The 72,089-nt window shown below is 34.8% G+C and overlaps 2 protein-coding genes across 2 annotated transcripts; both read right to left on the reverse strand.

Annotated features, from left to right (window-relative positions):
* Positions 1-4,019: 4,019 nt before the first annotated feature.
* LOC145669940 (uncharacterized) lies at positions 4,020-6,467 on the reverse strand. The gene has a single exon (XM_081738284.1). It carries the CDS (start codon positions 6,465-6,467, stop codon positions 4,020-4,022), a length of 2,448 nt encoding a protein of 815 aa, XP_081594410.1.
* An 85-nt stretch (positions 6,468-6,552) lies between these two features.
* On the reverse strand, positions 6,553-31,480 carry LOC145670278 (uncharacterized). Its single transcript, XM_081738715.1, has 11 exons — positions 31,372-31,480; positions 24,078-24,277; positions 21,012-21,102; positions 19,462-19,580; positions 18,142-18,278; positions 17,459-17,525; positions 14,281-14,446; positions 13,579-13,769; positions 11,763-11,928; positions 9,184-9,323; positions 6,553-6,888 (listed from the first exon to the last, which is right to left on the reverse strand). The coding sequence occupies exons 1-11, from the start codon at positions 31,451-31,453 to the stop codon at positions 6,553-6,555; spliced, it is 1,695 nt and encodes a 564-aa protein (XP_081594841.1). The 5' UTR covers positions 31,454-31,480.
* Positions 31,481-72,089: the final 40,609 nt, after the last annotated feature.

Raw genomic sequence — 72,089 nt, forward strand, 5'->3', positions numbered from 1 at the left:
ATAAACTAGAAGTTTTGAAGAATCAAGATTCACTTAATACAATACACATATATACACGGTGATTCAGAACTCGAATTCGCAGGAAAATGAACTTTGAATACCCTGGTCCTCGTAAAGTCCTTAAAACTACAAAGAAAAACGTTCTTCGCAGGACAATCCGCCTCCACCATATCCGTTACGTTTCAACACAAAACTATGAAATATTCAAATTTGAAAGTTTTACTCCCTTGAGCGGAATATGGTACATCAACTCTGTCAATCATAGTAGAGGAGTTAGTGTTCTAAAGTTCATTTCCTTACGACTTCGGTATGCATACAAGCAAGAAATATATTGATTCTAGTAAGGAGCATGTAAATGAATATCAAATGAAATTAAATGCTGATTCATTTCACATTCTAAATTCAAACTTGAAAATTTAGTGGCAAGTATTTGTGCTTAAACTGATTCACACAGAACAGGAATCAGAAGAAAACAAATATATATATGTATTATTCCATTAGACGCAGACTTACTGTTTTACTGATAATGCATATATTATATTACGATTTATGGCTGATTCGTTTTATTATTAATGAATTTAACACTAATGCTTTATTGTTGTAAGATCATATTGCACTTATTTTTAATTTATTTTCCACATTCCTAATACTGATACAATAAATCATTTTTCAACCAAAACTGCTAAGTTTTTTCTTAGACAGAAAACCAAGAAGAAAAAAAATGAGTACAACTTAACAAATATACACAATTCTTTTGAAACTTGGTAACCGTTTGCATTAAAAATGTAAATAATATGAAAAAAATACAAAACATGTTACAAGACTGCTTTTTTTAAATGGAAAATTTTGTAACTACCATGTAGTTCTTTAGTGTCAATACCTACATCATAATAAATGTGTTTCTTCCTACGTTTGATAAATAATACGGAAACATGCATAAAATAAAGCTTAGAAGATTGAACTGAATTAGTGTTTCGCTATGTTAACTGAATTTTCCTTATCATTTTATTATTACATATTTTTCAAAAAGCTTTTTGGAGTTGGTAGTGCGTATTTCTAATGTCATTTAATCTCTCAATTTTTTTTCTTTCTTTCTAAAGTGTACCGTATATAACGGAGTACTGAAAAGTTTTCAGAACAGTTTTGCAGCTCGTGAAGTTTAAGCTAGAATGATTAAACACCACCAAGCAATTCCTCGTACATCCTTTGTGAGTCAGTGCCCTAAGCGGCTTTGTCCTAGGAAGTCGCATTTAGTTTTTAAGCGTATCTTCCCCCAGTTATGCGCTGAGTAACAGCGAAATTGAAGGTGACGAAATTTATGAAACTAGGTAAAGCTAGAAAATCTGCTTCAGAAACACATGAAATGTTGAAGTCAACATTTGGAAAAGATGCTTTAGGCCATGGTCAAACGTACGAGCATGTTAAAAGTGACAGAACATCGGTTGAAAATAATGTCCGTTCAGGATACCCGTCAATCGGCATAGGATTTTGTACCACGAAGAGAACATGGGAGGATTACTGTAAAGGCTGTGTAGAGACTTGCTGTAAAGACTGTGAAAAAAATTATACTACTAACTTTCCATCGGATTTACCCAACTCTGCACCGTGTAACATTTTCTTCTTCTTCAGAATGGAAATCAACTTCAAGGGCCGAGGATTTAACAGTATACAACACTCAAGCGAAACTGCCATCACGAAACACACGAGTGGAAATATATGCAAAAATTAAACGTGATCTTCTAGCACAAAGTCGCTTAAGCATTGACCACCAAGTGATGCACGAGGAGCCATCTGCCGGAATTTTACTGTACAGACACTGCGGAAACTGAGTACCCCATCATACACAAGACATTATTTAACATGATAAACGCAAACAAAAATTTACATTAAATGCCCACACAGACTGGATTACAAACGACACAATTTCACGACGAATATTTTCGTTAGAAGTAATTATTATTATTTTACATTTTCTGAAATTATTTTCTTGGTACAATATGCATTATTTGCATCTAACAATAATACGAAAGTATTTGCTAAGCAGTAATAAGACTTGTAAGAAAAGGGACAAGAACAAATAAAATACTTAAATACAAGGGACAATAATTAGAACCATCGTTAGCGTAACGTTTCGTAACACATAATATAAACGTTACAATACGAAAGAATATCTACTGATTCATGTTCTATCATAGGTTCGCTACATGTTTCCGTACCTATCTCTTTTTAAGAGTTAATGGCATTTGATTTTCGCGACGTCACGCCTGTGGTTTTCATTCCTTAATAGTATTCGATTTCTCCTAGAAACTTTCCTTATTTTTATAAGTTTAAAATAAAATGAGGAGACAAAATGTATAACAAAGAAATTGGGGCAGCTCCTGCAAGTATCTACATTTTAAGGAGTAAAAATTTTGTTAGTGCACCAAGGATCAGAACAGGAATCGTCAGGCTGACGTCCTAGATTCAATCTTACGTCCAATAGCATATTTTCAACTCTAAAATTAGAACACAGTATAGTTTGAACTCAGTAAAGGTTATAGTAAATGGTTTATGTAATTCAGTGAGATTTTGAATGAAGAAATATTATGACCACTAGCAATGTATTTGCAATCAATAAAAGCTATTCTTTTCGACGTACGACACATCATACTACCATATAATATTAATCGGAATTTAATGGCATCATATGTTTTTCTTAAGACGGACACCTTCCCAAGATACGGTTCTTGACTTTGACACATTTATATTAGAATTGCAGAAACCCATTAAAAACTGCTTTCATAAATATATTTTTAGTAGCTTAAACTTAGTGTCACATGACATCCTTCCCAATTAAAAAAAATACTTAGAATTAAAAATGGCAGACAACGATTTACCTTCCTTTCACGCAATATTGTTTAACTTTTGTTTTAAACACATTTCGGTAACACTAAATCCTTTTCATTAGCAAATCCAAGTTACATTCTTATGAAGGAACCCGAACCCATACAAACTTTTGCGACTGGGTACACGGATTCCTTTTCCAAAGCGGTTTTATATATATCGGGTGTAAGGAAAAGGTAGTACAGGCAGACAGACTTGATTCTACAGCTAAAACGATACGAAAATGTCTTTATAAAGTTGCCCTTTAAGGCCCCCTTTTGGAAGGGAGAGACCGGCAAACTTTGGTCGATATGGCAATATCGCACGGGTTGTCCGTAACAACACTTGATAGCAGCGACTTTGGAATGGTGTTTATCGTGGAGTAGAGGAAAGTGCCGTACTTCAAACGAAGGTACCTAACTTCAAAGCTCTTTGTCATTTTTCTTTTTCTTCTTCTTTTTTTAAAAATAAAAGTATGGAATATGGGATGCAGCAAAAGGTCTGAAATGTGGCGGGAAAATGTGAAGAGATGAAAACGTACATTTAAAATGTCAAATTGAATAAATGTCGTACAAAAAGAAGCTTTCTGTGCCCAGATCATGACAAAACATGCCGTTTCAAATCTAGCCATTTTGTTGTTAAAATAAAATAAAAAAAAAACTGATTTAAAAAACCTTAGATAACGAAGAAGTTTAAACTAAACTCCAAAGCCGATATCACGTGTTTCTACAGAGTACCGCAAGGTGTTACCTCATAGTCCAAATTTTACCCGTCTGTCACTTCAAAAGGGAACCTCGGAGGACAAAATATCGTAAGACATTTTCGTTTCATTTCAGCTGTAGAGTCAGATTCTGTCCAAGCTGTGCGATCTTTTCCTTACACTCGATATGTAACCTTTTTCTATTCCGAACAAAAAATCAGTATAAAATTTACATAGAACCAACCATGTTTTTTAAAAGTTTAGTTCCTACTTCGGTGGCCATAGGACCATGCAGGCAAAACATCTAGTAGTACAGGAATGTATGCTTCATTGCAAATGCTTTGCTAGTGGATATAATATTGTTTGACTGAAAATCACATGGATTAAGAAACATTTTCTTATGCTCGAGCCCTATTACGATTATGTTAGAAAACACTGCCCCACATGCAACACAAAATCATACCGAAACAGAAACATATATGTTGTCATTATCGATTATCTTATAATACGTAGGAGGCCCTGCAAAATTCAAATTTACTGGTATGCAGATCCACTCTTGCGTGAAAGACAAATGATATGCACAGTAGTGACTGTCATAGCCAACTGTTTTCATTTTCTTACATAGAAGGAAAATGTGCGACTCTTCGTCTAACAAAATTTTTTTTATATTATAAAAGTTTAAACCATCTTCATGAATTTCGAACGCTACCATGCAACACTTGAACACAAATCCGTTGTATATGCACCAAGCTACTGACCGACAAAGTTTCAACAACGAAGGAGGTAAACACATTGAAAACAATGGAAAATTCTGATCTTGTGAAAGGTATATCTTTGCTCCAGGTCCAGTTTCTTGTTGAATATGAAAACCGTTTTTCTGAAAGAACTTATAACATATCTGCAATTGGTGTTTCAAACCTATAGTTTCTAGAACATTCTTTCGACAATAAGCAATACGGGCAGCAATCTTGGACGGTTGGTGTTTGGATTCATACCTCATACACCATGTGAAAACAAGTGGTCCTATATGTCGCATTAAACGTGGATAGTGAACCATATGATGATGCTTAGGTTTTAATGTATCCTGAAAAAAAGATTTGTATATCTCATGATGTTCTTCAATTAATGTACAAAGTAATTCAGAAGTGTTTACGTGAATAACTTTTGATGTTAATATGACTGTTATTTCTCTTAGCAGAATATAAAATTTCCAAACGATATTTTCCTCGGGGATTAAGTCACCCATTATCAAACCAAAGTACCTTATGAGAAATAACATTTCAGCAGCAGACAAGTTTAATTTATTCTTTTCAAGATTTTCAGAAGATAAAGGTGCCGGCTTATTTACGTCATCTGACATGCTTGCAAAGGCCGAAATCCTACTGTTTAAAATATCCATTGTGAAAAGACGTGTTTCGTTGATGTAGTACTTCAAAATATGCATCATATCATAGTTCCCCACCCCTTCCAAAAGATCATGCATCACGTCCACACTGTAATTTTTGGTAACATGAAAACTCGGCAACATGTTCCAAGTGCTATTCTCTTTTACTCCTGTCTGTGAAGCATCTCCGAGAATTACATGTAGTTCATAATTCTCAACGTCCCGCAAATTCCGGACGTTTTCTCTTGACTGCGCCTGTAAATCTGTTTTTGATGTAAGGCAAAACCTGCAAGGGTACTTAGCAGAAAATGACTCTGTAAAGCCAAGAACGGAATTCAATCCAAGATTGTCACCTGTAATAACACACAACTTAAAATAAATCTGTACTTCTAAACCATTATACATTACACATATACCTTCACATTCTAGGAAACGCAACTCTTCAATAAGAATTGAAAAGGTTGCTTTATTACCGAAAGTTTTTCTATCATTTGAATGAAAGAGTAAGGCGAGAAATATGTTCTCTAGTTTCGCGAAAAACTCCGGTGGAATACATGCAATTGTATAATAAACTACCCCTATCTTTTTTGTACCAGCATGCCCACTTAAAGGATTGTTAATTTCGTAATCGTCAAAGTAAAGAAATAAAGGTAATATCAAACGATCATCAGAAACCGTTACCTCGTTTCTCCAATGCAGTCCTTGCACACTACTGAAAAGTACTTCAGTCTCTTGTTCTGCACTGTTCTTGAAGTGGAGTAACGTTGACAGAACATTCGGTAACTCCAAAAATCGTTTAAGCATTTTTCGCATAGGCACAAACTTTCCAAGCACTTGTAATGTTTCCACCGAAACCTCGCCTTTCTTTCTCTTTGAAGATAATTTCTGTCCAATAACATAATCAATTGGTTTTATCAAACTGCCCATTGTCTCTAACATGCCAAATCGCCTATATTCGGTTTCCAAGCTATAAAATGGACTGGACATTATACTAAACATGTTCATTACTTCAGTTACTGTATTATCATCAACATGATTTCCTCGAAGCGTTTGTAAAATTTTCTCTCTTAGCAGTTGCATCACACTACCGCCCATAAACCCGTGTACCCAGTCGCAAAGGTTTTGTATATGAGTTCTGGTTAAGTTACATTGACTATACAGTTTAGTAATAAAAAGAAGGGCTTCCTCCTTTACAGCCTCACGGTAATCTTCAAGAGAAAGGCTTTCCACAGAAGTTTCAATTGGTATATCACCATTATCAGTCAACTGTCTCTCAACATTGATGTGACACACCTCATTTTGGTATCCACGAAAAGGCTGGTTCCCATCACCACCCGTACTTGTTCTTTCGTGTTTCAGCAAGTGTTTGCGGAATGAATTGGCGTTATCAAATTCGCGTCCACACAACGATTCCCCACAACGAAAGGGGCTCATGGCACCTAATTTGTGACAAAATTTTAAATGAAGTAACAGAGACTGACTCGTTCTTAAGTCACTATGACAAACAAAACACTTAGGCATCTTCTTACAAACTAAAAAGAACGTATATACATGAAAAAACTATTTTACAAACTAAATGATTAACGGAAAACAACCTTTCCCGCCATTACACCTTTGATATTTCAGAGATAAGCGTGTTCACTGAAGGAAAATTCTTGTCGCAGTCATTTTCAATTTTGTACATATGTTTCTGCACAAATGTCCACACCTGTTCCGATTCCTTCGGATATTCTGCATCCAGTACTTGAAACGACTTGAATGTGCTATCGATTGCTTTCAGTGGAGTTTCAACTCTGTAGAGATTATCCTCAATACTCACGTAGAAGGCTTGAGGTTCATCTATTTTTGAAGCGACAACGACGGGCATGGGCTGCACACTACATCCAAAGCGCTGCATCTTTAGATGATGCCTTTCTAACTCTGTTTGAAGATCGGACGCTTCCTGTAAGTCATGTACACAGAATTATTATCACGTTACACACCTATTAACACGTTATCAAATTCCAAAAACTACAAATACACGTATAATTAAAATGAGCTTGTATTTTAAACACGAGGTGCACCAATAATATATATAGCAATCCAATTAAACTGCTACCAACTGTTTTCAGGCATTCTTCTATACTAGAAATGTAATGTAATGAGGTCATAATTGACGCGAGTCACTTCTACGCGATATGAAATGTCTTGAAAACTAATATAGGTTAATATGACAGTATTTCGAATGTATTATTATACCCCTTGAGTTGTACATTTTTAATACCGTTCATTGTGTTTGTATTATCCGATGCAATTAAGAAAAGTTCTGGAAAAATTAAGTAAAGTTCCTTAGAGGAATCTACCCTTTAGTATAAGGTTTGAGAATAATCACAAAGAAAACAATCTGAATTATTGCACTTATAAACTTGACAGTAGTGACGTGAATAGATAACTGCGACATCAATAAAATTGTCCTAAGCTTACACTTAATGGTTTACATTTACAGTAATAAATATTTCAATTAAATGTGGCAAACTTGGAATCACATCCAGACATAAAGTAAGCACGGATATTTTAAAGATAAAATAAATTTAGATCCTGTACGTCAATGACCGCAATTCTTGACGTTACAAATCTCCAGGAAGAAGAAAGAAAAACCTTTGCGGAAATTTGAAAAGCAAGGATGCTACAATATCAATGAATTAGTTTTTAAAATAATGATCGCGAAAAGGTTGGTGCCGTTCCCCTACGTGCTGTTTAGTATTTTTATAAGATTGATATTACACACATATCATTACCTCGAGTATAAACACTTCTTACTTATTTATGCCATAAAATGAAGAAAGGAGTGCTATCATAGTTCCAATATTTGAAGGGTTGAATGAAGAACATTTTTAAAGGCACTGGGAAAAAGCTGTTTTGAGCCAAGTAAACATTTTATCCATGACCATAAACATATTTAACCTCTACTTATGTTTTAGAAAGTTTACATAGCATTCACCGAAAGTTTTACAGCATTTTTACGTTTACTATTGTTATTGGAATATAGGGTTTCATCACGGGAACTTCATAAGGCATAAACCTACAGTGGAACCGAAAATACGAATAACATCCTAAAATCCCCTCCCCCTTCCTCCCGGGAAATCGAACGCAGTCGCCCAACAAAGGAGATAAGTGTACTAGCAACGAAGGAGTAACTTTTAGGTCGGCCTTAAGTTCGTCACGTTTGAGGGATGTCGTCCCTCGGAGAGCACACAATCCGAGAGAGGGGAAGCAAGAAAGGAATGGATGGGGAAGGAAGCGGTCTGGGACCTGTGTGTTAGGTACCATCCCGGCATTTTTAGCATCGTTCACTGTGTTTATATTATCCGACGCGATTAAAAAACAAAAAAACTCACTCAACCCAGGAAAAAACACTCAGGATGATTGGCCTGAAAAAGCTGTTACACTTCTTTGATCGAGTGATCCCACCGGGAATCGAACCCAGAACCGCTCGCACCAAAGGCGAGGGCGTTAGCGACTAATAAATATTGTGTTTTCCTATTTTATGCATATTCCTTTCTATCTACACAACTTAGGTTCACGATATCTTCGTAAGATACAAATCGCGTCACATACACCGATATATGCTTTACTAATTGCATGAAGAAGAGTCATGTATATTGCAAAATATGGTTGATAGCTCACTCCACCAAGGGCGTGCTGTCCCGAGGGGGCCTTTTCTTAAACAAACTTTTTTGTTTCCATGTACCACCAATATGATCCTCTTGATATGGTATGGTAATCATATCAATTGAGTGCACATCAAAGATGGAGCGGGTCAGTGGCTATGGATCACGTGGGGATAATTTTGAGTATACTTTAGTGGATCTTGGGTTACATTTCCATGTTCCACTGTTACGTATGACTACCCTAACCCAACAATAACAACTGACTCATTGTAGTCCTCAATATAACACATTCCACTTTGATCCACTCTCGACATATTCGGTCAGTAGGTCGAAGTAGATCAGTAGATCATGGTGACACGTGGTGAGTCAGAGTGGATCGTGGTTTGATGAAAATGGTGTTTGCTTACACAATATTTTTGTTTGAGCATAGCAGTTTTTCCAGAAAAGCTGATTTTTTTTTTGTTTGTTTGTTCGATAAGGTTTCGTGCAATGTTCTCCATTCTCCAATCACTAATTAAATGTTAATGACATATTTCGTGGTAATCAAGTGTAGATATTAATACATTGTATTACATAATGGTACATACTCTGATATGAAAAAGGAATCCTTGCTGTGCCTCGTATTTGGAAGGTTTCCATAATCCACCTCCGTCTTTCCTTTTGATACACGTGGTCACAGATGGGAAATATCTTCCAAGAAGTATTAATATTACGACTGTTCTGGCATCTGAAAAAGAATGAAATATCAAGAACATTTGTAGGTAATTAATTTACGCTTATACAGCGAGGTCCGGAAGTGGGCGTACCTCTAATTGGTGTTTTCTGACGGTTTTTGGTTTTACCTACATTTGTTTGGTAACACTGCTTGGCATTGTCTGGTAACATTCCTTTGCATTGTCTGGCAACATTGCTATCCATTTGTTTTCTGCTTTGTAACAGTTATCAGATCAGTTCCTGGCCGCTGGATTGGAAGAGGTTGTGCATCCAGCTCTTTGCCAGGCCTCCAAGAAGTCCCGATCTGACGATATCAGACAATGCTCCCTGGGCTTTCATGAAGCAACACGTAAGAAACACTCGATATCACACAACGCAGGAATTACGAGCAGCTGTGGAACACGCCTTCACCCTCGTTGACTCCGGAGTATCTCCGCAAAACATCTGCCAGAACTTTGTGCAGAATTCAGTTGTGTTATGACATGGATGGTGATCATACCTTTGTTTACGACTCTTACGACTTCAAGGTAGCTGTGTACAGACATTCTACCATAACTAACACTATACTGTTGAAACTAAAGGGGGGTACGCCCACTTTTGGACCACTTTATACTAATTTATTTGAATGTAAGTGCTAACTTTCTTACTGCATTCATTCTCATACCTGCAGAGGTTTGCTCTGTGATACGCAATGAATACTGTATATTACTTTAAGTCAATAATCAAAGAAAAAAGGAAATTACATTTTGTAAGCAATGGACAGCAGTCTGAAAAAAACACACACAAAAAGTATCATCTTTTGTAACTACACCCAGATTCGGCAAAGGGATAATGCGATGTTTCTTATATGCAAATATTGGGTCCAAATAATGGTGAAAACTAATCTTGATACGATACTTATCTATCGCCTATAAGTACGTGTATAAAAGCTGTACATGAAGTATATTATTTCAAGAACCAAAGGTTAAAGTCAACGTATGTATTTCTCTTTGGGAAGTTGCAACAGATACGGATAAAAAGAGATAAATTGAACAGCTTAATGAATCAAAATAGACAATTAACAACAAGTTAAAGACTACACGCTGCGGAAAAGCTCTTTCGTCACAAATTCTAAACATTAGTTTCATTCATTGCTACAAAAGGGATTTCATATCTGCTTATTAACCCTACTGAATCTATCTTCTTCATATACTGTTATTCAAGTAAATACTGATTTCAGGGATGTAAACTGGTCACTGAAGTCAGTATTTCAGACTCTTTGGGAGATTAAACGAAAAATGTTCAATTACTACACAGCAGTTGAAATATTTCTCGTGATCTGAGCTCAATAATGAAACAAAAGAATAACAGAGCTTTTTTAAGTGCTCGATATGTTGTCGATTTACAATTATCATTTATTTTTCTTCTAGATTTTGATTTATTCTGCTCGGACTTACGACTAAAAGGAGACAAGGGAAAATTGCCGGAGCAGCTGTAATTGATCTTTTCTTTGCTTACGGGAGTAGGCTGAACAGTGTTGCGTTTTAATAATTATAGTGAACAATACTTAATGAAATAATAAACAATGTGTACACCATTTCTCCACAGTCACAACTTACTTCCATGCACTTCGATAAATTTTATTATAATTAGCAATTTTTAAAAAAGGGGGCAGGAAGGACTCGTAAACCTTATTCGCCTTCTGTGCAGATGGTATGGTAAAAATCAATACTGGATAATGAAAGTGTAAGTGTAAAGGCTAATATGGAACAGAGAAACAAAAGAGAACTTCTTCAGAAGGGAATTTGGAGGGGAGGGGATGAGAGTACAATGCTGTGACACTTAAAATGCGTCTTGATTTGTATACTTCAACAAACTTTTCTTATTAGATTACGCAATTTCTAGTTTCTTACTCCGATTATTCAAAGTATTCAAATGTTCTCGGAGGGAGTGACCGCCCCTCCCTTTAATCCGTCCGTGGTGTCATTCGTTTGGCTTTTCGCTACTAATTCAAAATGCTTTCCGAAACAAGTTGTCTTCTTGTGACAGCAGGGGGTGGAAGAAACAAACAAACCGTGAAAGGAAGAAAGAAGTGGTTTTGGGCTCTTCCAGTCCAGACCATTCTAACCACTGAGAAGTGAGAATCACAACGTGATTTTTCTGGTAAGAGCGTCCTTTTTAAAGCAGCTAACAAGCAAACAGATGGTCAGCCCTCTTCCCTCTGCAGCATAGTTTTTATTCTCTGTTGCCAAACTTACTGAAGAATATATTGCAATTAATCTAACGCATGTAACGTAAATTGGAGACCGTGGTTGGATTTATATGGGTCTTGTCTATTTGTATTAAAAATTTCAAGTCATTACCTACAATACTTTGTTAGAAATTACCATATTAAAATTTACATGTTTTCAAATGGGAAGTTAGAAACATAAGCGAAGAGGTAGAAGATCCCCTTAATAAGAAAAATAATTACCTTCCCTGATGTTCTCCTGCAGCAAAAGTTCTACTAATGTGGCTCCGTCATTTGTTGTTTGTTTGGTCGTGGTAAGTATATGCTGAATCTTCTTTAAGTCTGCATTCCACGTTGAAAAAAATGTTATATCTTTCCCAGGATATAACTGGCCAAAATCAATGTCGATCTGAAAAGTAAAAGAAATTGTTGTCACATATACCTAACGCTGTTTGATGATATAATGTTCTATGCTTTCTTCTCTTTATACAAAAGTTTGGTAGTATAGTTTTCTTTGAAGTTCATTAAATAATCTTTGTTTCAACAGAGCGTTTTTAATCAAGTTATGAACATCAATGGCATTCACCCCACTATAGTATCCATTTTCAGAAAATACTATGTCTGATTGAAAAAGAAATCCCAAAGTAGGCATGTAAAAAACAATTACTTAGAGTGGAACTGATAAAATACACGCAAATATAAAACAAACTTCCAAGCGCTTTCGCATTTATGGAGTCGTCATACAGGGACGCAAAGACGAAAGTGGAATAAGAAATAGAGAAAGACACAAGGACCGCACCTATACCAACAGTGATTTCTCCACAAGGTTCTCTACTTTCTCGTATGAGTACTTGACAGCAGTCACGTGATCACATGACCACCATAGCACCTAGCAGAAATATGGCAAAATGAAATGAAATCTTTGAGTTTTACGTCTCACGGTTATACCGGTTAGGCTAAAGGAGACGGTGATGATGAGAGATGAATGAAATGGTGGAATGAAGAAAGTGGGAGAACCCGAGAAAACCCACGAGCACGGTGTTTGTCCACCACAAAGTCCACACGGCGGGAGCAGGGTTTGAACCCGGGACCCCAAGCACCGGAGGTGAACGCTCTACCACTGAGCCACCGCGCCCCCCCAGAAATATGGCGTAACTCGTCTTACTCTGTATCTTTCTTCTTCCACTTTCGTCTTTCTCTTCCTGCCTAACAAAGCCATAAAAGGTGAAAGCTCTTACAAGCTTTTTTTTCTTTCTTAAATCTTTGCGCGCATGTACTGCACGTGTATTTTATCTAATTTCTGGTAACTGTTTTATACATTGGTTGGTTTTTAATTACACAAAAACGTGTCTTTAACGTAAGCTTACATAATTCTGAACCTTCTGCCGCTGATGCTGGTATATTTGTAAATTAAAATAAACTATTAAATGTTTTCATAGGAACATTATCAACAAGAGTGAGGATGTGGGGCTGATCGGGGAGCGGGCTGGTTAGCGTAGAGGTTAACTTATTGGCATTGTACGTCGAAGACAAAAGATCTATTTTCGGCCCACTCGCACTTTTTCACTCTGATTTTTCATTATTTCTGAATCTATACAGGATTTGGTGTACTGAAAATCCGGTTGATTTTCTCAGAATTACTAAACGTTCTACCTGCTACAAGATGCACCATCTCGTCCATCAGCTTACTCACAGGAAAAAATTAGAACCGAAAAACTCCGAAACATAGTGCAAGACAGGGTACAACTTCATACACCGAAAAACACTTATAAACTCTCTCGCCTCATGCTAGGTGCTTTTTTTTGCAAAGAAAAACTGCCGTGTTCGCAATTTATATATAGCATCAGCATAAGACCCTTATGTTCATGATTTTTTTTAACTCATTAAATTTTGTTACGCGTTTTTTTTTTTTTTTTTTCATTTTCCTTTAAGTACAGTTCGTTCTGTGATACGGAATTACACTTCCATAAAATAATATAAAGGTATTTTCTTTCTTCGGTTACATTCATAAAATAATAATAGAAAGATGTAAACTTCTTAGCAATATCACTACACTTACAAGTGTGTATCCAAGAGGCTGTTTTAAAGCAGGAAATTCCTTGAAGTAGGATCTGATATCCTTCTTTGACTGAATGTAATTTGCTCTCCGATTTAATGTCGTTTGTTTCCACAGATCACACACTTTCTCCCATGGCTCTATATTATTTCTCAACCACGTGAGAGCTTCCTCGGCAAATTCATCAGTGAACTCTGAAAATAAAGGACATCATCTACATAATTCAGTGTAAAAGAAACGTACATACTCAGTATACGTAAATACATATGTATTAATTTCTAGGACAGAAGTACAAGAAATAATATTTCAATAAACATGTGAAACAGACAGTATTATACTTATGAACACAATTGTCATATGAGGTGTTCGGAACATGTATTTACAAAACGTCCCGTTAATATATGAAAGCAGTGATAGAGTTTTACACACAGATGAACAGCAGATATACTGATTGCACAAATTCACGGAAATTTGTTGATTTATAATGAAGGTAGTGCCCTTGAACTGTGAATCTGTTGATTGACCATAATACGTGAATATGTGCAACCATGTAAAAAATCGGCACGCATCTCTTTTAGGAAGTTTTGTACCCTTGTCTGAATATAAGATAGCATAAAACACTATGCATCGTGATTTACTGATAAAATTAGAATACAGAATTTATGAACATGAAAGTAAATAAATGAAAAAGAACTATGAACGCACCATCTAAATCGACTTCGGTAGAAGTTGTAGCTGCACACCGGTTTCTCAAAGGCAAAACACCACTTTGCCGCAAATACCTTCTTGTGTTGCAATATCTGTCCCAAAGTTTCCCTCTTGCCAAAACCTTCTTCCCTTGAGCAACTTTATAGGGGACGTAGTAAGTATGCTATTTGAAAAACAAATCACTGTTATAATATACAGTCCTGATATCCTATTGCACAACACAAAATTACAATTAAACTATATTATTTCCACAGAGAAACAAAATACATGGAAACCTGTTTAAAACGAAACTTATATAAACCGGAAATTTGCCGAAGATGAATAGTTTTTAGTCCCGGCAACTCTGTCTGATTTGCCATATGGTAAAGATTTTTCTCTTAACTGATTGCCAGCTCGAAACGTAGGGGCACTGTAGTCTGTCTGTCTCTGCGTTGGCGTTACTACTGAACTTCTGTTTTCAATAGTTAAGATCTTTCGGCCGTGAACAAGAATGGAGATAATGTTTCTGTTATTTAAGTTACCTGTTTCCTGTTTTTGTTGATACACACATAAGCACTTTTCTACTGTCAAAACTTTCTTTATAAATTAAAGACTTACTGCTTGCTACTCCGTCATTACACATGCATTTCCAAGAATTCGGTCATTTTTGAAAAAAAAAATGGTAGAAATTTAGACCAGTTGTTGAAAATTTCCATTGTTTCTGCTGCAGAAAATGTGGTTTCAGTGTGGCGTGTTTGTGTGCCCAGTGTTGAGCACAAATACGGCAAAAACAAATGTTATTGTTACTTTGGAGGACACAATACGATTATTGAAGAGAGAAAGAGAGACAATGTTTGTAAAATATAAAGTTCATTTCAAATGTTGCAAACGCAAATTTCCAACACTGAAACCCAGAAAATGAAAACAATCATTAAAAGGCGGTGAAAATGTAAAGAGGAATGTGAGAGGAAATACATAATAAAATAATACATACTTGTAGTTTCTACTTTAAGCGTCTGTCTTATTCAAATAAGTTCACTTTGTAAATTGAGTTTATGTTGTAAATACATTTTTGTGTTAATTAATCTTTCACCTCAACCATTTTAACCTAGGTATAGTACTACGAGATTATTTTTACCAGCAGTTATTGTTACAGAACTTAACTTTTCGAATTTGCATACAACGGAAAATTATTTTGTTCCTTGACGTTCCGTCTTATACAAGTTTCACTGTATATATATGCTGTAAATTAGACATATTGGAATTTCTTTTTTTTTTTTTTTCTGGATTCCTTTAGTACTTCAATAAAATGAGCATTGAAAAATGTATTCTGATAAGTTATGGAAAACGTTCACTTGTAAGTTAAATTGTAAATTTCTCCTTGTTCTGAAGACAATGATAAAATAAATATTAATACAATTAAGTCTAATTTTCAATGGGTGTTCAGAAACTATACCGGCGAAATCGGAAGATGATAGTTAATATAATTCTAAGCAAAAAAGCTTCTACACATATCCGATTCTCAGCGGCCTGACACCTACAGGTTGGTAACCATTCTGTACATTTTTCCAAAACAAAAATGTATTACTCATCCTGTATTTTTTCTAAAGGTCATCTATGATGCATTTGAATGGTGACAGAATGGCCTTTCCAAGGGTATATGGCACGTGATGATAGTTGCGTTGGAAGGAGCCTCATGAAGCTAATTTTCAGAACAAAATATCTTTCTTCCAAGAGCTTCAAGAAACACGGTTGCCAACACTGTCGCCAAATAGGAACGACAAAAACTACGCATCAACTTCAATTTGTATGCTGAATAATGTCGCAAAATTTATATTTTATATATATATATATATATATATATATATATATATATATATATATATAGGATGATGCATTTAAAATTTGCCACCCCTATATCTTCGAAACGACTGCGAATATGAGAAAACGCTAAAACACGTCCATCATTATTTTAAGGGGCTTGAATTTTCAGCTATAAAAAATCCCCCTAAACACCCCATATAGCGGTATCTGGAGTCAACTTGAAAATTTTAAATAGCAAAGGGGGTCGAGTGATATATCGTTGGAAAGGTCTCGACAAGAGAAATATTTTACCGAGAGTTTCAAGTCCCTATGTTGACTCCATCTAAAATGGCTCGGGTTCACATTCTTTCCAACGATATATCACTCGACCCTGTTTGCTATTTAAAAATTTGAAGCTGACCCCATGTACCCCCATATGGGGGTACCTGGAGTGGACCGTTTATAGCTCAAGATTCAAGCTCCTTAAAATAGTGATGGACATGTTTTTGTGTTTTCTCATATTTACAGTCGTTTCGAAGATACACTGGGTGCCAACGGACTTTAAGACACAAAATGGGAACCCCCGCCATTTAGGATAGGGTCAACATTGGGACTTGAAACTTTCGGCAAAATATTTCTCTTGACGAGACCTTTCCAACGATATATCACTCGACCCCCTTTACCATTTAAAATTTTCAAGTTGACCCACGTACCTCCATAGGGGGGTACCTGGGGTGGACTTTTTATAGCTCAAAATTCAAGCCCCTTAAAATAATGATAGACGTGTTTTTGCCTTTTCTCATATTCGCAGTCGTTTTAAAGATATAGAGGGTGGCAAATTTTAAATGCACCACCCTGTATATATATATATATATATATATATATATATATATATATATATATATATATATATATATATATATATATATACTACAGTATCAGAAAGAAAAATAAAATTGTCCTTATACAATCGAACTACTTTTATTAAAATGAAGTTTTTTTTTCTTCCTCCACAACTTCCCTTCCAACTCCACTATCGTCATATATACATCAGTGGAAAGGTGCTTCCATTGCCGTTCAAATACGCCACGCGTCATCTCTTTAAAGTACATACAGGATGAGTAATAAAATTTTGTCCTGAACAAATTTGTATAAAATATTTACCAACCTGTAACTATCAGACCGTTGAAAATTGTACATATTCTTATGGGATCATTTTTGCTTAGAAGTACATCAGCTATTATCTCCAAAAGTTGTCAGTATGGTTTCCGAACACTCTTCAAAGAATCATAAAATACTCCACGACTTTTAAATTTTTTCCAGTGAACGCAAAGAAAAACGAAAAATTAGCAATATACAAGAATTCCCTCACCTAACTGAATTTTACACAAACCTTGTTTTCAGCCGGAAACAATCGTACAATCGCCTCACTTATTGAAATGAATGACTGTCTACTGATCCTGTAAGACAAAAAATGAAATTTCACAAAGCAATTCCCATAGAAGCTTGAATAAATATTAAGAGACGACGCTCCATTGGGGAGGAAAAAAAAAAAAAAAACACTTGTTTATAAATTTTGTAACACTGGCACTAAAGAAAGAAGTGAATGTTTAGTTTCATTAAGTCAGGCAAATAAACGAACTGTAATATTTAATACAACTCAACGTGTTCCAAGTTACTGCAAACAGTTATTAATCAATCCAAAGGGTGCTATGCAGTCATCAGAACACTTTCAAATTCCAACTGATCCATATTGTTGTGTACCACAATGAGCAACTAACGAATTAATGCGTTTGAACTTTTGCTTTGATAATTTCAATGCATTTTGAGACCAAATTAATCCTAAAAACACAACTACAAACATACTTGTAATATAGATCATAAGTGAAAAATACTGTCACGGTGATAAACGCAATCAATACCGTCGAATATGTGCCATGTGGAAACGAGATTCTACTCGGAATTCTTAGTGAAGACGATAAATGTATAGGACAGCAATTACTTAATATTTAAGACTATTGCATTTACATTATCTTTAACATACGATACCACAAAATTTAACGAAACGATCTGTACCTTTTATCTGCGCCAATATATCGAATGATGACATCTGTTAATAAACTGCGAGCTCTGCTATTAAGATGTCCCAAATTCTTGTGCGTAGATAATACTTCTTTTCCTTGCAGTGAACTATTCAGAATCTTCTGCAAGTCCTAGAACAAGGTACTTGTGATCATAGAATTTGAAATAAAACAAAACTTAAACAACAAAAGCAAAACTATAAAATAATTTGATATCACTTATGTTAAGATCACATAAACGTGAATACGTATAACCAGACGTATTTTATTTCAAAAATTTACAAAAAGAAACTCTTGTTTTCTACGAAAAACAAAAACTAGCATGAGCATGTATGTGTAAAAGTACACATATGTCCCAAATTTCGTCGAAATGGGTGCAGTATTTTTTTTATTTTTTTTAATTTTATTTTATTTTTTTATTTTTATTTATTATTATTATTATTATTATTTATTTTTTTTTTTTTGCTATCTCTGGTGATTACCTGAAAAAGAATTTCATTTTCAACGCATCACAACTTTGACAATTTTTCACATGGAAATTTTATTTTGATGTCACTTGCAATCTTTTCTACCAGAAAACAAATGTTTTAAATTTCATTCATATCTGTTTCGTAGTTTTCGTAAACGAACAACGCCGAAATGCCATTTTTTGTATCCTAGAAGCGTAAGCACTAGTCGATCTACTTTTTAAAGCCTTGCTTGCAGGGCGACCGTCCTGCCTGATAACGTAGAGTTGGTTTTTAGTTTAGCGTCCCTTTCAGCAGCGAGGCTACATGAGACGTGGACCTACTGATTAACGTGGAATCCGAACCACATGAGCTCCTGCTGGAAATCGAACCCGGGTCCCCCACGCCATGCCTGATAACGTACACGTAGAAGAGTTTAATAACAGTCCAAGAGCCGATTTGAATGAATGTGGTATCAAATGAGTACATTAAATAAGGTTATAAAGAATATGAGTTATGTTTACATTGAGTTCGTCCTACCAAACACATGCTCACTCTTGCGGTCATAAAAGATGTGTGACTAACTGATTATTACGATCTGGAAAATTAAACTTTAAATCTAGTAACGGTTACACAAGCTATACCAACATACTTATATATACGTAAATCTTCTATGGAAATACGAAGAATAGATAGTCTCTTTGAGGATAAACGGACACTTACAATCAGTTTTATTTGTCCATTTCATCTGTGAAGAACCATTCAAGTGAAAATATATCTTTGGATGTGAATTTTCATCAATTTCATGGGCTCTTTACGTGAAATACAAGGTAATTTTACACCAGGAACAATGTGTTGTGAAAACTTACGAATTCCTCTTTTGCTGCACTTTCCTTCACTTGGGGGTCTTCCATCAACGGGCTATTTTTGCAAATATCTACATCTGTGGATGTATCTCTTGATCCTGCCGAACCACATCCTACATCAACTGGAATACACAATAAATAAATGAATAAAATAATGCTGTAAGAATTGTATATTAACCTATCCTTATTCTCTCTCTCAAATAAATTAACTGAAGTACCTTCATTACACGTAAAAGCAATCACCTTAAGCAAACAGAAATGCACGCTGGCGTTAGGACTTCACACTTTGACATATTTTCTTTTACAAATCACAACCAGGAGTGGACCGTATATACCCATGTAACGGCTGCGCTTAAGTAATACTTGCACCCACGCTTTAAAAGTGAATTGAAACAAAAGTGGCCTGCTCGGACTGCCATTCTGATGGAGGTTTTCCTTAGTCGTACCAGGATAATGGAAGCAAGAACTGAAATATTTCCAGGTCACTACACCTCTGTCCCAGTCAGAGGGCCATAAATAAAATTCAAGGGAACTCACATAATGTCTACATCCGAAAAACGATAATTTTCTCTACTGGAATATATAATTAAAAGTTTAAAATCATAAAATATGAATACGCAACTTACCACTGTCCTAATTGCTAATATATATTATAGTAGTGTAGTATTTCAAGAGCTTTTCGACTGGCATGTTCACGCGAATCTTCTGTATATTAATATCATGTTATAAAATGCGAGAGATGTTCAACTCAAGGTAAGAAATAAGAAGTAAGGAAGAAATTAATAATATTTATATATTCATTTGAAGACACAATTGAACTCACTTGTGAATGCTCATCGCATCACTGTGTCTTACACCATTTTTTTAACAATTTGAGGAAAAGTATCTCAGCAACCTGATGCTTTGATCATGGAATCTGTTTAAAGAAAGAAAAATAGTATATATTGTTTCTTTTCTTCCTTTTTTCTTAAAAAGAATTCAGTTAAAAGTCACTTGCATTTTATAATAAGTTTCTCATATGCGGGAGGACGGTAGGAAAGTTCTCGAAATAAGGGCTATTTCAATTTATACGAGCGACTGGGACACTTACCCTTTAATTATCTTATCTATTTATTAACAACATTCCAAATACAGCCGAAAGGCATTTCACATTGAAACAAATAACAACAAAGGAAGGAAAGGAGCTTCGAAGTCGGCGAGGCGGGTCATATATTCAAGGTACCATCCAGACATATGCCTAATGAAACTAAGAAAAACCCTGGAAAACAATTGTTACGATGGCCTGCCTCAGGATTCGAACCAGGGACCTCTGCATACGCTAACCACTCACACACGCTCGCTCGGTTATCTACTAACTGCAATAGCACACAAAATGCTTATCTTTAACTATTACCATTTTTCCATGCTCATTTTTCATTTTCATGCAATAAAACAGATAAATATTAATCCGAAAATAAATGTTTAAACATGTTTTCTAGCGGTGTTAGTTGGATGTGTCTAATTAAAAATACTTTTCTACGTAAGTCATTGAGATAGAATTACAATCTACTCACAAGGTTCCTCGTAACAATACAATGTGCTTCCATTTGCATTGCTTATCCTATCTCCACCACCAACACTAGGGAAAAAGGAAATAGTTGTCACCTGGAATAAAAGTTTATTATTAGCTTCATTAAATACAATGATTAAAAAACATAAATGCATATAATTACATAGCGCAACTGCGTACGCGCGTAATTTCCCTTAAAGTGTTAACAACTGTTGATTGCCGTTACTTTTATTTTTTATCTTATGACAACGCACAGATTCAACAACTTCAAGATGCCTTTTCTTGAACGTGTGCTGATCATAACCAGTTTCATGTCAATTTTATTAATGCATTTTAGTTGTTTGTGGCATTTCATGTTAAGTGAACCAATGGTCCCCACTCCACCATCTATAATTTGTTTAAACTTTTGCTCCAATGTTACCTGATACAAAAATGAAGATTAGTCTTTTGTAGTCCGGCTATCTCAAAATAACCCTTGTAACAGCAACAATAAGTACTTTTTTTTTAAGTGCTTGTCATTGTTCACTGAAAGGTCTAACAAACTTCAAAACTTGCTACCTGAGAGAGAGAGTTAGTCATCAATTCCCAAGGATGCGCAGAATTTGTACATAAAATTCACAAAGTTTGCTTAAAACAAAGTGTGTGTGTGTGTGTGTGTGTGCAAGTGTAATGAGTGACAACGGTGTATGAAGTCAATTTAGTAGACTGATACTTGAAATAAATAAAAATGGTAGATGTACTATAGAATAAAGAAAACCTCAAATCTGAAGCACAGATTGTTTTAGGGGCATGCGATCTTATAAAAAGGAAAAGTACAAGATGTGAAAAATGAATGCTCTTCGTATCTCAAAATGGTTATGTTGCCAAACTTGCACTAAATTGGAACCATAACCAATGGAAAGAATACGTTTTCATATAATTAGAAACACATTTTTACGTAGATAACTTTCTTGGTTTCTGGATGGTGGAAAAATAGCTATTAGGTCATTTCACACTGAATTCACTACCGACAGAATTTGCATACCATGTCGATGCAAGTAGTAATATTTGTAACAAAGTCGTAGGAAAGAAGAGAAGAGATGGGGATAAAGAATGGATGGAGAGAATGATGAAAAGGGGATAGAGAAATACAATACATTTTAGTAACATCATGCCAAAACTTACATTGAAGCCCTCCTAGCCTGTTAGTGAATAGAGTGCGTGAGTAATTCACGCAGTCCCGGGTTCAATTATCAGTGGAAGAGCAACGAACACATTACAGTGTTTCTGATTTCACTTTAAAATGTAGTTTCACGTCTAATATAGCGTCAATGCTAAAATGGGACATTTAACTACAATTAACTAAATAACTTACACTAAGGCCAAATCTATGTCTTTCAACTTAGTAAAAAGGAACATTTGACTATTTTGATTGCTGTTACATTAAGTACCCAAAATCACGATCTGCAATACAACATCGAGCATGAAAATTGATATGATCACCGCACCTTGAAAAAACTGGCTGTATTAACTTGTTCAATCTTTGCGTTATTGTAAAAATGAAAGTAAACTAACTAGAAACTTGATAGGTATTCCATATTTTCCAATATTATCTAACCAAATAAAAATTATTCTCAGAAGGTATTTCATCGACGCTTCCGATATTCTTTCAGAAAACATAATATATTTCTCAGAGGATTGACCCTCTGAAACAATCTGGTATCTATCAAGTCGAATGCAGTTAAGGACAGAGATATACCTTGGTGAAACAGAGATATATTTATTAAGACTTGAAGAACCTGTTAGAGAATCAAATCAAACCGTCATTTCGGGATTTTCGCTACATTTAGGGCTCTCAATATGATATTCGTACTCGTAAGTTCTTGTATCTCTTTCATTTACCAAACTTACAATTAAGTTTACATTTACATTTTTCTGCTATCTTTAAATACATGTAAAACTGCTGCACTGTGCGCTATAATTTAAGTATTAAATTGCAAACATTATTACATGGATGATTATTATATTTTTAAACATTGTCTCTTTTACGGATTTTTTTCCTGGAATCATCTGAAATGGATTACAATTTAACGTTTCGTTCAGAATATTAATTTACTGCCGTTGAAGAAAGTATGTGCATTCGATTTCTTGGTTTAAGTTTAGCGTCTCGTTCAGTAGCGAGGCTATATGAGACGTGAACCTACAGCTTAATGTCGGATCGGAACATGAGCTTCCGCCGGGAATCAAACCCGGGTCTATCGCGCCAAAGGCGCGTCACTAACCACACAAGCACTGAAGACCTCGTATGTGCACTCGAGTTTGAAAAAACTAGGAGGGTAACAAAGAAAAGATTTAAATCATTAGTTTCCTTGTTTTGTTCTGAGTTAGTAATAGTATGACTGGGTTTGGAAAAAGCTTGCTAATATTTTTTACGAGTGAATTAAACGTACAAAATTGTTTTCATTTTTTTCTTTCTTTTGCGAAGCATCAACTTTTACACTTACACATTGACACGGACTAATCCTTACAAAATGCAAGTACCATAAGTAACTGAACGCAAAAGACAAATTTTAAAACATTAAAGTGTAATAATTAAAATTACATCTTCCTGACATTTTCGGTATATTCCTGACACCATCTTCAGAGAGGGAATAGAATGGGAAAATAGTGGTAGCCTTTTCTCATTCTATTTCTCTATTTGAGGATGGTGTCAGAAGTACATTGAAACTGTTACCAAGATATTTTAATTTGGGTTAATTTGAGTTTAACGTCCCGTTCAGCAGCGAGGCTATATGAGAAGTGGACCTACTGATTAACGAGGAATCCGAACCTCATGAGCTCCCGCCGGGAATCGAACCCCGGTCTCCCACGCCAAAGGCGCGTATATTTTAATTTGGGCACTGTAAGGTGTTTATATTTACAAGTAAAACAGTTTGCTGAAAAAAATAGTGAGTATTATACCCAACACTTTCTCTACCGATTAAAATCGTAATACGGTTGACAATACACCTATGAATACGGTATTACAGGTACAATGATAACAAAGTACGATTATATTTGAGAAAAATAATAAGATATCAGTTATTTCTACCTCGCTATCACTAAAGGTACTGTCTTCTGAGCTGTGTGACAGGAAAGACACAGGGGATGAAGAAGTAGGAGATTTCATCTTCTGTTCCTTGTACAATTTATATTTTGATATAAATTTCATTCGTGGTCCAACTTTAGGAATTAATTCCTTTATTGCATCCACAGTTAAATTTTCGAATGCCTCATCATCGATTTCTTCCTCTGAAATAATAACAAATGTTTGTTCAATGAAATACACACATTGCACAAAGCTCCTATTTAACGAACAATATAAAGATTATGTCGGAATCTAAGGTACACGATGCTGGGTGAACATAAATTTTGAGCTCCTTTCGGGAATCGAATCCGTCACTCCTCAGACCACAAGCGCTAGGCAAAACAAACTGGATGTGAAGAAGCTCTAAGGAAATAAAGAAATATGAATAAAACTTCCCTGAAATAAGAAAAAAATGAATCCTGCAACTCTTCATTCTTTCAATTTAATTTTATAAAACGACATGATAAAATTAGGCAGATTATACAAATATGTTCAACTTTTTGTCACGTCTTAGCTATGTTCTTCAATGTCATTCAAACCGGTTAGCATCTTAAAATATAGGTCCTGAGCGACATCTTTCCCATATTCCTATCTTTCAGTTGTGGGTCAGCTTCTTTAAGCCAAATGGCTCTTTTAAAAAAAAAACTACTCGGAAATACAGCTTAGTGATTGCATGTACAAAAAGTATTTATCCTACTTGGAAGTTGGGATACAAATAACTGAAGGTCTGTCCTGAAGAGGCAAAGTAGAACTAAGGAGGTACTGTTCTGTGCCTTTTCTCTTGATATTATTTCTTCATTTGTTTGGTCTTTCGGAAAATCTTACTTTTGATGACTTCAATATGTGAATGGAATGAAGGATCTGTCAATGCTAATGAGGAAAGCATAATTACTATTGCAAAAATATCTTTAATTGAGTAAACAGGAATGAAGTATAAACATCTAGCTTCATGTACCGCAGTTATGCCCTGTATGTTGATGGAGAAGAATCAACAAAGAAACAGCTGCTAAATTAAGAAAACCAAAGACAGGTCTTTTGTAATGGAACACCAAATCTTGGGAGTTACAGTTATTGTGATCTCAGAAATAAGCTGAGAAGAGGTAGAATATGCTTTAAAGAAAATGAAGACAGGGAAAGCAACTACAAGCTAAAACATGGGTGCTTAGGACCAGAAGTTGTCCTACCGCATACTATGGGATCTAATGAAAACAGTTTACAGACAAGAGAAAAATGCCAAGTCAGTGGGGAGAGAGAGAGAGAGAGAGAGAGAGAGAGAGAGAGAGAGAGAGAGAGTAGTACTGTATCTATATACAAAGAGAAGGAAGATGTACAAAATTGTGAAAATTACCGAGGAATCAAGCTGATGCCACATACAATAAACAGTTGGACGATGAAGATTTAGAAAGAAAAACAACAGTTGAATCCATGCTACAGATGAGTACAACTGATACAATCAGTGGCGTCATTAGCTCTTAAATATTAAGGGGGGGGGGACACATGATATATCTCACATGTGCAAGTTATTTTCTAATTACATATTATGATTTGGTTTAATTTTATCGAAATAAATTAATGATATACCGTAACTCATGCAGTGCAAATAATAATAAAAAAAAATAAATAAAATACTGGCCAGCTGGTAACTTTATACACGACACAGAAAATTACGGGGGGGGCATGTCCCCGCCACGCTAACGACGCCCGTAGATGCAATCTTATTAAAGCAAACAATGGAAAAGCGTCAGGGAAAGCAATAAGGATGCAGTATTTACTGAATGGGCAAAGACGTAAGAAAGAGTACCAAGTCAGGAAGTTTGGAGGTATATGAAAGGAAAATGGAACTCCAGTAAAGTACAGGAAGATTGTTCAAGATCCGTATACAAGAGCTAGTGTCCCGGTAAGAAGCAGTGTAGAAATAATACATCTTACTGCATTTAGAGTTGGACTGCACTATGGTTCGGAAGTGAAATCTCTATCTGGTAGCCCAAAACGCTACAGCCCAATACGAGCATAACCTAACCGTAACTACCCTACGCCAGAGGTCACAAAACTATCTGGATATGTAAGTCCCTCAATAATGAATAGGCACGAAACGAATATAATTACAACGTAACTAACTCAAGGAAGCAGTCACAAAACTAGCTGTGTGTATTTTTGATTATTATCTATCAGAGTTGGTTGGTGTAAACCAAGATGGTTTAAATTTTTAAAAAATCCAATTGGTTTAAGCCAAAAATATAAAATAAATGGTTCACAGCCAGAGTGAACACAAATTATTAGTATCTTTATTCACTTCTAAGCAATTTAAATTAGGACGCTGTACTTCGGATGCAGTGAACTACTTGAATTAAAGTAATCTTCTGTAATCTGTATAATCTTTTGAAATTGTCCATTTATATCAATTATGAAATGATATATTTAGTTTAACGTGCCACGTTTATACACCGAAGCTAAGAGAGACGGTGATGATGAGTAATGACTGAAATGGTGGAATGGAGAAAGTAGGAGGAAATGGGAGAACTCCGAAAAACCTACGCACACGGTGTTGTCCGACAGACGGCCCACTGGCGCGAGCTGGGATCGAACGAGGGACCCCACGCACCAGAGGTGAACGCTCTACCACTGAGCCACCGTGTCCCCTTATTTCAATTTTAAGTCTGTAAAGTGATTTCACTTATGCAGTTGTCCTGAAGTGACGGAAAATATGCACAAGTATGCAAATCGGTTAAACATATTTCTATCACATGTCCTAAGGTTTAGTCTATAAACTCATCGCCTTCCTAATCAAGGGATCCCGAGTTCAAGTCCAGGTGAAGAACAATTTCTCTTGGATGTAAACCGAGTAGTGATTCAGGTCCAACCTTAAACTGTATTTCCCGTCCTTCATAACCTCACTGTTGAATAAGTATATATGGACCAGACATTTTCATTAATATGTAATCTCAACAAATAAAGTTTAAAGTGGAATAACGATGACCCCTACTATTTTTTTTAAAAAAAAAGGAATAAAGTAATTTGAGGGTACTGGTGCTATTGAGCTCGATTTCAACCCCTTTAGAAAAAACAAAAATGAAATCTCTAAGTTTTACGTCCCACGGTTATGCCGGTTAGGCTAAAGGAGACGGTGATGATGAGAGATGAGTGAAATGGTGGAATGAAGAGTAGGAGGAAACGGGAGAACCCCGAGAAAACCCACGAGCACGGTGTTTGTCCACAACAAAGTCCACACGGCGCAAGCTGGGATCGAACCAGGGACCCCAAGCACCGGAGGTGAACGCTTTAGAAAAAAACAGTAACCCGGTCAAACTCGAAGGCAAATGTCAACTAGCTCTGTTTTCCTCGCAATCGATGACTTCCAATTCCAACATGTGCAGCAGCTGTGCGTGTTACTGAAGACTAGCCTTCGGCTAGCTGGAGGTCTCGCACCTTATAAACCCACAAGTATGCCAAATGTCATCCGCAGATGTTCAGGAAAAGTCTAAGCATTTTGAGATGTAGAAGATATGATATTAAATAACTGTGAGTTTTCAGTTTTCTAAAATAAACAATATATAAATAAATAAAAATTAAAAAATCCCTCTATAACTAGATATTATGTTTGGTCAATAACTTGCATATCGCTATCAAAAGCTTGCAAGCATACCGAATTTCAAACTTTTGTTCCAATTTCAATTACCTAAAACATGAGATTTTATGTCCAAAACAAACATACATTTAAATAGCACCGGAAATCTTTCTTTTTATTTTAGAATTACCCTAAAAACTAAAAATATTTACTTTTGATATTTTTTGTGAGTTACTTCCAGAAGGCTACAAACATGCCAAACTGCATCACTCTAACCTTCGGGCTACATCATTTAACTTAATAATTTTGGGCTGTAGAAGGTATCTCCATATAAATAACAAAGGAAGATTTTTCACTTTCCCAAACAACCTCACTGAACTAGGAAATGTATAGTTTTGGTGATTTACTTAGTTAATTTTATGAAAACCCTACATGAATACCGAATGTAAAGTTTTTACTCAAATACAATTTCCTAAGACTTTTTTTTTTAAAGTACACCGAAATAAGATGGGATTTTTACTCATTCTTCCTTTTCACCTACTAAAAAGAAAAAAAATCCTGTATATTTTTCTCTGAAGGCTATATGTATGCCAAGTTTCAACTTTACACGTCAACCGCCAGTTCCATTGTTTTGTCAGTTAATGGCACGATGAAAAGTTTGAAACTTCCGGCTTTTATCCTAACTTAACGTACGCTCTAATGCAACGTGTGAACCAGATAATTGCTAAGGAGAAGTTCTAGAACACAGGTTCCCCATATAGATTAGCAAGGTTGGTTCCTTTCTGTACCAAAATTTAAATTTTATTTCACAGAATATTGCTAGCGAGCGTCAGCAAGTGAAAGCGGGTTAGAAGACCGCAGGATACGTTGTTTTCTGTTTTTATTACAGCTAAATGGGAAGTGGGACATGTGTTCTAGAACCTTGTAATTTCTATGACGTTTATATTTTCTTCTCGCTTATTACAAAGCTAAGGCATTACTGCCGCATCGCCGGACCAGTATTAAAATCGAAAAAAAGTACCAAAATGTACTGTATACGGTTATATTTCGTTGGACTACATTAACTTACATTAGATTACCTCACATTAGGATAAGGGCATAAAAAACTACAGTGCAAAAAACACAAACCAACTTCTGCTAGGTGGCCACTAAGTGCACGAATGATATCTAACCGAGCCAAGGTAGGGCGGAGCTAGCGGACCAGCGCGGTAGTGTGCCCGAAGGGAGCAGGCGCGTCGGCGACGATGTGTACACGCGTAAGCGAGGGTACTGAAAACATCTGGTTTCCGCAATCATATACATTTCAATAGCAATTGCCATACTAATAATGCTTTACTTGCAAAAACAGAAGTCACACCTTCAAAATCGTGAACAACAGTTTCTTGGGGTTTTCTTTCCTTAAACAAGTACTCAGCTAAATAGCCCTCTAAATGGTTTTCCTTCTTCCCTGACGCTGTAAAATAATACGCTCCCTTTCCTTTCTGTATTTTCAATTCATTTCCACATTTTCCACACACCGTCAACCTTTTCAGTATACTGGTCTTTCACAAAATTTCAACAACTGTCGCTCGTTATTTTTGAACAGTTCTATGTACGTAACACACATGTGACAGCCTTGACATACACGAGCTATTTTCATACTCCTCTTCGCGCCACTACATCATAACAACTATATCTCTCCGCGAAATGGTCCATCCACCTCCACATACAGTGTCGCTTACAACATCAAAAATAACCAATTTCTTCATTTTTACTATTCCCCTTACATGACTTTCACTCATTCTTGCTCATAAACAAACAAACAAACAAAAAAAAAAAAAAAATTCCAACTGACCCGGCAAATTTTCTAAAACTGTTCCGATGATACACCAGTTAACCCCAAAGCTAAATAAGCTCCATTTCGTGGGAACAATCACATACAAAACCATTATGAATACTTGACTAATTTCAGTAAACTGTGAGATCAACTAAGCTTATATATTAGTTTCATTAGATCATGGTCCCTTGTACGAAGGTACTGAATGGTTAAACTTAGGTCAAGCTTCAGTACTGCTGAATGGGCTGACTGGTAAATAATTTGTGAACTACTGGTACATCATTATGAGGAATTAGTTGACCTCTGACCGAGTCTGATCGGGTTAGATCACTTCTTGAGGTCAAAACCGAGCACTCAATCCAATCAGCGCCCCACCTTTACTTAGTTTTAAATAGGGACTTTGTTTACTCCACTTTAATTTAACCTAAATATATTTAAAAAAATGAACTGGTTCAAACAAAATATCGGATTTAAAAAGAAAATGGTTTCTGCAAAACCTGTTATTTATGTGCTTTGAAGTTTGACATCACCATCATGAATTAAATTAAAAGTGCAAAGGTGGTGTCACTTAGTGTAACACAAAGAGAAAGGCCTTCTGTAATAATTTGAAAGCGACAGAAGCACACTTAAAAAGCATTAAATCGTAACCTATCGTGTTTTCTTTTTGCTACACATACCTAAACTAGCCTATCTAACCATACTTTCACTCGCTGTCGCTTGTTCAGCATTAATTAGTAAAAATTAAGGGTGAATTATTATTAAAATTCTTGATCCCATCTGTACTGTTTGTAGAAATTAATAAGGGCACAAAGTATAACAATTAAGGGGTTAAATTCCAAAGTTGGACGTCCGTTTTCAGCAAAATTTTGAAACTTGCACGGAAGATACGTATAATTTGATCGTTTGTGTGCTTGATAATATATAAAGATAATACAACAACACTCTCTCTATTTGTTATATATAATTGGTTATAAACATGGGACTACTAAGCGAGCGAAGAGAACTACCTCGCGCAAGGTAACCGAATAGTTGCATTGTGGGAAAGTAACGAGCATTCATAATATCAATATTGCGGGTAATATACCGAATCGCTGTACGGGATGTGAACTGACAGTGTTGAATTTCGTGAAGCTCCCGTCGAAGGGTACTTCTATTATAGATCCTAACGTAACCTAACCTAACCTACACTTTCTCCCAACTCGCGAAATTGAAAAATTATACATTTTAATAGCTTTTACGCAATTTTGGTAGAAAAGACGTCCAACTACGGAATAAATGCCCAATTAAGTAAAACTCAACGTAGAAATATCAACATAGGATCACTATGATCCTCAAGCATCGAATCGTTCTGCAAAAGCTTAAGCCTCTTCCAAATAGTACGAACTCTCACATTAATAATAACCTTTCTCTCAACTTTTCACACAAACATCTTACAAGAAGTCTTAAATCATTATTATACCTTATATAATTTCATCTGTACATTTTCGGGCTTACGTTTAGATTTGCCCCTCCAGTTTCCAACCTACGAAAATGCAGTTAAAACCTTAAAAATTGTTAGGTTATGTTAGTTTAGGTTACCTGGTAAGACTAGTTAGACTAGAACAGTGACTGAAACAGGTTCTAATATCGTAATTCCGAGTAAAAACGGGCTAGAAACTCTAAACTTACCCTCAATTGCGTGAACACATCGTGTCTCTATTTTAAAGTATTTTGATTTGGTGATAATAAAAATAATATTTTGGAAGCGTCATAAATGCTTAATAATACACTATTTCGTACAAGGGAATTTTGTTGCTTGTGCGCAATACAATTCAAATAAACATTTAGAAATACATATCTTCAATTTACATATTGAAACTTACTGACTATCCACTTACCTTGAAATTTCATTATTAGGGTTTCTAAACCCCAGTTTTTTAACATATTTTCGTAATTCATATTAACTATAGAATCTATCATGGCGGCTACATGACAACTCGTAAAAGGCGGGATTTCGCATAGTTGCCATAACAAGAGTTTTATATTGTAATAGCCATTCTAACCATAATGCTATCGCTATTTTAGCAATACTAAATAATCTGGTTATATAAACAATATGCATGATATTATTAACCATACTAATATTAGCAATATTTTTTTCTTACCACAGCCATACCAAAAAAATAGGTGTTGTATAAATAACAAAACAGTATTTATACATCAACTATACTATAGTCAATATTAATTTACCAATTAGCAATACTCATCAACAATGCTTTTATTGTCAATTCAGCTATACCATTTTTTAGAGTGTAGTACGAAACCATAACAAGTGCTATTGAAATTCGTATCATTGCCAAAATCAACTTTTTTTCCACTACCTTCGGTTCCGCGCACACCTACCATCACTGGCACTCCTGGTCTCTTCGGACTTATCCCCTCCCGCGCTACCAAGCGGACCCACCAGCTTCGTCCAGTCTGACTCCGTTAAATAGTATTTTTCTTTCATTGGCCACCTATCAAAGATTGGTTTGCGTTTCTCAACAGTAGGTTTTATTCTACGCACCCGGAAGCCGTATTTATACGCAAATCGTAAAAGAATTGTAATTTTTCAGCAGTTACGTCTTGTGGCCCCTTTGGATTTTATATATGCCAAGTAAGGTATTTTCATGGTGCACACTGGAAACTTTTTATGTTATAGTAAGGAGGATATTAGTGAAAGATTTATAATTTTTCAACAATTCTTTCTAGTGGTGCGGCAGAAGTAGACCTGTACGTTCTAATGGAGATTATATAATCTAGAAGTAAAAGCGATCAGCTTCATGAACCATGCTATTTTTTGTTGGGGTATATCTTCCACACCTGCACCTGACCTTTTCGAAGCATTTTAATATTTTTAATTTTATTACGTAGATCAGTAGTTGTGATTTTTTAAAATTCATTTGATGAATAAATCTAGTGCTGTTCCTCTAGTAGCAATATTACTGTAAAGAGTATTTTTTTGTATTCCATAAGCATTCATTTTTCTCATGTAATTATAAAAGTAATTTAATGTAAAATAAACATAATCGCATGCCGGACACTTTTCCTTTACCTTGAAAATGTTTTGAAATCAGGTGTTTACACTAGGCAATCTAGTCGTATTCGCTAGGCAATCTCATCGAATCGACCACAGAAAATAGAACGTCTTTCAATTCATTTGCCAGTCGATTAGTCGCTTTCGATCAACAAGCGATTAAGTTGAATTCCCGTTTAAACGGTCGATTAAGTTGAAAGTGACGTCAATTCCACTGAATCGAACTCAAATCGACTAAGTGTAAACGCCCCATTAACTGGAGGAAGCTGCATAGTTTAATGCATTATCACACTATGTGCTTAGCTTGTATTGATCCATGTTTAATAATTAAAAATTTTGAAAAACTTCTAGCGAACTTACGTAGAAAATTTAGTAGTGTAGTTATCTGTGGGGATATAAACATAGATTGGTTAAAGAATTCAACTGATAAATCTAAGTTTCAAGATATGTTAAATTTATATGAACTACAAAGTATTATTAACGTACCTACTCGTCAAGGAAAGACAGCTATCGACCAAATTATTATTCCAAAAAATAATCTTAAATGTTTGTTTGAAGTTACTGAACTTGGATTTTCTGATCATGAAGCCATTTATTGTAGAATACCTACCGAGAGAATAGTGAAGGGAAGTCCGAAACCGATAACGAGAACAACCAGATTATTTTCAACGGAAAATATAAATTATTTTTGTTTTCTATTATCTCGTGAATCTTGGAATCCCTTGTACGACTTACCTAGTGCTAATGACAAATTCAATTATTTTGTTGATGTTTTCTTACATAATTTTAACATAGCATTTCCATTACAGTTACGGAAAGATCTTAATAACATGAAAAAGTGGGTCACGCAAGGAATAAAAGTTTCAAAGCAAAAGCTTATATATTATCATAAACTTAAGAAAACCTGTGTTAATTTACCAGCTAAAGTTATTTCCCATATAAAAACATACAAAAGAATATATCAGAATGTTATTCGAACAGCCAAAAGAATCCACAATGACACTATAATACACGGATATAAAAACAAAATGAAAGGTGCGTGGAACGTAATAAACAATTCATCAAAGACTGTTCCAATGCGTGAAATATCACAAGTTAATTATGGAAATAATTCTTTTGCTGATCCTGTTGCCATTACTGAAGTCTTTAATCAGTATTTTCTTAATACGAATTTACCACCTGGAAAGTTGGATCTCGCTGTAGAGTCAAATATTCCATGCAACAAACATAGTATGTATGTAACTCCGGTAACTGAAGAAGAATTGTTGGACTGTATCAAAAGGCTTTCTAGTACCCGTTCTGCAGGTATAGATGAAGTCCCATCCCTAATTATAAAAAAGAGTGCGCATTTAATAGTGAAACAACTATGCTTTCTTGTAAATGTATCATTTGAATCAGGCGTTTTCCCCGACAGATTGAAGACTGCAAAAGTTATACCTTTGCACAAAAAAGGAAATACTTATGATGTTCAAAACTATAGGCCTGTTTCTATTTTGTCTGTTTTCTCGAAGATTTTTGAATCACTAATGTTATCGCGCTTGAGAAATTTTATATCCCGCCATAACCTAATCTCGTCTTCTCAACATGGTTTCCAAAAAAACAAATCAATTGATACAGCGTTGTTTAACTTTATTAAAGAGGTTTCTACAGTACTTGATAAGGGAAAATATGCAGTAGGTTTATTTGTTGATTTCTCCAAGGCATTCGACAGTGTTCAACATTCTCTTCTACTGGCAAAACTCCAGAAATATGGTATTAGGGGTGTAGTACATGAATGGTTTCGCTCGTACCTGACAAACAGAAAACAAGTAGTAAAAATACAAAAAATAATTAACAATAAACAAGTCACATTTTCATCCACAACTGCTACTATCTCTGCTGGTGTTCCTCAAGGCTCAATTCTTGGGCCAATTCTTTTTTTTATTTTACATAAATGATCTTGTTCAATATATGTATCCCCAACATATTGTACTATATGCTGACGATGTAAATGTCATAGTAACAGCGGACAATACAGTTGAACTAGAAAGTAAATTAAAACAAACTGTGGAGCGTTTGATAAAATGGACATCTCAGAATCAACTGCTGATAAATGCAAAGAAAACAAAAGCACTAAATTTTCATTACTCATGTACACCTCGAACAGTACCACCCATTGTGATAAATTCAACTGATGTAGACTATTCAAAATCCACTAAATTTTTAGGTGTAACAATAAGCAATAGGCTTACATGGGATGCACATATTACTGAGCTAAACAGCAAATTAAGTCGTATCTGTTTCGTCATTTATAGACTACGTGGTTCAGTGTCAAAAGAAACTTTGCTGTTATTGTACTATGGTAAGTTTCAATCATTGTTAAATTACGGAATAATTTTCTGGGGAGCCTCCTATTCCAGTGTTACTACTTTCCGTCTACAGAAAAAGGCAATAAGATCTATTTTTAATCTATCACCAAGGTCCTCATGCAAAAGGGTCTTTCAGTCAAATAAAATTTTAACCGTGCCTTGTCTGTACATATACAAAAGTATCATATATGTAAAGAGAAATGAAAGTAGTTTTCTTCATGTTGACGATGTACATTCATACAACACACGACAAAAGAATAACATATTCACAGCATACCAAAACTATGCGTGCACCAAAAGAAGTGTTCTTCCTATGTCCGCTAAGTTGTTTAATAAGCTCCCAAGTTATTTGAAGAATATCAAAAACATACGAAATTTCAAAAATGAACTATTTAATTTTTTGTGTAACAAAATGTATTATCATATTAATGAATACTTGGGTGATAGTTTGTAAAATAATGTAAATCAATTATATTGAAATGTCTTATTATTATTTGACAAGTCCTATGTACTGGTCTCTGACCAATAATGTACGACATGGATGAATAAACAATGAATGAATGAATTATAAAATTGAAATAATAATTTTATATAACTATACATTTTTGATAAAGAAAGCGAGTTCCCACAGCACTACGGTATATAAATCTATTGTTAATAACCACAACTATATTAAGCATGTACAGCATATCGGAGAGTGATACAGAATGAAAGAGAGCTTAAGGTGGCTGACATTTGATTTTTGATATACAGGGAAAAGAAGAGAATAAAAGTAAATAGAGAAATACTATTAGTTATTGAAATGAAGCCAAATTTTGGCATAATATATCAGTCCACATTGGAGTTATTAAACTAGGTTTAACTGTCTATGTATACATTTTGTAGCGTATTTTATTATTTATTTAATAATTTTATTTAATAATAAGATGCGCAGAATTATACAATAGAACAAGGGCGTACTTTATCTATATAGGTGTACCTAACTTTATACAAGGGTGCAGTTTAGTATTGGTTTGCGTTAACCTATTTGAATGTGCGGAACGGCACATGATGGATTTGGAAGGGGGTATTACAACTTTGTATGTTGCTTGGGATTTGCTAGTATGGATTATAGCGTTGACGAATACATATGCGGTGTAGATTGGGGACATGGTGAAACTTGTCCCTACGCTAATTACCTTACCTAAATTAGTTGCATATTTGCGTAGTAATCCTTGTTTCCAATGTGTATCCTTTCTCTTATCGTTCCTTCCTTTTTGTTTTGTTCGTGGATTGAAATACCTAAATATTTAAAGAACTCACTCTTCCGAATCCTTTCCCATGTATAACTATGCTTTTCTTCTTAAATTTCTCTGGTTCCCTAGTGACAATCATGTATTTTGTTTTTGACGTTTGTTTCTAATCCAAGTTTATTTGCTTCTTCTTCTAATCTTTGATATATTTCCTTCAGATCTTTTTCTGTTTTAGCTACTATTGCAATATCATCTGCGTATGTGCATATCTGGGTGGTTTTGGTGCAAATTGAACCTCTTTTGTCTACTTCCTGTACAGCTGCGTGCAGTGCTAAAATAAAGAGCGTGGTGGATAGCCCGTCTCCTTGCTTGACTCCTTCGTATTCCTGAAATTCTTGACTTACAGCATTTCCTATTCTTACTTTCGTGCTTGTTTGGCGCATTATCATTTGTGTTAAAATAATCAGCTTATTGGGAATGACCATTTGCTGCATCACCTTAAAGATGTGGTTTCTATTTACACTGTCAATGCGATAGTCAACGAATAGAATTATAAGGTCAAATCCGTATTCATAATGTTTTTCTATAATTTGCTGTAGAACGAATAGATGATCAGTTGTGCCTCTTCCCGGTCTAAATCCACACTGGTATTCTCCGATTATTGTTTCCGTGTACTTTTTCATTCTTTGTTGATAATTTTCGTTAATATTTTGTGCATCGTGGTCAGTAACATCATCGGCCTGTAACTGCTGCATTCTGAGCGGTCTCCTTTTTTGTGTATTGGGTTGATAATTCCTCCTATCCAATCCTTAGGCATTAGTTCTTCTTCCCGGATGCGCTTACAGAGTTCATGAATTCCTCTATTCATTGCAGCGCCTGCCATCTTTATTAATTCTATTGTTATCTCTTCTTCGCACGGGGCCTTATTATTCTTCATTTGGTTTAAGGTTGTTTCCACTTCTTCATACGTTGGCTGCTTTTCTGTGTATTCTTCCCTATGTTTGCAGTGGTTGTGAGTTCCAGCTCTTGCGGCTCTTCCTTTCATAATTGTTCCTGGTAACGTTCAGCTCACCTTTCTAGTATGCTGTGTGTATCTCCTAATATTTCTCCATTTTTGTCTTTGCAGCCAATTTCTTTGGGTTCATAGCCTTTATTTATCTTTTTGATGGCTTCGTACATTTTACTTATCTCATTCTTTTACTCTCTCAGATTTTTTATCTCCATTATCTGCTCCATTATCATCTCCTCCTTTTTCCTGCGTTTTGTTGGCTATTCTTCTCTTCTTTTTATAGTTATCAACGTTTCCTCTTGTTTCCTTTTGTAGCATTTTCATCCTTGCCTCATTTTTCTCTTTTATCGCTCTCTCGCACTCTTCATCGAACCATCTATTTCTCTTTATAGTCTGTATCTGTTCCCCTATTATTTCTTTAGCTGATTTCTTCAGAGTTTCTTTAATTTTTCCCCAATGCAGGGGCAGATCCAGGGCGATCGGGGCGAAACTTTTTATTTTATATATATAAATAAAACCCATCCCAAAGTTTGGAGCCCTTAAAAGTAGCAGTATGACAACCCACCGCCCTCCCCCAGAAGTCGGTCCTGAATCCGCCCCTGCCCCAATGTGTATGTATTGTTTCTCTTTCCATTTTCGTCCATCCTTCTATTTCTTGCTTTTTGTCTACTTTCTGTTTTTTCCAGTTCTTTTGTGTTCCACTTTGTTCTACCAAGTCTATTTCCCGTATGTGTTTTTCTTATCTTTTCTCATAGCTTTACTTTCAATCGAAAGTGATCGGAATCACAGTTTGGTCCGCTGGAGCTTTTGGCGTCTATAATTGCTGATGCGTACCTTTGACAAATCAGTGCATTCTCAATTTGGCTCACTGAGTTCCACTTGGGTTCTTCCAGGTTGCTAGATGTATACGTTTATGTGGAAAGCATGTACTTATTATTATAAATTTCCGTGTAATTGCCAGCTGGCATAACAGATCACCATTACTGTTACTTTCTTCGTGAATTGTATGTGTTCAACTTACTCCTTTTATGCTATCGTTCTCACCTATCTGGGCATTGAAATCTCCCATGATTATCTGTATGTCGTATTTAGGTGTTCTGTCTAGAGCTTCTTCTAACTTGTAAAATTTTTCTTTTCATAGTTTTCCTTCTCTTGTGTCGGGGCGTGGACTGTTAAAATAGTTAAGTTTCTCCATTTACATTTTAACCTGAGTGGACTGCTTCTTTCGTTGATTGGTTTATAATGTAGGACGCTGTCACTTCCTTTGAAACGAGGAATTCTGTTCCCTATTGGCCAGTTTTTTGCTCCGTCCCACAGTAGAACATTGTGAAGTCTTTATATTCTATTTTTTCTGTGCCTTGCCATCTTATTTCTTGTAAGGCTGCCACTTGTATTCCATACTTCAGTACTTCCTGCGCTATTTCATGCATCTTGCCTGGTCCTAAGGTACTTTTCACATTTCAGGATGCCAGAATCATGTCGTTATTCCGTTTCACCGATCCATTTCTTATTGTCCCATCCTTTAGGGTTTCTGAACGGTTGTTTTTTTTCCGGTGTGAGGTTGTTAGTCTCACACCCAAACCCCCACCTGGAGGACCGGGTGACTTTTTGTTAGGGTTGTCTTCCCTTAGCCTTTATGGATCCCTCCACGAACTGCAAGGCAGCAGTGCTGGTTTTGGTTCAGCCCGGTTGACTGGTGTCTACTATATTTAGTAGACACTCCCCTATCCGTCGCCTGGTATGGGTACAGCAGCCGCTTGCCCGTTGGGCCCAGGATCCCTACGCTAATTGTCAATAGGAAACAAGTTTGGCGCCACGAATTCCTTTGCAAATAATTAGATACATATTGGCTTGAAAATATTTTAAATTGGATTATAGTATGAAGCATAATATTTAAGTATATTGTATTTGCTATGATTGAGAAGCAGAATGTATACGTAATTTGGTAGTATGAAAGTAAGAAGTGCCAGATACAAATATATTAGCTTCCATTTACCGTTTATTAAATTATAAGAATATACTCTATAATATTCAATAAGTGCTGGGAAGCGTTATTGACGAATGATTTTGCTGCAGGAATTCATTTAACTTTGAAACAATAGTAAATAAATTGGCAGATATTTGACTAATTTTCAACCATTTAAATATGGACAGAGCGATTTTATCTATATAAATTTCAATGCTAAATTTACTGTGTATGAATGTGTAGAGTCTCAACACAGACATTGCGATTTTCAGAAAGAAAGAGCGATCACGCAAAAACGTTACGGAATGGGTCCTTTATGTTAAATACGAGATTACGACGAGGAATATTTGATAAATTTTTGCTATTTTTGGAATAATATTGTATACAAGATGATGTCAGATATATATATATATATATATATAAATATATATATATATATATATATATATATATATATATATATATATATATATATATATATATATATATATATATATATACACTATAAGGAAACCAACCAACGTAACTATATTACAGAACGGGATGAATTGGTTAGTACTTTGTATAATACATGCATTCTTGTGCGCAGAATTAGTTGCAGTGCTTTTATTGAAGTTAGGGTCGTAATATAGAGCTAAAAACCTACAGGTAGGATTTGTACGTTTTAGTATGATATATTTTCCATAACTGCGCATGTAGTATACTTGTTTATTACGAACTTGGATACATTTTACTGAATTAAAATTGTGCCGGATTATTTGCAGACATGATCTCTCTCACCATTTGTACTGGTTAAAATAACGGAAAGCGTTAAGCTTATACTATTTTTGGAATAATATTGTATACAAGAAGATACTATTAGATATATATCCAACAAGGGAAATAAGCAATGTGTTGTAATTATATTACAGAATAGGATTAATTGCTTAGTACTTTGTATGATACATTTAAACGGGGGAATTAGTTGTAGTGCTTTTGTTGAAGTTAGAATGATAATATAGAGGTAAAATCTTACAGGCAGGATTTGTTTGTGTTATTACGATAATTTTTTTTTCATAACTGTGCATGTAGTATAGTTGTTTATTACAAACTTTGATACATTTTATTGAATTAAAATTGTGCAGCGTTATTTGCAGACATGATCTTTCTCACCGCTTGTACTAGTTGAAATAACAGAAAGCGTGTAGTCTTTACTATTTTTAAATAATATTGTATACAAGAAGATACTATTAGATATATCCTACAAGGGAAACAAGCAATGTGTTTTAACTATATTACAGAATAAATTGAACTGCTTAGTGCTTTGTATGATACATGCATTTAACGGGTGTAGAATTAGTTTACGACGGTAGCAAGGGTTCGATGTCGAGCTATTAGGATAGATTCGAGTTTTCCTCCAAGTACCCACCGCCACTGACGAGCCACATAATACGATTACAACTGAGCACTATATATGGTGGTCTGACCGTCTCTAATAGCCTGGGTAAGGGAAACAACCATGTCTCTCGTAGCCTCAAGAGACCATATACCAAATCTAACTACAAATAACTCGCGTACGCAGAGGTTGTCTGGAAAAAGAAGAGTAAAATCGTACTGCATAACCAAATGTGCATGGCAAACAAATCAATATAGCACTCACACAAATATATTTAGAGCTTATCTGAAATTAATTTTTTACCCGTACCACATTACGAATACATTCCAATAATAATTAAACAACAGAACACTTACGATACTTATTAATGGCGCTACGCAAGCAAATAAATGGTTGATAATACACTGCTCTTGATACAAAGAAAATATTACGATGAGATTGAAGATGTCGATTTATTATTGATCTTTCATTTTCACAAACTAAACTTAACTTTTACACAAAAACCATATATTATGTGGATATTTTACTCGCTGGCCCACAACCGCGGTCACGTTTAAACGGTCGCATTACGTTAATTGCGTCGCGAAAGTAAAATGAACGAAACCGATGATGCGAGAATGCAGAAATAATCCGTTTATCATTTCATGATGCACTGTCCCAAATTTCTTCTCTGTGCTACAGTTTTTACACTTTGGATATATTGTTACTTACCCTAGTTTTTTCTCACACTAGACGAGTTACGATAAACAGTCATGATTTTCACATGTTTGTCGTGGTCTTATGAGTACTGTATACGCACTGCCCGCCTCTTTCACTTAGTTAGCCGGCGACGTTTTCGTCACATTTTAACCCATTCATACCTGGCGGTCACAATTGTGTACATTAAATTTCAATTGCTATAATTCTACTTAAAACATTGTTGTGGGCATACAGGCCGATTGTTTACATTTGTGTAGCTTTGCTTCACTGTTATATAAGTAGCTGCTGTTTTCTAGTGAGTAGTATGTGATAAAAGTATTGTAAATAGTCTGTAGTGTGTTGCAGTTTTATCAACAGGTACTACCTCGTCGATTTTATTACAATAATTAGAAGTTTCTCGTTTCTGAACTATCTTTTTGAAGTGCTTGCGTGTGTTTGTGAATGTCTGTTATTTTTTGTGGTAAAATTACAAATATGACAAGCAATTCGTTATAACTTTATTTGTTGTTGAAATATAATGTACACAATTGTGCCCAAGAGGATCGTAATGAACAGATGCGTTATCAATGAAAGCTCATTGAGTATGTGTTTTTGGGTGATAATATTAGTAAGAATTGGTTTGTTTTAGCTTCGATCGGACTTATATCAACGACATTAGACCAAAATTTTCTTATAAATTATATGGTACATTGAGTTAGTATGTACACGAATTAGAATCATGGATAAACCATCTGGTAGCAGCCCATCTCTCTCCACGGAGAAAATTTTAGATATGTTGGAGAAAGGTGACATTTCTGATTTCGATTTATCTGAAGATGAAACCGAGGAAGATTCACCGGTTATTTATTTTTAAAAATATCAGTGCGAACGATAGCCTTCTAAATATTTAATGTACACAAATGTGTACAACGGACACCAATGCTATATAAAAACTAAAAATGTATATGACAGTGGAGTCCAGATGTACACATTTGTGCACATAAAATATCTGGAGAACTATGGGTAACAAAAACAAAATTTCAAGCAAAATGGCATCAGAAGACCCCAATGCGGTTAAAAACCACAACAAGTAATTTTTTTCAAGCTTAAAAAAATCAGGTCTGAAGGGGTTAAATATTGGACGATTAAAATGCTTTTAATGTTTGATCTATATTCCAGATTTAAACTTTAAAACTACACTTTTCATTTTAAAACATGTTGATAATTTTTCTATTTTTATAGGTTGCGCTAAATGATTTACAAAATTATATTGAGTGAAAATCGTAAAGAATGACGAGTTGAACTTTTGAGTTTCAGTCTCACTGCCCGCCTCTTTCTTCTTCAACGCTTTACTGCAGACAAAGAGAGCGGATTGATCCAAATGTCATTAGGATATAGTTCCCATAGAACAACATCTTATTATTAAATATTTTAGCCAGTTAAACACATTAGGGAAATTATATGTTTAATAATTTGGTAACTAATGCGTAAACATTGGACAATTCACTGACTATCAATCAACTACTGATAATTGAACATATTAATACTTTGGACAGCAGATTGTGTAGATGTGAGTGAGGGAACGAGCAAATACCTTTCCCAATACGGTCCGGCGGAAGGTGCTGAAATGACTTGAGAAGAGAGGTATCTTCTGGGTAGAAAAATTCCATCTTTTCGCTCTTCTGCGAATTTCGACTGGTTAAGCGCTAATTCCAAAAATTCCTCTTGTGAATATCAGAGTTGGTTAAAGAATACACAACTTTACTGTCACAAGTTGCAGTTCTTTTATTGGATTTTGGGTGATAATATAGAAATAAAATTTTACAGGAAGGTTTTTTTCGTCTTATTAAAATATATTTTTAAATAACTCTGCATGTACTATAGTTGTTTATTACAAACTTTGATACAGTTTACTCAATTAAAATTGTGCCGCATTATTTGCGGACATGAACATTCTCACCATTTGTACTGGTTAAGTAACAGAAAGCGTGTAGCCTTAAATATTTTTGGAATAATATTGTATACAAGAAGATACTATTAGATATATCCTACAAGGGAAACGAGCAATTTGTTGTAACTATAGTACCAGTACAGAGTAGAATGAACTGCTTAGCACTTTGTATGGTGTACGCATTTACCTTGCGTGTAATTAGTTACAGTCCTTTGTATTGGAGTTAGGGATATAGAGCTAAAATCTTACAGGTAGGATTTGTACGTTTTATTATGTTATATTTTTCATAATCGTGCATGTACTATGCTTGTTTATTACAAAGAGTATTATATTTTGTGGAATTAAAATTTGTATCGCATTTGTAGATATGAGTTTCATTAGCATTTGTACGGATTTAAACATTAGCAGTTGTACCGTGGAATACATGCAGCCTTTAGTATGTATAAATTATGTAATATCTTACTACAGGGTGCGGCACGTAAAACCGGCCCGTCGTAATATTATGGTATATTGTGTTTTTGGCAACACTTAAATAATCTACCTTCCTACCAAGAGATGGTGTGTCGAGGTCGGGTCGACTTACGTGACCTGCAGCAGTCACGTGCAGCCGCAGCCAGTGAAACTTGTCGAAACCAGTTGAGAAAAAGGCCTCGTTGTGTTAAGCCGGGTGAGTGTCAGTGTGTGATAATGCCGTATTCGATACCCGAGTGTGTTGCCATTGTTGAAGGGTTCATTCTCACTGGATCTTTTGTGAAAACAAAGAATTTGTTTCGGGAGAAATTTCCAGGACGTTCTGTGCCAGCAAAAAGCACCATTCAGGAATTGATTGAAAAATGGCGGCGTACGGATCGGTTCAAAATGCTCCCAGGAACAGACGACCATCTGTCTGCACACCTGAATTAAAATGCAGGGGGAGGAGATAATGACAAGAAGTCCTCGAAAGTCAACCAGGAGATTGAGTCAACAGGTTCATGCGAGTGAGAGAAGTTGCAGACGTGTTTTAAGGGGACTGAAGTTAAAACCGTACCGGATAAGTGTTGTGCAAGAACTGAAGGAGCCTGACCTGCAGAAGAGGGTGCATTTCTGTTTATGGCTGTTGATCAATGTTGCCAGTGGTTTCTTGGATCCACTAATGCTCATCATGAGTGACGAGGCGTGGTTCCACCTGTCTGGGAACGTAAATTCCCTAAACAACCGGTATTGGTCGACAGAAAATCCACACGCAATCCACCAGGTACCCTTTCATGATGAGAAGATTGGTGTTTGGTGTGCCATTTCCACCACACGCGTTATTGGGCCCATATTCTTTGAGACGACAGTGAACAGTGACGTGTATATGGGAATCCTGGAGGAGTTTTATACACACTTGACCGAAGAGGAGCGTCAGTTATGTTACTTTCAGCAGGACGGTGCAACATGCCACACACCAGCTGCATCATTGTCCCTTGTGCATGAGATGTTTACACCAGAGAGGACAATCAGCAAAGGCTTGTGGCCTCCTCGGTCACCAGACTAGTCCACGTGTGACTTTTACTTATGGGGACTGTTAAAGGGAAGAGTATACGAAACAAATCCACACACAATTGAAGAACTCAAGACCAGGATCCAGGATGTCACCAATAGCATTACAACACAAGAACTGACAAGGGTATATATGAATCTCCTCAATCGTGCTCACATGTGTGTTGAAGTGGGCGGAGGACACTTTCAGCAGCTGCTGTGAAGGTGAGTAGTCATATTCAATACATTACATTTCATTTATGTGTTGTAGTTAATCATATTCAATACATTACATTTCATTTTATGTGTTTACTTTACTGGCCGGTTTTACGTGCCGCACCCTGTATATATTAATTATAGAAATTACGAATGAAGTGTAATGCTGAAGACATCTACAAGGAAATACTTGCAGTATTAGAACTATTTAAACTGTTCAAGAGAAAATGCCCAGTTATATATATATATATATATATATATATATATATATATATATATATATATATATATATATATATAACTTGTGTTATATTTATTTGAAAAACACAGTAATTTGATTTAAATAATGATAGCGCACGCATTGCAACGTGAAAGTGCATAAGATTTACCTCTTTTTATTAGGATATATGTGTACATATTTTAATCTAATACTGACACAGTTGAAATTATTTTTATTTTACATGTCAAAGAGAAAAAAATTACACATGTTTTGGCTGTGAAAAAACAGAAATGTACGAAAGTAGGAAAACTTGCATCAGCATCTAAACGGATTCACACAATATAGATTTACTGTTGCTTATACTCGTGGCACTTAAAATATGAGATTGTATATGAGAACGTATATGCGAAAAAATGTTGTAGATAGAACAATTTTACTTATTTAAAACTGCTATCTAATTACAAGAGAGAATTTAAAATCCATTTTTGTTTTGGAATTATTACATATTATTATAATTATTTACAATGAAAGTGGTAACATTGATGGATTCCATAAAAATATGTGAAGCCGTCTATTGAGCAATTTGAAATACATGGTTTGCAATATAGATACAGCGTTTATTTGTTATTTACAAGGAATATACATAGGTATTTGGTAATAGTATTGTTTCTATATAGAGATACTTTGCACTAAAAATAAGCACATAATTGAACCAACATATGTTTATTTGGATTTGAATGAACACTGAATGTCTATATAGGTGTACAGAATATAAGAATTTCGCATATTTCTTTACTGACATTTGGCTTTAACCATATTATTTTATATAAAAAATATGGGTTATTCCATTATTTGCATTATATATTAAACTAAATTAAATTAACGGGTATATACAATACCAATCACAATTATGATATAAAAATTCGTGAAATATATAAGATTTCGATAATAGCTGGAAATATTACAAGCACTGTTGACAGTATTTTGTTTAATACGCCATTATATATAGTGTACATATAGCTGGCTCCCAATAAGCTAATGTCTATGGATATTCACAATGAAACGATTTAAACGATATCCCTTATTAACAGCTAACAAATATTGTTTAGATTTCAATGCACTACATATTTCAGACACACATACATTCTTCACGAAACTTTAATTATGTCGTTAATTTTGACTAGTAATATAATGAAAAAACATTGAAATAACTAGAAAATGACTACCAAACTAATATAGTATATAATATATAGACATTTTATTTACTCACATATCTGGTATTTAATACCGACCTGTCATTGGGGGAACATTGCTGATTATTTGAAACTACACTTAGCATTGATAGCTATGCACTTGATGCAAACATTGATTTTACTGTGAAATTGTGCGTATATATTATATTCTGGGAGTCCTATTACAGCACACCAGGTGATCTTACAATAGTTATTATTTTATGAACGGAACTAACCCCTAGTTTTTACATTTTCAGTTTTGTGTTGATACTACCCAGACACTTTGACTTGTAATTACCTTGTGTACTGCCATGGGTGGTTTTATTTGACACTTCTATACTTAATTAAGAGACATTGATAACCAGTAGGCAGTACTGTGTGCACTACAGTTTAGTTTTACTGGGCGGGGCAATTGTTGGAATGACATTAATTTGACTATGGTAGGTAGTTGAGAGCATTCATGAACGCAGCCATGAACCATTGAGGACCTATACCATATAGAATTAGTTAGTTAACACATTTTACTTAAAAATGTATTGAGGAATATTTTACCAACACATAATAAACCGAACTATTGACTATTGATCATGATTATGAACAAATACCCATTATGAACATGATATTGTATTTCAATATGCTTTTGGCAAAGGCGTTAAGCGAAAAATCAGAGTCGCTAGCTTCTATTTGAAGAATGGAGCTCACATTCTTGACTAGCGTTTTGCAGCCCAAGTCATACTATGGATACACTGTTTAAACACTACAAGACATATTATGGGTACATTGTTTAGGCAATTTATTTAACCTTTTCACAATACAGGAAGTATTATTGATACATTTTTTAATTACATTACATACATTTGTTGATGATTCTATTATATAGGAAAGCTAAAAAATTAAAACCACCAATTTTGCGCCACATGATGTAGGGAAAATATGTTTATTTAGACAAGTGACTGCATTTAAAGAGTACGTGAATTTACTTTTATATAGGAAATCGTTACTGCCATGGTCTTGACGGCTAGAAATATAGAATTACGAATCATTTTTATTAATAAAGATATGTAATATTTAATGTTGAATATACTGTTTGGTAGTACAGATCCATATATTGCTAAAGCACACACAACATTTTCATTTAATATATGTGGACAATTCGAACCCATTTTAATCACTGCATTTTGTATTTACAATAGAGAATGCATTTCAGAATGTGTGTTAGATATACGAACACAACTTTAATTTATTTAGCAATAGTTTAAATTTATTTATTCCGCTTGCATGAAATTAACATTAACAAATTGCCCAACGATAAAGTTATATGGGTGTACCCTTTCAAAACCAATTTCCTTTTATTTATATAGGGAAAGGTTATATACTTATGACTATTTGAAAAGTTTGTTATTATGGTGAAGAGAATAAACGATTATTGCAGGATAACTTTTGTTTTCAGAGACGAATGAACACCAACGCAGAAGGAATAAAATACTTTTACTGAAATAATAGCTTCCAGATAGTTTCATCACGAATTGAATTTGAATTCAATGTATGAGAAGTAGAGATGATCCATTAATAAAATTATTGAGTTTGGCGTTACAGGAATATGTTTAGACGATACGGAGATGAATCCTAAGGCAAGAAATGTTGGAATGAGAAATTAGAGGGACAAAGTACTATTTTACGAAAAACAAACATAATATTGTCAGATACAAATTAACTTGGGAATTAACCTTGAATTGAAGGACCACATATACAGCATAAACAAATGCTTACCAGGTAGCCATAAGTAAGAATAGAGGATATCCAACTGTTTGAACAGAATTCAACGAGAAATTAGTGATAGTAGTACTTCTCAAATTTTAATCTGACTGGATAGAAGCTACACTGACGGTGATTTTAGTTGTTTACAGCCTTTGTCATTGTAATCAAAATGTTTCACCATGTTGGATTTTGACGATACAGGATGTTTAAATATTATGAAAATAAGAAACTTTATGAAATACCACTAAACAGAAAATATTCAGTAGTACTACTACAATCAATGCTACTACTTACAAAATGTCATATTGTGAATATGTATACATGGAACCAAGTATTGAGGAACACAGTAAGCTTGTACTATGACATGTACTTCAAACATTCTTTGGCAAACAAGGACCATTTTCTATACTTTGTTTTTTCTCTTAGAAGAAATCCAACAACATAGCTCACCACAATATCAAAGTTTTGATTTAGATACTGTTAAGGCATTTTGTAAAATCTGTCGATGGAATAGTTTTCCTGGTTTAACAGCCACTAGCTCTAACTTGTGAAGGAAATACTTGAAGTGCCAATGAACAAAGTGTAATTTCAATGACATAAGATATTTTAATCTATATATATAAAAGAGAACGTACAAATCCTTTGTTAGCTCATCACGCTAATACGGCTGAACCAATTTCTTTCATTTTTGGGGGGTTATTAAGATTTGGACCCTAGATGGTTTTTATCATATCACTTTAATTTTCAATTACCAGTGTCTTGAGATAATTGACCATTCAAGTGTCCATAACGTAGAAATCCTTTGTTAGCTCATCATAGGTAAATCTAACCGTATTTATATGCGACCCACATGACCGTGTCACTCGGCGGGTTAACATAAATGACAGGCGATATAATGTTAACATTTACTGCAATCTTCTATGGTTTTTATCATATCACTTGAAAGCGAAAAAGTAAAAATTATCTAAGTAACAAAGTTTATTGCGTTCCGGGGTGACCCCAGCGAAGCGGGGTGAACGCTGCTAGTAGAGCATAATTTGTACCATGATATTTCGAATAGGTTGTAGTTACCAGCATAAGTGTTTCCTGAAACCCAATTATTATACGTTTGAAGGCTAGTTATGTAACACACACAGTACGAACTATTTTCTGCAGAAACAAATATTGCAAATTCCCTTAGAACGGTGTTTTCTGAAAGGCCATTTTTTAATGTGACCTCCAGCCACTTATTTGTCGTTATATTTCCATGGAAGATACATACATATCTCTAAGTAGAGCATATTTATAGTATTTGGCGGTACCACGACTGTTTTACAATTCATTTTTTTCAACAAAACTTGCCTGTTGGAAACTTTTTGTATACTTTCAACTATTAATGTGGTATCGAACAGAATAATCCATTACCCTTCACTTTTACCAGAATTTTATTGGACAGTGTAATTGCACAGCAGAAACTTATCCACTTTATCTCATAGACGGGGCTGTAGAACTAATTATAATGACTGGCCTTCAAACTTAGAATCGATTATGGTAGTAAAATTATTAACTCAGACATATATTATAACCATTGAATTTATAGAAAGGTCTGGGGTTATAGCTTATTGAGGATGACCACATTACTACAACTACGAATTAATATATCAAGGATATTTAAACATGCCCCTGAAGAACGACAAGATTTATTAGTTTCACGATTATTAACTGGGCACATTACTTGAATGTTTATTCTTATTATACTTACCAGTACTTTATTACATATGCTTTGAATAGTTTTATAACAATTTAAAATATTTTACTAGAACAACATCAGGTAAAATTGTATTTTGTTTGAAACAGCAATAATGTTTTTGTGATTTATTTTTAAATGGTATGCCATAGGTTTTGCCTGCATTGACAGCAATTATAAAGGTTGTTACTAAAGAGATTATAATTATGTTTAAGCTTGAAATATATCCTTTATGCTAGATTATGAGTCGTGAGTCTAATTGAAATGGAGACAAAGTTTGATATACAGTGGAGTCTCGTTAATTCGAACTTAGATAATTCGAAATATTGGTTAATACGAACAGAAGTCCATTCCCCTTAAAAACTGTATTGAAAACAATAGGGAAAAATCGTGGATAAATCGAACTTTTGAATCTACGTTTTGGATAATTCGAAGTAAATACAGTTGAAAATTTTTAATGTTGGACAGATGTAAACAGAGAAATACAGTTTTAACGTGTTTTCAGTTATCCAGATGCAGCCATAGGGAAGAGTAATACAAAAGATAAATAGAAAATCTATGTAATGATAAAGATGAAGGTGAGTTGGGGAAGGAGTAAACATAGAGAACGTGTGCCAATCTCATCTTGTTTCAGAATTGAAAATTTAAGATTAATTTTTGATAAAGTCAACAAATGTTATTAATATTGTATTCCACGTAATGCATGAAATTCAAGATTTATTGAACGTACAAAAACAATCAAATTCAAGCAAATGAGGTTTACGACTTCTTAAAAGTGAGAACAGAATATTCAAATTGTTACTGGTGTTTAATTGTTTGGGTTATTCAATGTATGTTGTAGTGTTGTAAGTAAATATATTTTCCATTGTACACATAGTTTGAATTATGTGGAGTCAATGTCGTTTGTTAGTTTGCGGTATTCGATCACGAAAATAATAAGCTGCTTTAAAGGTAAAGTCTACACCATATGAATATGTTTTTGATGCACAGTACTTTAGTTGTTTGTTGTTATATATGTGAAAATGAATGTTGTTGGATAATTCGAATTTTGGATAACTCGAAGTTTTTTCGTGTCCCCTTGAACTTCGAATTAAAAAGAGTCCACTGTAGTATGAAAGATCATATATACAATAGGGTGGTACATAAATATCAATTTTCAGATCGGGCTGGTCTCACTCCCTAAAATGGTTCCATGTGGACTAAATTAAGCCAGGAGAAAAATTAGCTTCATTGAATAATATTAAATGGTGCCCCAAGCGACCTAAAATTTTGAATCCGATTACAGTACATAGTATATGGAAAAAATTTGGAATAAACTCATGTAATTTAGAAACGGCTAAAGGTAATGCAAAGATACCCTGAGTAATGGAAGTAGAAAAAGAAACATATCTAATTTTGTATACTGCCACTGCGGCCATCTTGAAATCCGCCATCTTGGATTCAGGACAAAATTTTCAAATAGGAAGAGGGTCATGTGACATATCGTTTTGAGGTATCGTTTTACCAGACGCACAAATCTGGTACGATTTTAAAGATAGCTTTAGTCGTGTAAGAATTTCCTGTGAAAAATTTTTCCTTTTCAGATTAATAATTCTTACACGACTAAAAGTAAAGACATGAGTTTGGCGTGAAAAGAACGAAAGGGATATGCACGGCTTCAAACGAAAGAGGAATGTCAAAGAAAATGCACATTTGAGAATAATTTGTTTGAGCTTTATACGCCAAGATACATGGAGCAGTTCAAGTAAAGAAGAGGAAAAACCAGTTGAGAATGTTAGGGAAAATGTAAATACGAATGCGTGTGTACCCGGACAGTCCAAGAGATGTAAAAGGGGGGAAAACTAATTTTATTACTCAAAGACTAGTGTTGCTCTTAATCAATAAAAGATTACTCATAGAGCAGCAATACATATTCTGACAGTGACAGCAGAGGCATTAGGCCATAATGTAGAGGAACTAGCAATAAATGGGTCTTCCATTCACCGATGCTGAGAGAAAACCTGTAGTGAAGTTGCATAGAACTACAAGAAACAATTTCAGAGTGCATCAAGTGCGTTAGTTGTGCATTGGAACGGAAAACTACTGCTGAGTTTGACTGGCAGAGAGACTGCCGGCAGGTTATCAATAATTATTACAGGAGATGGTCATGAGAGGCTAATTGGTGTTCCCATTTTGTCGTCATCAAGAGAAGAACATATTGATTCTACTATAGTACATTCGCTTGAATAATGGAACTTGGTAAAGTTCGTGCATGCAGTTTATTGTGACACTACTCATTGCAATATGGATCTTGTCAACGTACTTGCATTTTGCTAGAGCAGTAGCTCCAAAATAACCTTCTATACCTTCCTTGTAGACACCACATTTATGAATTAGTTTTAGAATGTGTATTTGATAACTGTTGTGTTTCGTTTGCATCTAGACCGGACGTTCTCCTATTAAAATGTTTTCAGAACGAGTGGTCTAGAATAGATTGCACTAACTTTATTCCAGGAATTGACGATGATGTAACAAACAATATTTCTTATGTAAGAAATTAAGTGTTGATTTTTGCTATCAAACTTGTAGAAGCAGGACACTGCGGAGAAGATTACAGGGAATTTTTAGAACTGATCATCATATTCTTGGGTGGCATATCTCTTTGAGGAGTTTTCTTTCGTTTGCCTGGAGCAATTCACCATGTAAGGTGGATGGGAAAAGCAAGCTACTACCGGTATTTAAAATATTTCTCTTTCGCCAACAATTTCGTTTAACGAAACAAATAGTAACGGGTCTTCGGAGAGTGTGCACTTTCTGATCCGACTATATGTTCACAGTTGGTTTAAATGTGATCAAACATCCCATTCACCATTACAAGATCTACAATTTTTGAAAGATTTGTACAGTTAAAGACAAATAGATGCTGAATTATCTGAGTGGCTCTTTCTAAATTTTCACGCCGACTCTGGTACATGACGGAGGAACACGGATCCATCCATCCGGAAATATTGATAGAATCCATAAGAATTCTTAAACCATATTTTATTATAGAAGTTAAATTAGAAACTATCATGTGTGCTTGTCATATTTCAAATAATATATTTATTGACACTAGATATATCTTGTATCTATTGCAAATGAATAACACTAATATACAAATCAGATATTGTTTTGTAGTATTATAAACCAAATAGTTCTTTTATAACCCAAAACATTAGCATGTCAACTAAACTCTCCATATTTATAACATATCAGTGTTTATTGTTAATTATAATGTGCTGCATCTACCGATAATAAAAATTCCCTAGCTATTTTTCTTGATGTCAACTCCTAAATTTAAACTGTGGAAATGTATCAAAATATCTATCGTAAACTTAGTAGCTAGCAATAATTACCTGTAATATCTCCCACCCGCACAAATCTAAATATGTTTGTAAATGTTACACTAGCCAATCCTGAAATATTTAAACAAAATACTTCAATCTGGTAATTGTATATATAATCTTTCCTACTATATCAAACTTTGTCTCCATTTCAATTAGACTCACGACTTATAATCTAGCATAAAGGATATATTTCAAGCTTAAACATTATTATAAACTCTTTAGTAACAAACTTTATAATTTGTGTCAATGCACACAAAACCTATGGCGTACCATTTCAAATAAATCTCAAAAATATTATGGCTGTTTCAAACAAAATACAATTTTACCTGATGTTGTTCTAATAAAATATTTTAAATAGTTATAAAATTACTCAAAGCATATGTAATAAAGTACTGGTAAGTATAATAAGAATAAACATTCAAGTAATGTGCCCAGTTAATAATCGTGAAACTAATAAATCTTGTCGTTCTTCGGGGCATGTTTAAATATCCTTGATATATTAATTCGTAGTTGTAGTAATGTGGTCATCCTCAATAAGCTATAACCCCAGACCTTTCTATAAATTCAATGGTTATAATGTATGTCTGAGTTAATAATTTTACTACCATAATCGATTCTAAGTTTGAAGGCCAGTCATTATAATTAGTTCTACAGCCCCGTCTATGAGATAAAGTGGATAAGTTTCTGCTGTGCAATTACACTGTCCAATAAAATTCTGGTAAAAGTGAAGGGTAATGGATTATTCTGTTCGATACCACATTAATAGTTGAAAGTATACAAAAAGTTTCAACAGGTAAGTTTTGTTCAAGAAAATGAATTGTAAAACAGTCGTGGTACCGCCAAATACTATAAATATGCTCTAGTTAGAGATATGTATGTATCTTCCATGGAAATATAACAACAAATATATTTCTTTAGTGGTTGGAGGTCACATTAAAAAATGGCCTTGTAACGTCATTGAAATTACACTTTGTTCATTGGCACTTCAAGTATTTCCTTCACAAGTTAGAGCTAGTGGCTGTTAAACCAGGAAAACTATTCCATCGACAGATTTTACAAAATGCCTTAACAGTATCTAAATCAAAACTTTGATATTGTGGTGAGCTATGTCGTTGGATTTCTTCTAAGAGAAAAAACAAAGTATAGAAAATGGTCCTTGTTTGCCAAAGAATGTTTGAAGTACATGTCATAGTACAAGCTTACTGTGTTCCTCAATACTTGGTTCCATGTATACATATTCACAATATGACATTTTGTAAGTAGTAGCATTGATTGTAGTAGTACTACTGAATATTTTCTGTTTAGTGGTATTTCATAAAGTTTCTTATTTTCATAATATTTACACATCCTGTATCGTCAAAATCCAACATGGTGAAACATTTTGATTACAATGACAGAGGCTGTAAACAACTAAAATCACCGTCAGTGTAGCTTCTATCCAGTCAGATTAAAATTTGAGAAGTACTACTATCACTAATTTCTCGTTGAATTCTGTTCAAACAGTTGGATATCCTCTATTCTTACTTATGGCTACCTGGTAAGCATTTGTTTATGCTGTATATGTGGTCCTTCAATTCAAGGTTAATTCCCAAGTTAATACGTATTTGACAATATTATGTTTGTTTTTCGTAAAATAGTACTTTGTCCCTCTAATTTCTCATTCCAACATTTCTTCCCTCAGGATTCATCTTCGTATCGTCTAAACATATTCCTGTAACGCCAAACTCAATAATTTTATTAATGGATCATCTCTACTTCTCATACATTGAACTCAAATTCAATTCGTGATGAAACTATCTGGAAGCTATTATTTCAGTAAAAGTATTTTATTCCTTCTGTGTTGGTGTTCATTCATCTGTGAAAACAAAAGTTATCCTGCAATAATCGCTTATTCTCTTCATCATAATAACAAACTTTTCAAATAGTCATAAGTATATAATCTTTCCCTATATAAATTAAAGGGAATTGGTTTTGAAAGGGTACACCTATATAACTTTATCGTTGGGCAATTTGTTAATGTTAATTTCATGCAAGCGGAATAAATAAATTTGAACTATTGCTAACCATAGCAAATTTAAATTGTGTTCATATATCTGAACCATTCTGTAATGTATTCTCTATATCTCATAACTCTAACTCTATATCTCCAGCTGTCATAACTCTATATATCTAAACTAACTAGCTCGATGGCGTATGGAACCCTGAGGTTCAATGCCGCGTTCACAGAAGCTCTCCATTGACATCTACCCTTAGCTAACTGCATCCAGTTTCTACTTTGTATTCCAATCTCTGCCATATCCATCTTAATATTGTCCTCCCATCTGCGCCTAGGTCTTCCTAATGGTCGTTTTCCGATTGGTCTTCCAGTTAAGACTTTGACTGCGTTTCTACTTTCTTTCTTTCTAGCTGCATGACCCGCCCACCTAAGCCTCCTAGACTTGACGACCCTCACAATATTGGGTAAACCGTATAAATTATGTAATTCCTCGTTATGAAGTTTCCGCCAGTCCCCATTCCCGTTTCTCTTGGGTCCGAATATTCGTCTCAGGATCCTGTTCTCAAATACCTTCAGTCTATATTCTTCCCTCAGAGTAAGCGACCATGTTTCGCAACCATACAGAACAACAGGCATGATTACCGTTTTGTATATTTTAAGTTTCAAATTCCTTGACAGGATTCGCAACGTTAAGAGATTTTGAACCGAATAGTAACACGAATTCCCTGCTTTTAGTCGACATTGAATTTCATCGTGAATATGATTTTCCTCTGTTAATATCGATAATAGATATTTGAAACTATCCACTTAACTCTATATCTCTAGCCGTCAAAACCATGGCAGTAACGATTTCCTATATATAAGTAAATTCACGTAGTTTAAATGCTGTCACTTGTGTAAGTAATTATACTTTTCCTATATCATGTGGCGCAAAATTGGTTGTTTTCAGTTTGTAGCGTGCCTATAGAATAGAAATATCCACAAATGTATGTAATGTAATAAAAACAATGTATCAATAATACGTCCTATTCTGTGAAACGCTATAAATTGCCTAAACAGTGTACCCGTAATATGTCTTGTATCATCAGGGTATATATTGTTTAAACAGTGTATCCATAGTATGGCTTGGGCTGCAAAAGGCTAGTCAAGCATGCGAGCTCCATTCTTCAAATACGGTGTCTCTGACTTCTTGCTTAACGCCATTGCCAAAAGCATACTGAAATACAATATGATGTTCATAAAGGGTATTTGTTCATAATCATGATCAATAGTCAATAGTTCGGTTTATTATGTGTTGGTAAAATATTCCTCAATACATTTTTAAGTAAAATGTGTTAACTAACTAATTCTATATGGTATAGGTCCTCAATGGTTCATGGCTGCATTCATGAAAGCTCTTAACTACCTACCATAGTCAAATTAATGTCATTCCAACAATTGCCCCGCCCAGTAAAACTAAACTGTAGTGCACACAGTACTGCCTACTGGTTATCAATGTCTCTTAATTAAGTATAGAAGTGTCAAATAAAACCACCCATGGCAGTACACAAGGTAATTACAAGTCAAAGTGTCTGGGTAGTATCAACACAAAACTGAAAATGTAAAAACTAGGGGTTAGTTCCGTTCATAAAATAATAACTATTGTAAGATCACCTGGTGTGCTGTAATAGGACTCCCAGAATATAATATATACGCACAATTTCACAGTAAAATCAATGTTTGCATCAAGTGCATAGCTATCAATGCTAAGTGTAGTTTCAAATAATCAGCAATGTTCCCCCAATGACAGGTCGGTATTAAATACCAGATATGTGAGTAAATAAAATGTCTATATATTATATACTGTATTAGTTTGGTAGTCATTTTCTAGTTATTTCAATGTTTTTTCATTATATTACTAGTCAAAATTAACGACATAATTAAAGTTTCGTGAAGAATGTATGTGTGTCTGAAATATGTAGTGCATTTAAATCTAAACAATATCTGTTAGCTGTTAATAAGGGGTATCGTTTAAATCGTATCATTGTGAATATCCATAGACATTAGCTTATTGGGAGCCAGCTATATGTACAGTAATTTAATTTAGTTTAATATATAATGCAAATATTGAATAACCCATAGCTTTTATATAAAATAGTATGGTAAAAGCCAAATGTCAGTAAAGAAATATGCGAAATTCTTACATTCTGTACACCTATATAGACATTCAGTGTTCATTCAAATCCAAATAAAGATATGTTGGTTCAATTATGTGCTTATTTCTAGTGCAAAGTATGTCTATATAGACACAATACTATTACCAAATACCTATGTATATTCCTTGTAAAGAAGTGAAAAAAACGCTGTATCTATATTGAAAACCATTTATTTCATATTGTACAGTAGACGGCTGTAACCTACTACTACAATCTATGTCCTAGTCCAAGGGAAGGTCGGCTATTTTGCCAATACGTAACAACCGCCTCCCTTGAACTCACCTTCTTGGTTCCTGATTCGACGTCCTGGCAATCTCGAAAGAAACCAAGAAGGGAATTCTTTGCGCAACGAAAAAAAAAAAATAAAATTAAAAATAAAATGAAGAACCAAAAACTTACCTCCGGTTATTTAACCCCTTTATAAAGATTTACTTTCAATCTATATATATATATATATATATATATATATATATATATATATATATATATATATATATATATATATATATATATATATATATATATATATATATATAATTTGGATCATCTTAAGTACTTCGAAAAGAAAGAATCATTTTCTAGATATAATTTATCAACAATACTTCAATTTCTTTACTACTCCATCGCTGTAGTTACACCCAAATACTACAATCAAAGTAAGGTGCGTTGACATATAAGATAACATATGGAAAGTAGAAAAAATCAAAAGAACACAACTAAGATTCTGTCTGTTAGTTTCACATCAATTTCGTTTTACAATACAGACCATTATCAGATTTCCGTCGTCCATTTTCGATAACAGGACTGTCCTTAAATCCATAGTTAGAAATAGATTATACCTTAAATGTTTAAAACAGTACTTGAAACTTCGTAGCGTCACTTAAGAGGAACACTTGTAATTTAGTCACAGACTAGTTGAGTAAATATTAAGAACTTCACATAATAACATATGTACAGCGCAATAATCAGAACAGAGTAGTTCTCGCCTGAGCGAGCGCCAGCTGAAAGAAGTGTTACCGCTTCCTGGCTCAGTTCAGGTGCCGAAATCACTAACAAACGAAGGAACGGAGGAAATATTTACTAAACATCTCCGCTCGGCAGCTCCAACCATGGGCGCACTTTATTACTATTAACTTTAATGTCGTAATTATAACGAAGTCAAATATTATACACCTGAAATCTCAATCACCACTTCAGCATGATCGAACTCCTGTTCACACATTTCACATAGTTCGCTACGCCGTAGAAATATTGATGATAACCTGTACAGCCGAATATTCGAACGAGCTGACACAGCAACTAGTGGCTTGAATATTAGATAATAATGTTCCCTTCCGGGCGGACATGTTGGACGGACAGTATAGACAGTAGATAGTAGATGGACAATCTGAATTTGGTAGACAATGGACAAGACGATGTGTATATATATGACACTTAGTAGACAACGATTGGATGAGATTTATATATGAATGTATTAAGTGGATAAACGTTGGACGGATAGACGAGAAAATATATATATTTATATACATAGACAGTTAACTAACAGAGAATGAGTGGACTTAATGTAGTTTGTAATGTCTTTAAACTTAATGAGAGAAATCACGTTAACCCTATTTACTCTTAATGCAAACTATCCCAAAGGCAGACAACACTTCCGGGTAACGCGTATACTCTATTCAAAACATCTATAACTTAGCAACCTTACTAATCTAAACATATGATATATTACAAACAGCGAAGAGCATTGGTAAATACAATCAATCTATAAAATACGAAATCTTACTTAACCTGGAGCTTTAAACAACACGTAATAAACTAATAAACTGATAACTTGGTTCAACACAAGACTTAATATACATAGCCGCAGAGAGAGAGGGGGAGAGAGAGATTAACACAACGAATGACTTACATAATGAGAGGACTAACTAAAGCTGTAGGGGTCGTGCATAGGCCAGGCACCCCTGGGAGAGGGTTCCTCCCATAGGAATTCTTTACTCAGACATCGTGCCGTGTATGGAATACGGTTGGAAACTATTCATTTTAAAACTCTAAAATATTATTATATACATATGGAAAATCACAATACTATATTTCTATTTATCTAACTCTGATAAACCACTATACTTATCACGACGGAATCAATGGTTTCATTCAGCACCGTCTTGTTCCTCTATAATTTGGCTGAACTAAATACGTCGATTAACTTCCCACTAGTTGTGGCTTCAAGATTCTATATTTCCAATGAGAAATTTAAATTCACTTCACTTAGATGTTTTCCGGTGAAGATCAGTCACCGTATATATAAACTTAAATATATCACCACATTATCTGGGATGCAGCTACAAGAGAGAATATTACCATTATCGCTGCATGAATCCGGAGTACCATGAGGTCAGCTGGTCCCAGTTAATTAATGTTAGTATTATCCACTTCTCACCAGTAACAATGGGCTAATCACATTAATTTCAAGGACATGAGTCTTTCAAGAATCAACTTCAATATAACAGAATAGCAGAATGGCTTGATACTTCAAAAAAAGCTTACATAATGAGAAAACTGGGAAAAGAAACGCACAAGCAACGTGTTCAATCTCGTGTAGGTGAAGTACACAGCATATATAAAAACAGTCATCTCACCGTGTCGCTTCTCATTCTCTCTGACGGAAATTTCGGTGCAATCTTTACTAGCGCTTGGTTGAATGAAATAAAGATATTTGACAAGGAATGCAGGACATTAAAGAATAAAATATAGAAAAGAAATAATACTACAACCTTGATTCAAAATCTAACTCAACGTTAGAGACTGGCCTCATTCCGTACGTCCCTTATGCCTGTATATTCTCCTACTCTGTGCGACTCCAAGAGAAGAAGAAATAATAAGAAGAAATTTGAGAGGCAAAAACAGTCCAAAACGTAGCATCCATAACGAAAACTTAGAAAGACAATTCTTATCGATTTATTCTTTTTTGGTTCCAAGGGTAATGCATTATAATATGAATCCTCGAAACGGACAAGAATGACATATTATGTTTAGCTCTTGATGACATAATTAAAATCAACAGGAACGCAAACGCAATGGTTGCGAAAGACTAGTAGCCATAGAAAAACTTTGAATTGAACTGTCGGAATACAATAATAATAATAATAATAATAATAATAATAATAAACAATATGAAGAATATAGATCAAAATTTACATTAAGTCTACTATAACTTGTCGGTAACAAACAAGGTATGTTACAGTTCTCACCGTGCTTTGAAAAAAAAAAGAATTCCTTTTTTTCTTGGATACGTCACCCGACACAAAAGAAAATAGATAAGATCCAAATAATATTTATATACGAAAACTAAACAAACAATATAAATATAATGCTGATTGAAACAGGATTTATTTAAACTAGGTCTTGATTCGGATAGGTGGATGATAATTCCCTCCTCTTATCCGGAGAACAATCCAATATCTTCAAATTTTGGAAATTTTGAATACCTACAGACTCACCCGAAAAATTATGCAAAACTGCACAATTTTTAGTAGCTTATGGACCAAAAAGGGTCCAATGAAACAATTAAGATACTTGGAAGTTGCTTTCTTAACAGCTGAAGAAAGGTAGTGCGTTCTAACCATCACTAGATCACCTTCCTTTAATTTTGCTTCTCTTCCCGTCTCCTTCCTTTTCTGACGTTCTTAGTTAGGGTTACATACAGTAGTTACTATATGCTTCCGGGCTTCTGGTTCCTTCTGTAGCTCAGGAGGCCACGGAAACGACCGCTTAAATGCTTCGGTAGCATAATACGAGAGAAATAACTCGGCAGGAGTTTTACCAGTACTGCTACAAATGGAATGGTTAAGATCTTGAGCCGTTTTGACCACTTTACTCCAATTGGTTTGTTGGGTGGTACGCTCCAACCGAAAAATTCGATTAATATCCTTGTGAGACCTTTTAGTAACTCCATTCGCATTTGGCGAATAACTAGACGTTTGAAGATGCTTTATATTATATTGATGACAGAAAGAATTCCAGAGAAGTGAAGTAAATTGTGAACCTTTTTCCGACATAATTACCCGAGGGTATGGAAAAGAATAGAAGTATTTATGATTGAGAACAGAAATAATTTCTTTAACATGCGCCATACGCAGAGGTAAGTAGACAACAAATCTAGAATAAATATCAATAACTGACAAAATATAGTAGTATCCATTACTATCTATTACTACTAGTAATATCCATCTCTTCCTAATTTATCATGATTAGCTTAAGCTTCTATTTGACATGCTTCCTTAGCAATGATCCGATTGGCAAACTTAGTCTCAGCACAGCGAGTGCAATCCTTCACATATCTTTTTATAGTTTCGCTGGTTACGCCAATAGTAAAGTTTGCTACATACTGACAAACATTTGTACACTCCAAAATTACCTTGCAGATGGACTGCTGCAACAATGTTGTCAACTAGACGTTGTGGCACAATGAGAACCCACTGATTGTTTCGAATGTTCTTACGATATAAAAGACCTTTATGTTCTATGAAGTCAGAGATTTCAGATGGATTAACGAGAGATTACCGCACTTTCTGACAAAATGGATCTTCGGTTTAACCTTGAAGAAATTCTTCACGATTAAGAAAGAAAAAATCAAGATTGGACAACAAATTGACTAAGAAATACGTACTATCTCCGGGATGTTCCGGAGGATATCTGCTAAGTATATCAGCAATGAAATTGTCTTCCGACGACACGGGTTGAAATTGTAAATCGTATCTTTGGAGTTTTAGAAGCATACGAGTAATCCTAGAGTCTAAACTTTTCATGGTAAACGCATGAGTAGCTGCTGCGTTATCGCAGTATACAACCGTTGGACGACCTAGAATATATTGCGAGAAATGAAAGCAAAGAAAGAGAATGGCTAATACTTCTAGCTGGAAAATGGATAAGGATAGCTCATGCGGCTTTACTCTTCTACTCGCATATGCAATAATTACTAGGGACGATTCACCCTCAAGATATTGTGCAAGAAACCCTCCTAAATTTTCTCCACTGGCATCTGAGAAAATATGGATTGGAAGTGAAAAACCAGGCTGGCTTAAAGCCGGTGGTTGACTTACAAGTTCTCTCAGTTTGTAAAACAACTAGTAAATCAGGAGTGAAAACAAATTTCCTATCCTTTTTCAACAAATCGTACAGAGGAGACGTTCAAGCAGAGAAGTTTGCTATGAATTTCTTTCTCCAATTTACTAAACCCAAAAATTATCTTAGCTGACGTTTGGTTTTCGGAATCGGGAAACAACGAATGGGCTCATTATGTCTAGGATCGACTTTGATACTATCTCCGCTGATGATGTGTCCTAGAAAATGTATTTGAGGTTGGATAAACTGACACCTTCGAAAATTTAATGAAAAATTTGCACGAGCAAAGATTTCGAAGGCTTTTCCTAAATGTTTGAAGTTGTCTTCAATAGAAAAACTAGAAATTAAAGTGTCGTCGAGATAGACAGTGGCAAAAGATTTAGCCGTCTGATCAAAGAAAGAGTACATAATATTTTGAAAAATTGAAGGTGCGCTCTTGATACCCATAGGTAATACGCACATCACATACTGATGTCCTGCATATACGAAGCTAGTACACCGATATGATGTGGGATCTAACCCAATTCCATAGTATCCAAAACAACAGTCAAAAGAACTAAAACATTCGGCCTTACTTACACGGTTCAAAATTTCGCCAATAGTTCCACCTGAATTTTCGGCGCCAAAACTCTGATTTAAAGCTCGGAGGTCCAAAGCCGGACGTACTCCTCCTAATGCTTTGAGTACGCAGTGTATCGGATTACGATACGGAGAAGGTTGTTCGCTTGCTAATCCAAGTTTGATCCAAGTTTGGAGTTCTTTCTCAAAAGCAGGTTGAAGTGCTTGAGAAACAGGATAGTACGATCCTACGATTGGGTTTTCATCTATTAATTTCATTTTATAGAGCGGTGCACGCACTCGCCTAGGATACTCAGAAAATAAATATCGATACTTCGAAAGAGAACTGGCTAGACGTTGTTTCGAATGTTCATCTAAGTCGATTCTCGACTAAACATAATCCTGAATTTCAACCTCGGAGACATTAGGTTCTGGATCCACTGACGAACAATGTTCAATGGGGTTCATCGGAAAATTCGTAGACTGATTCACTAGCTGTCGAGGCTCATCAATGGTTGAAGTCACTAAAGAAGTGTTCTTATCCGTCTGTTTGATAGCTCGAACTGGCCATGTGGGTGAAGAGGCTTCCACACGGTTTGAAGAAATTCCAACAAATAAGATTTCAGGCCTTATTGTCTGTAAGGAAATCTGATTTCCAGACGAAGTTTGAAGTCTGACTTCATTTTTACGTCTATCAATAACACCATTGAATTTATCTAGGAACGGACATCATAAGATGATATCCGTTTGTATGTTCTTCATCACAAATATAGGAGTATCAACAAGATGGCCTTGGAAATTTAAATTGAACGTTTGTAATCCCTGTACTTGGAATTTTTCTTTTCCTGCAAAGGCTCCCAAAGTAAGTCTAGTATACGGATGTAGTTTGGTGGCTGGGAAAGTTAATCTTAGACGTTTCCATATTTCCCAATCCATCAAATTTAGTTCAGCGCCGCTATCCACCGTACACCGCAATTCTATTCCGGCAATGTTTTCTTTTATCATGGGTGAAGGAGAAAAATAGTACTCAGAAGAGGAACAGACATAATCATCTTCAACTACAAAATTAACATGGAATTCCAGAAAAGGATTCAAAGTACTCAGAGTTTGACGAGGTCACTGTGGAAATACTTCGTACGGGGTTTTGTCCTTTGCAGCTCGCCTGCCCCATTGTCATTGGCAGCTGCGAGTCATGTTTTCCGAACCGTTTACCTGTTCTCTCGAATTCGTAGAACCTTCACTGTGACTGCTAGACATCTGTCTAGGCCCAATATTTTCTTCCACTCGATCATTATTATGGTTATTATTGTTGTTACTGTATCGATTTCCATTGTTTCGATATCGATTTCCTCTTCCTCTAAATCGTCGGTTTTGATTATTCCCCAGAAACGAGTTCCGATTCTAATTATTATAATTATTGTTAAAGCTCTGAGAATACTCCGAGTTTCTCTTTTCAGTCTGACAACTGCTATCAACCGTTTTATTTTCATTAAAATTTTGATTCGATATAATAAACTTCGCCTGTTTAATAAATGATCTCTTCCGAAATGGGAGGTTCAAACTCGGTACGAGGATCGGTGAACGAAGTCAAGTTCCCAATCTGAATCATCAGATCGACTAAGTTCTGATTTGGATTGACAGATAATAATCTTACATCATCGTAAGGTAAACTTCCCAAAATTAAACTTTAAAGTTCCTGAAAATTAGGATTTTCGGTAATGTTACAATACATCTCGTCTAAGAACCAAGAAAATTCCAGTAACGAGGAATATTTATTTTCATCACACTTTAAACATTGGAGATATCTTTTCTGCATCAACTCGGTTTTCTGATTGCAATACTGACTTTCGAATAACCGGACACAATCATCAAATGAACGGATTTCATGTAGGACAGACTGAATCCAAACTCAGCTCCATCCCGCAAACAACTTTGAAAAGCCCCAATCTTTTCGAAATCCGAAACGGAATATCTATCTATACAATGTTTGAAATTTCTAAGGAAAGCTCTGGATGCACCAGGACGAATTTCTCCTCCAAAAGTAAGGAAATAGCTAAGATCTTTTAATGAGATCTGCTTAGATTCATAATTGTATTGCTGACTAGGAATCCTAGACCATATAGAACCATTGTCAAAAGGACTTAAATTAGATACATTATAGAAAGGTGTGGAACACTGACTCAAAGGGTTAATCAGATTGCTAATGGAACTACCCCAACTGGGTTGACTGAACGACGAATATTTCGGAGTCGAATGACTTACATTTCAATTGGACATAGTATAGACCGGAGAACTACTATTACCAAAGATGGGCACGGTATTTCTACCAGTACTTGGAAAAGTGTCTAAATTAAACGGGGACTTCATCCACGAAATACCAGGAATAGACTTAGAAAACCAAGAAGTATTAGTTGCTGTAGTAGCACAATTGAATAACATTTCATTTGAATGTGAAGTCGGCTGACCATCAGCACCAAACTTACTCTTTTCAGCACAAGTCCTATCTTTTCTGACATCTGTGAAACAAACTCTCTTAGGAGCCACACTATCATTTCCTCCTTCGGTCTCAACATTTATTTCTTTCGGAACCGGAAACTTCGCTCTAGCTTCCTTAATTTCTTTCTGAAGCTGCTCATAACGAAGCTCCAGTTTTTGTTGCAAGACAGAGACTCTTTTAGTTAAGCTTCTCTGTTCATCACAAACCGATTCGAGAATAGTAGCAAGGTTTCATATACTTATTTAATTATAGTTATCTTTTTGCTATTAGTATCAACTAATTCGGGTAACTTTCGCAATTCACTTTGCAATTCTTCCGCCATTTGATTTACCTTCAAGAGGTCACTTTCGACAATTTGTAGTCGAGCCTCTTGTTCTAACTGAGATGTAGTTATCACATTTATTTGTTCGCGTAGTTTGTTCGATTCCTCAACTATTTCTTTATGTGCCTCTAATTTGACTTCGTTATTTTCTCAGCTAAAATCAAAATTTCATCATGCTGCCTATCAAGCTTTTCATTTTGCTTTCAAAACTCATCGCGTTGTTCGTCCAGTTTCTCATTCTGCATATCAAACCTTTCTTGTAAGAATGCAAACAAACGCGTTTCCATTGAACTCTCTGATCCACCAATAGGGGACGAAATAACTACAGGGGATTTTAGAACATCTTGTTCTTCATTTTCGTTTGACTTAACCAAGCCACCATTTTCTAAAGACTTTTCGATTTTCCCATTTCCATTTGGGAGATGGCAAAACTGACAAATCCATTGGTACGAATCTCGACTTATTAATTCAAACATGCTATCGGATTCTTTTATCCCGACACAACAGAAGTGATACCATCGGGTACACTTTTCGCACATTACTCAATCCTCCCGTTCAGCAGTTTTTGATATTACAGATTTAAAACTGATTACAGCACGCGTATTCTCTATCAGAGTCGGAGCTAGCAACACTTCCCCCAACTGAAATTCGCTCAGACGTCGACATATTAATAGTTACACAATAACACTATCCAAAATATATCACACTATATACGTATATATCGGTACAATACAATACTTCCATTGGGAGAAACCAATACCAGAAACCCCACCAGTACACGTCACCGAACAATTCGTCTCACCCTCATTTTCCTTCTCTCCTCTCTCTGTGTATTTTTTTACTCTTCCTCCAGCCACAATCCTTCCATCGGAAAAATCCTTGGCTGGTTCGCCAAAAATTGTAACCACTACTACAATCTATGACCTAGTCCAAGCTATTTTGCCAATACGTAACGACCGCCACTCTTGAACTCACCTTCTTGATCCCTGATTCGACGTCCTGGCAACCTCGAAAAAAAACAAGAAGGGAATTCTTTGCGCAACGGAAAAAGAAAAATATAAAAATAAAATGAAGAACCAGAAACTTACCTCCGCCGGATGCAGCGTAGAGAAAGGAGTAATAGCTCCGGTTATTTGACCCCTTTATAAAGATTTAATTACTATATATATATATATATATATATATATATATATATATATATAATTTGGATCATCTTAAGTACTTCGAAAAGAAAGAATCATTTTCTAGATATAATTTATTAACAATACTTCAATTTCTTTACTATTCCATCGCTGTAGTTACACCCAAATACTACAATCAAAGTAAGGTACCTTGGCATATAAGATAACATATGGAAAGTAGAAAAAATCAAAAGAACACAACTAAGATTCTGTCTGTTAGTTTCACATCAATTTCGTTTTACAATACAGACCATTATCAGATTTCCGTCGTCCATTTTCGATAACAGGACTGTCCTTAAATAAATAGTTAGAAATAGATTATACCTTAAATGTTTAAAACAGTACTTGAAACTTCGTAGCGTCACTTAAGAGGAACACTTGTAATTTAGTCACAGACTAGTTGAGTAAACATTAAGAACTTCACATAATAACATATGTACAGCGCAATAATCAGAACAGAGTAGTTCTCGCCTGAGCGAGCGCCAGCTGAAAGAAGTGTCACCGCTTCCTGGCTCAGTTCAGGTGCCGAAATCACTAACAAACGAAGGAACGGAGGAAATATTTACTAAACATCTCTGCTCGGCAGCTCCAACCATGGGCGCACTTTATTACTATTAACTTTAATGTCGTAATTATAACGAAGTCAAATATTATACACCTGAAATCTCAATCACCACTTCAGCATGATCGAACTCCTGTTCACACACTTCACACAGTTCGCTACGCCGTAGAAATATTGATGATAACCTGTACAGCCGAATATTCGAACGAGCTGACACAGCAACTAGTGACTTGAATATTAGATAATAATGTTCCCTTCCGGGCGGAGATGTTGGACGGACAGTATAGACAGTAGATAGTAGATGGACAGTTTGAATTTGGTAGACGATGGAAAAGACGATGTATATATATGACACTTAGTGGACAAAGATTGGATGAGATTTATATATGAATGTATTAAGTGGATAAACGTTGGACGGATAGACGAGAAAATATATATATTTATATACATAGACAGTTAACTAACAGAGAATGAGTGGACTTAATGTAGTTTGTAATGTCTTTAAACTTAATGAGAGAAATCACGTTAACCCTATTTACTCTTAATGCAAACTAACCCGAAGGCAGACAAAACTTCCAGGTAACATGTATACTCTATTCAAAACATCTATAACTTAGCAACCTTACTAATCTAAACATGAATATATTACAAACAGCGAGGAGCATTGGTAAATACAATCAATCTGTAAAATACGAAATTTTACCTAACCTGGAGCTTTAAACAGCACGTAATTAAACTAAAAACTAATAACTGGGTTCAACACAAGACTTAATATGCATCGCCGCATAGAGAGAGATTAACACAATGTGTGACTTACATAGTGAGAGGACTAACTAAAACTGTTCGGGGCCGTGCACAGGCCAGGCACTTCTGGGAGAGAGTTCCTCCCATAGGAATTCTTTACTCAGACATCGTGCCGTGTATGGAATACGGTTGGAAACTATTCATTTTAGAACTCAAAAATATTATTATATACATATGGAAAACAACAATACTATATTTCTATTTATCTCAACTCTGATAAACCACTATACTTATCACTACGGAATCAATGGTTTCATTCAGCACCGTCTTGTTCCTCAATAATTTGGCTGAACTAAATACGTCGATTAACTTGCCACTAGTTCTGGCTTCAAGATTCTATATTTCCAATGAGAAATTTAAATTCACTTCACTTAGATGTTTTCCGATGAAGATCAGTCACCGAATATAGCTATAAACTTAAAGTTAATCACATTACCTGGGATGCAGCTACAAGAGAGAATATTACCATTATCGTTGCATGAATCCGGAGTATAAAGAAATTGCCATGAGGTCAGCTGGTCCCAGTTAATTAATGTTAGTATTATCCACTTCTCACCAGTAACAATGGGCTAATCACATTAATTTCAAGGACATTATTCTTTCAAGAATCAACTTCAATACAACAGAATGGCAGAATGTCTTGATACTTCAAAAAAACTAATTTTTTTCACTGGGAAAAGAAACGTACAAGCCACATGTTCTTTCTTTCTTCTTCACCCTAATTGGTGTTTTAAAAATTTCACTGCACCAACATCTATGGTTTTATGTGCAACAAATGTAAACTTATTGACTTACTTATGTAAAATTGTTCTGTGTTTAAAATTGTATGTTTACTAAAAAAAATTTACAAATGGCTAACACCGCCATTTGCAATGATTGGCCGACTTAAGAGTCGAAGTGCCTGTCATGTATAGTAGTAATTGATAGAAGTTATTAGAAAATTAAATTCAATGTGACCTGTTCATGTAAGTTGAGAAGCATAAAGTCAAAATCGGGAAAAATATAAGATTGTCATAATCAGTAAGTATTATAGTCTAAATCGAGAAGGGGGTCCAACGGGACGAAGAGGGCCAGCTACCCAGTTTGTCAGGGTGTGATGTGTTGGTACAAAGTGAAAATACGTGAATTTTTGATGAGTAGGATTATTGTGGGTGAGTGTAAATGTGTTTATGAATAACTGTAATTGTGTGAATTGTATGTATAATGAGCACTTTTCACTTTAACCACTTCCTCTTCTTGATCACACTTCGGGAGATGTTATCCCTGCCAAGGCCACATGTTCAATCTGGTGTAGGTGAAGTACACAGTATACATAAAAACAGCCATCTCACCGTGTCGCTTCTTATTCTCTCTGACGGAAAGTTCGGTGCAATCTTTACTAGCGCTTGGTTGAATGAAATAAAGATATTTGACAAGAAATACAAGACATTAATGAATAAAATATAGAAAAGAAATAATACTACAACCTTGATTCAAAATCTAACTCAACGTTAGAGACTGGCCACATTCCGTACTTCCCTTATGCCTGTATATTCTCCTACTCTGTGCGACTCCAAGAGAAGAAATTTGAGAGGCAAAGACAGTCCAAAACGTAGCATCCACAACGAAAACTTACAAAGACAATTCTTATCGATTTATTCTTTTTTGGTTCCAAGGGTAATGCATTATAATATGAATCCTCGAAACGGACAAGAATGACATATTATGTTTAGCTCTTGATGAGATAATTAAAATCAACAGGAACGGAAACGAATGGTTACGAAAGAGTAGTTGCCATAGAAAAGCTTTGAATTGAACTGTCGGAACACAATAATAATAATAAACAATATGAAAAAATATAAATCAAAATTTACATTGAGCTTATTATAACTTGTCTGAAACAAACAAGGTATGTTACACGGCTCCATGTATTTTCATTGAATCCATTACTGTTACCACTTTCGTTGTAAATAATTATAATAATATGTAATAATTCCAAAACAAATACTTTAAGTACTCTTTAAGTACTCTCATACTTTAAGTACCACGATTATAAATCTATATTGTGTGAATCCGTTTAGATGCTGATACAAGTTTTCCTACGCTCGTACATTTCTGCTTTTGACACAGCTAAAGCGTGTGTAGGTTTTTCTCTTTGACATATAAAATAAAAATAATTTAAACTGTCAGTAATAGATTAATATATATATATATATATATATATATATATATATATATATATATATATATATATATATATATATATATATATATATATAAAACTGGCCATTTTCTCTTCAACAGCTAAAAAATTTCTAATCCTGCAAATATTTCCTTGTAGATCCCTTTAGCATTACACTTCATTCGCAATTTCTATAATTAATATATAGTAAGGTATTACATAATTTATAAATACTAAATGCTGCATGTATTCCACCGTACAACTGCTAATGTTTAAATCCGTACAAATGCTAATGAAACTCATATCTACAAATGCGGTACAAATTTTAATTCCACAAAATATAATATTCTTTGTAATAAACAAGCATAGTACATGCACGGTTATGAAAAATATATCATAATAAAACGTACAAATCCTACCTGTGAGATTCTAGCTCTATATTCCTAACTCGAATACAATGGACTGTAACTAATTCCACAAAAGGTAAATGCGTACACCATACAAAGTGCTAAGCAGTTCATCCTATTCTGTACCGGTAATATAGTTACAACAAATTGCTCGTTTTCCTTGTAGGATATATCTAATAGTATCTTCTTTTATACAATATTACTCCAAAAATGGTATAGGCTACACGTTTTCCGTTATTTTAAGCAGTACAAATGGTGGAAAATATCATGTCTGTAAATAATGCACCATAATTTTTGTTCAGTAAAATTTATCGATGTTTGTAATAAGGAAATATGCTACATGCACAGTTAAAAAAATATATCTTAGTAATACGTAAAAACCCTACCTGTAAGGTTTTACTTTTATATTATCACCCCAACTTCAATAAAAATACTTCAACTAATTCTGCACTCATTGGGTGCATGCATCATACAAAGTACTAACCAATTCATCCCGTTCTGTAATATAGTTACAACACGTTGGTTGTTTTCCTTGTATGATATATATCTGACACAATCTTCTTGAATACATATTATACGAAAAATAGTAAAATTTATCAAATATCCTCGTCGTAATCTCGTATGTAACATGAAGGACCCATTCTGTAGCATTTTTGTGTGATCTTTCTGAAAATCGTAATGTAGTAGGGGGACATACTGAAACCTCCAATTAACATAGGGTAAAGTATCAATATGTTCCCATTCTTTACCGCATCTGTATTCGTCAACGCAAACCCATACTAACAAATTCCAAAAATTTTACAAAGTTGCAATACTCCATTCCAAATCCAGCATGTGCTGTTCCGCACATTCAGATAGTTTATCGCATACCAATACTAAACAGCACCCCTGCATAAACTTAGGTACAGATATACAGATAAAATACGCAATTGTTCTATTGTATAACGGTTGAATATACTGCCTCACATCATATTTTTAAACAAAAATCCTAGATAAATAATAAAGTACGCCACAAAATGTATACATAGGCAGTTAAACCTAATTTAATAACTTCAAATATATATTATGCCAAAATTTGGCTTCATTTCAACAAGCAACAGTATTTCTCTATTTACTTTTATTCTCTTCTTTTCCCTAAACATCACAAATCAGTCATTCAC

The sequence above is a fragment of the Thermobia domestica genome, chromosome 14, assembly GCF_964235325.1.
Source record: "Thermobia domestica chromosome 14, izTheDome1.hap1.1, whole genome shotgun sequence".
Classification (NCBI taxonomy): Eukaryota; Metazoa; Arthropoda; class Insecta; order Zygentoma; family Lepismatidae; genus Thermobia; species Thermobia domestica.

What these genes read in the sequence shown, in the direction of transcription:
- LOC145669940 (XM_081738284.1), bottom strand. Translation starts at nt 6,467, where the DNA reads ATGCCTAAGTGTTTTGTTTGTCATAGTGACTTAAGAACGAGTCAGTCT.
- LOC145670278 (XM_081738715.1), bottom strand. Translation starts at nt 31,453, where the DNA reads ATGATAGATTCTATAGTTAATATGAATTACGAAAATATGTTAAAAAAC. An exon ending in TATATTGGCGCAGATAAAAG is followed by an intron (nt 17,526 to 18,141) that starts GTACAGATCGTT and finishes TTTGTCTTACAG; the next exon opens with GATCAGTAGACAGTCATTCA. An exon ending in GCAGGAGAACATCAGGGAAG is followed by an intron (nt 9,324 to 11,762) that starts GTAATTATTTTT and finishes ATTCTTTTTCAG; the next exon opens with ATGCCAGAACAGTCGTAATA.